The sequence below is a fragment of the Phyllobates terribilis genome, unplaced genomic scaffold (genome assembly GCF_046119375.1).
Source record: "Phyllobates terribilis strain yellow unplaced genomic scaffold, ASM4611937v1 Scaffold_201__1_contigs__length_3545014, whole genome shotgun sequence".
NCBI lineage: Eukaryota > Metazoa > Chordata > Amphibia > Anura > Dendrobatidae > Phyllobates > Phyllobates terribilis.
This window is the reverse complement of record NW_027362961.1, coordinates 635,162-707,250: the sequence shown is the minus strand read 5'-3', so window position 1 is coordinate 707,250 and position 72,089 is coordinate 635,162. Positions and strand designations below refer to the sequence as shown.

General features: G+C 46.3%; 1 long non-coding RNA gene across 2 annotated transcripts; it reads right to left on the bottom strand.

The window, feature by feature from the left end:
- Positions 1-20,060: 20,060 nt before the first annotated feature.
- LOC141213648 (uncharacterized) lies at positions 20,061-63,012 on the bottom strand. 2 transcript variants are annotated; one of them, XR_012283068.1, is made up of 5 exons: positions 62,800-63,012; positions 55,479-55,646; positions 24,208-24,615; positions 20,937-21,068; positions 20,061-20,078 (listed from the first exon to the last, which is right to left on the bottom strand). It is a non-coding gene; the product is annotated as an uncharacterized lncRNA (long non-coding RNA). The 2 variants fall into 2 exon arrangements; XR_012283069.1 differs by lacking the exon at positions 24,208-24,615.
- Between the last annotated feature and the right edge of the window lie 9,077 nt (positions 63,013-72,089).

Here is a 72,089-nt window from a genome sequence, read left to right as displayed (position 1 = left end):
CAGACGTTTCCTGTAGTTCTTGACCAGGTTTGCACGCACTGCAGCAGGGATTTTGGCCCCCTCCTTCATACAGATCTTCTCCAGATCTTTCAGGTTTCGGGGCTGTCACTGGGCAGCATTGAGTTACAGCTCCTTCCAAAGATTTTCTATTGGGTTCAGGTCTGGAGACTGGATAGGCCACTCCAGGACCTTGAAATGCTTCTTACGGAGCCACACCTTAGTTGCCTTGGCTGTATATTTCGGGTCATTGTCCTGCTGAAAGACCCATTCTTGACCTTTGACCTTTCTCAGAATTATCTCATGAGGCGAGATCTTGCATGGAGCCCCAGATTAAGGAAGATTGACAGTCAACAATCTATTTAGCTATAATATATGACGCGCTCCCTGGGCCGTGGGGTACTCGGTGCAGGGCCGGTCGGTGCAGGGGAGATATCACAGTGGCGGTGACCCGGTCCGTGACCCAGGGCGGTCAATAAAAGGAGATATTTACAGGGGATATATAGTTTTTATATACAGTTCGTGACGCCATCTGTGGTATGCGGCTATATGGAGCCGCCGCTGCGGAGCAGGTCCTCTGGAGCTGGTGTAAATGCAGCACAGTTGGTTTACCCCTCCACAGGTAGAGCTTAGCTCCAGGGCTGTGCTGAGATGTTATGGATGTTGCTGTTGCAGTTGTAGTGCAGGGGGTGATGGCGCGGCCAGAATAATTCACAGAGACAGTGGGGTGCAGTCTTCAGGATTTACTCACAGTTGTTTAGTTCCTCAGGTTACACTTTCTGGACTACGACCTCCCACATCGCGCTGCTTTCACCAGGCAGGGGTGCAGCAAACTCCCAGGTGTTTCAAGAGTGCCTGACAGGACCCCGTTCTATATGACCTTCTCAGCCGTCTTTCTGCGCTGGCCCTCACCCTTCTTGCCCTGTGCCTCGCCAAACAATGTCCCTAGTCGGTATCCTCGGATCTTTCTGGGCAACCTGGAGTTCCCTGGATCCTATGTAGTTACATTTTTGGCGACTTGAGTGCGGATGTGGCAACTGCACCCTGAAAGTACAGAAGCCTCCGGTTCCTAGTTGAACTTTGTAATTCTCACTAGTTAGGGGCTGGTCCCCTCTGCGGCTTGATCCCTCCACCGCCTGGCAGATTCGGGCATACAGGTGGCCTCCATCACTGCCCGTACCCCTGGGATCCCTTCCACGCTCCTGGAGCCTTTCTCCTGCTCCTCTCTCTCTCTCTTCAGTCTTGGGCCTCTCTGGCTAGGCCCTCCTCCTGAGCAGAGCTCCTACAGAGCTCCTGCTCCCAACTCTTCCTCTCACTGAAGAACCCTTCTAGATTGTTCCACCTTCTTTTTATAGCACTTCTTATTGAGCTCCCCTGATTTACTTCCTCCACCCACACCCACTACATGGTTCCACCTATTTTGGTTCCCCCCACTCCAGCCAGGGACAGGGCTCAGAAGGGAAGCGACGCATCTTGCCCCTCCTGCTGGTCTGGAGTAGTGTAGTGTTGGATGCAGGTGTTAGGGTCCCGGGCAGCGCTCTATCCTTACCTGAGAGTGAGATACCACACCTCTGGGTGAGATGCAGTACCTCTGTGGCGACTTAACCCACAGGGGCGCAACATATACACACATATATAATTCTAGACAATCGTGTTAAAAATTATGGTCGGCTTCCAGAAAAAAAGAGATCTCCCAGACAAGTAAGCAAATGTCCCGGGCACAGCCAAAGTCTACTGAAACCTCTTGAAAAGCTGCTTTTCTAATACTTCTTGTATGAGAACCTGAGATGCTACGTTAACCACTTCGTGCCAGAGCCTGTTTTTGCCTTCGTGACCGAGCCAATTTTTTCAATTCTGACCACTGTCACTTTATGAAGTAATTACTCTGGAACGCTTCAACGGATTCCCCTGATTCTGAGATTGTTTTTTCGTGACATATTGTACTTCATGATAGTGGTAAAATTTCTTCGACATCACTTGCGTTTATTTGTGAAAAAATCGGAAAATTTTGGAAATTTTGCAATTTTCAAACTTTGAATTTTCATGCCCTTAAATCAGAGAGATATGTCACACAAAATAGTTAATAAATAACATTTCCCACATGTCTACTTCACATCAGCACAATTTTGGAACCAAATTTTTTTTTTGTTAGGAAGCTATAAGGGTTAAAAGTTGACCAGCAATTTCTCATTTTTACAACAAACTTTACAAAAACATTTTTTTAGGGACCACATCTTATTTGAAGTCACTTTGAGGGGCCTTTATGACAGAAAATACCCAAAAGTGACACCATTCTAAAAACTGCACCCATCAAGGTGCTCAAAACCACATTCAAGAACTTTATTAACCCTTCAGGTGCTTCACGGGAATTTTTGGAATGTGGAAGAAAACAATGAACATTTAACTTTTTTTCACAAAAAATTACCTTAGAGCCAATATTTTTTAATTTTCGCAAGGGTAACAGGAAAAAATGGACTCCAAAATGTGTTGTGGAATTTCTCCTGAGCACGCTGATACCCCATATGTGGTGCAAAACCACTGTTTGGGCGCACGGCATGGCTCGGAAGGTAAGGAGCGCCATTTGACTTTTGGATTGGAAATTTGGCTGGAATCGATAGCGGACGCCATGTTGCATTTGGAGAGCCCCTCAGGTGCCTAAACAGAGGAAACCCCCAACAAGTGACCGAATTTTACAATCTACTCCTCTGTATAAATTAATCTAGTGGTGGGAAAATAAGTAGATAGGTAAATGGTCACTAAACCCATAGATGAATTCCCAGAGAGGTGTCATTTCCAAAATGGGGTCACTTCATGGGGGATTCTGCTGTTCTGGCACTTTTCAGAGGCGCTAAGTACCATAACTAAAGAATCCCCCCTGAAGTGACCCCATTTTGGAAATGACACCCGTCTGGGAATTCATCTATGGGTTTAGTGACCATTTTAACTCAATGGATGATTACCAGAAACAAGCACACAATGGAAGGTTTAGATTCTGGAGAACCCCCCCCCACCCCTGGAAATGAAGTGAGCTCTACTCGAATGTGTCATTCACTAAATGAACCAAATGTTTGAATGACAAAATGGGATACATTTTTACAGTTTAAAAACGTGGTTCTGTGTGGAAGATTTTAAAGCAGTCAGTGACGCATAAGGCTGGCAATGATGGGCATTGTGGGCAATAGTAGCGGGTATCACGCCTCATTCCTCTCTTAGTACATACACGACATCTTTTCTGGGGGTTCCTTCTCGTTTCCGTTGCTGGAATAAGTGCAATAAAATGTCGCTCAGTGAGTCTTTTCACATCCTCAGATTCTAATGGATGAGCGGGACTAACACTTTCAAAAACAAGATTTTCAATTACCTTTTCTTGATAATCAAGAAAAGGATCTGAATTTCCTGCTTTTTTGTACAACACAAAAGAATTGTATGTGGCCACCTGAAACAAATAAATAACCAACTTTTTATACCAGGTATATGACTTTCTTGATACCTGGTATGGCTGTAGAACCTGGTCTGCAAGGTCCACACCCCCCTTGTGTTTGTTGTAGTCAATGACTGACACAGGTTTTTGCTTCGGAGTGGTGGATCCTAGTTCTACAGTGGCCCTTGTGGCATCTGTGTGGATCGAGCTGAGGACAAAAATATCCCTCTTATCCCTATACTTCAGGGCAAGCAGCTCTCCATTGCGTACAGCCCCTGACTGCCCCTTTTGGAACTTTTGGTTGACCAATGGTTGTGGAAACCCCTGACGGTTTTTACGAATGGTCCCACAAGCTCCGATGTTGTGTTCAACCAGACTTGCTGGTGTAATAATTGTCCACATATAGATTGTAGCCTTTTTGAAAAAATGGACTTATCAGCTCCCAAACAATTTTTCCAGATGTCCCCAGATAAGTAGGGCATCCTGGTGGGTTTAGTTGGCTGTCTTTCCCCTCATATATGCGAAAAGCGGATGTGTATCCGGTTGAACTTTCGCACATTTTATAGAGCTTTATTCCAAACCTTGCCCTTTTAGATGGGATAAATTGCTTGAGGTGCAGTCTTCCTTTGAATTTTTACAAGGGACTCACCTATAGAAATATTTTGTGTTGGGGTGTAGAGCCTTCAGATTTTTTCTGACAAATTTTCAATGATGGGTCTAATTTTATATAACCTGTCATGTTCTGGGGCATTTCTGGGCAGGCATTGACTATTGTCGTTAAAATGCCAAAACCGCATGAGCATTTCATAACGGGTCCTAGGAAGAACGACTGAAAACATAGGGGTGGCTTGAACAGGGTGGTTGGATCAGTAGGATCGAATGCTCGGTTTTTTAACAAGCCCCATGGCAAATGTAAGTCCTAAATTTTTTTTGATTTCCGGGACATTAGTTGGTGTCCATAAATTTGCCCTAGCATAGTAACATCGGGGATTCTGGCTTATGAATTGGGACGCGTATAAATTTGTTTGCACAACAATATGCTCTAGCAAGCTGTCTGTAAAAAACAAATTAAAAAAATGAATTGGTCCAAAATCTTCCACCTCCACATTTATACCAGGAATGGCGTTGAAATCAGGGCTGAATGGAGCAGCCGAATCCGAAGCCTCCCATCTGGGAAATGCTATATCACGTGGCAAAGCCCCTTGTACACTGGCATGCGCCAATTCACTAGTAGCAGGGACAGCGCTTGTACTGGGCAGTGTTCCCTGATTTGGAGACGTTTCTCCAGTAGCGCTATTTGCCCCTATTGTTGTACTGGTCCTTGGGCTTGAGGATGGACCAGAATCACTGCTCATTTCTGAGCTCTCAGTGTCGCCGCTACTAAAGCCCTCAAAATCCACATCTCCATCTGAGATTGCACTGTCATCAGTGTCAGAACATAGCAGGGCATACACCTCCTCTGCGGTATAAGTCTGACGGGCCATTTTATTTGTTTTTATATTTTTTGACTGGACTGGACTGACCGGACTGGACTGACCGGACTGGACTGGACTGACCGGACTGACTGGACTGGACTGACCGGACTGACTGGACTAGACTGACCGGACTGGACTGACCGGACTGGATTGACTGGACTGGATTGACTGGACTGGACTGACTGGACTGGACTGACTGGACTGGACTGACTGGACTGGACTGACCGGACGGAACTGGACTGACTGGACTGACCGGACGGGACTGGACTGACCGGACCGGACTGACTGGACTGGACTGACCTGACAGGACTGACTGACTGACAGGACTGACTAACCCTAACCTAACTCTTACTTTCTTTTTTTCTACTTTCACAGTGGCAAGGCTGACACAGCTCTTGTCACACTGTTTCTCCTCTGCTCTCTCACTGAGATCGGAGGGGAAACTGTATTTATCAGGCAGATCGCCCTCTCTGATTGACTGGTGTGATGCTGACATCATCGAGACCTGAGCCAATCAGGTCTCAATGAGGTCAGAGGTCACAGCATCAGGATCCCCTCGCTGCTAAGGTATGTGGGGGTCTGGATCACCGACCACCGGTGTCACTATCTTTTAAATGCCGCGATCGCTATGGATCGCTTCATCTAGAAGATAGGAACAGGTTAACATCATGGGGACCTGATCCAATCAGGTCTCCATGATCTTGCATGTCAGAGCTATCGCTCTGCACCGGAACCGCAGCGCTTGCAGGACCCTGGGGGTTCTGAGCGCTGCGGGACCACCCACCGTTTTTAAACGGCGCTGCACAGAGCCCAGGCAGCGCCGACGTTTATGTACAGTGGGCGGTCCTGAACCGGTTAACAGATGGAGCATCATGTCCTTCAGACCACCACTTTTATGGCCTGGTATTATTGTAGCTTGGATTAGGGTATACAACAACCATGCTTTGTGCACTGCAGTCTACACTCGTCCAGTCCAGTCGGGCCTCCCTGACTGTTGGTCAGTAAGATATGTGTAAGTATTTTCTGTATGATATATTATTCTGCTGATACAACTAGTGAGACCTCCGTGCACAAAGATTTCATTCTTTTGTCTGAGTTAAATGCTTTGAAAAACATGATTCAATCCGAGCACCATATCTAAGGAGTCTCGCCACGTGAAGCTAGTTTCATGAAAACATGCCTCCATTTTTTACTTATTAAAGTGTTGTACAAGGTCTAACCTCGTGTTTTTACCATAAACCATAATCATTTTATAATAAATCTGCCAGATGCTGCGGGGGAAGAGATACTGGCACCATGCCTGCCCTGTGCATCAGTAATCACAGGACACCCCTATAAATATCTGACATAAAAGGACATTGAACATTAACCGAACAAAATGTACAGCAATTCTTTCTATCTCTGTATGCCCCTGAAGAAAATCATTCTACATATCCGCATATTTAAGTGACCCTCCACAGGAGCATCATTATGAGCCCTAAGGTGTCATTACAGGGGTCTCATGGTCATCAGCTAGAACATTGAAACAAATGATGGGACATGTGAAATGTAATCCTTCTTACATGGGACATGTAGACCACCTTCCATTTATCCTGCCGCCTATAGTTATACGGAGCTATTCTGTAGTAGGTGTGTAGATATTGTGATCTTTTGGCCACTTTACCTGCATACAAATCTACTTCTGTATTTCTGTGCTCCAGCTCTGTGTGCTGCTTGGTCTGGAATACGTGAGCTGCGGGGACTTTAACACCTTCCTTCTGGAGAAGGGGCGGCTTGACATCCCCAGCGCAAGGTACATTTTATGTTACCTACAATCCTGATCATAACTGTATAGAAATGTCTAGCATTCATCCGTTCACTTCCCTGCTGTATTATCTGCCTTTGGGTTCTGGTGTTTTTAATATAAAAATATTGTAGATTGCAGCGAAATTAACCAGAACATTGACAGAAATCTGAGTGGCCTCATTATTCTTCAGTGGGATCTGGCAGGATTTGTTGTATGTTCTGCATATGGTCATCTTGTTCTAATCGTCCAGTCAATGTAGATAATATTGGCTGGAAGCAATATCTTTGTGTTTCTTGTCTTCTCCTCGGGAAGCTACACTCATTCATGTCTTTCTGTCAGATTCTATGCTGCTGAACTGGTCTGTGGAATCCAGTACCTCCACTCCAAGGGCGTCATCCACAGAGACCTCAAGCCCGAGAACATCCTGGTGGCTGAAACGGGCCATATTAAGATCACAGATTTCGGTCTCGCAATTGACAACATGCATGGAGACCGAACAGCCACCGAATACGCTGGGACTGCAGGTTACATGGCTCCTGAGGTGGGATAATAGTGCTTTCCTATTTAGTTTTCACTAAAATTACAGTCCATGGGAATGTTAACATTTTGACCTTTTTGTTCTTTCTTCCATGATAGATTTTTGCTGGCGAGGAGTATAACGCCGGAGTAGACTGGTATTCTCTTGGTGTCATCTTAAAAGATATGGTTACCAGTGAGTGTACGTTCCATCTGACACTCGATGAGGCATCCTCCGGCATTGATGACATCATTAAACAGGTCAGTATAATTCCAGGTTATTAGTACTAGGGGTTGTACAATATTCATTTAAATGGTGAAGTTGTGAGAATGTTTTATTGCCTCTACCGCTTACCTTCATGGGTTTTACTTTATTGTTTTTAGCTCCTACAGAAAGATCCTGCCAGACGCTTAGGAGTCCATGGTAACATCCGAGAGCACGTGTTTTTCCAGTGTATTGATTGGGTCTCTGTGGAAGCCCTGAAAGTGCCTCCACCACACATCCCTGTAGTAAGTATATGGCCAGATCACATTGCACCTCTGTTAAGTATCAGTTAGCGCTGACACTTAGGCTATGTGCCCACGATGCAGAAATGCTCAGGATTTTTTCCTGAGCGTTTCTGCATCTCCCTGGCAGAAAAAAACACATGCGGATTGTACATGCGGATCGTACATGCGGATCGTACATGCGGATTGTACATGCGGATCGTACATGCGGATCGTACTTGCGGATCGTACATGCGGATCGTGCATGCGGATCGTGCATGCGGATCGTGCATGCGGATCGTGCATGCGGATCGTACATGCGGATCGTACATGCGGATCGTACATGCGGATCGTACATGCGGATCGTACATGCGGATTGTACATGCGGATTGTACATGCGGATTGTACATGTGGATTGTACATGCGGCTTGTACATGCGTTTTTCCTCCTGGGGACATGCGGAAATGGAGCGTTATTCACTGACATTTCCGCATGCGGATTGTACATGCGGATCGTACATGCGAATTGTACATGCGGATTGTACATGCGGATTGTACATGCGGATTGTACATGCGGATTGTACATGTGGATCGTACATGCGGATCGTACATGCGGATTGTACATGTGGATTGTACATGCGGATTGTACATGCGGATTGTACATGCGTTTTTCCTGCCAGGGACATGCGGATGTGAAGCGTTCTTCACATGCATTTCCGCATGCGGATTGACAAGCACTTTCCAAGCGATTTTAGCATCACTTGGAAAGTGCTTGTGACAACTAGGTCACACTATATAAATCCATGCAAACTGCATGGATTTATATAGTGTGACCCGAGAGAGTGGTTAAAAATAAAAAAAACAAATGTATACTTACCCTCCGATGGCCCGCGCTGGCTTGCTTTGCTCGGTGCTGGCTCTTTGCAGTGGATTGAAAGACCTGCCGATGTCAGCGTCGCATGACCCGTCACATGTCTCTGACGTCAGCGCAGGTCCTTCAATCCACTGCAAAGTGCCGGGAAGCAAGTAGGAGCGCAGCGCGGGCCGCCGGAAGGTAAATATACATTTATTTTTTATTTTATTCTTTTTTTACAGATTTTTTAATGGTGCCTGGGTCTGGAGGAGAGTCTCCTCTCCTCTAGTCCTGGGTACCATCCACACATTAGAACGCACCAATTACGCAAGTACAGATGCAGTCTTGCGGAATTGGCGCGTTCTAATGCAAGTCAATGGCGGCGATAAACGCAGCATTTCCGCAAAATAATTGGTAGTGCTGCGTTTTTTTCCGTAATGATAATCCTCAGCGGATATTTCCACAGCATGTGCACAGCACATGCGGATTATCATTGCTGCCCTTCTACCATGCGTTTTTAATGCGTTTCCGCGCTGCAAAAACGCTGCAGAAACGCATTAAAAACGCATCGTGGGCACACAGCCTAACATTGGAAAATCAACATCATCCAGAGCTGCTGGTCCTGGTCTGATGGTCCAGATCATTTCATATCATCCTTCTCCAGAACGTTTGAGATTTTGGTAATAATTATTTTTTTGTTTGTTTTATAGCCATCTAAAGCTCATCACCGTTCTCGACCACACCATCTGGAGAAATTAGAAGCAGCAGAGGCCAAAAAGTCACCTCTATCAGCAAAGGACCAGGCCATGTTCAAGGGATTTTCTTTTGTCAACTTGGAAACCCTTGACAAGACACCAGCTCCATAGTCATCAGAGCCAGCTGTCTTCCTCAGCCTCCAGAAGACCTTGAAGAACTGAAGATTGGACATCACTTTGATGATCATCTGAAAGCACTGCTGGAATGAAGATGACCATGGATACGACACTGAGGGACTCAAAACACAGACCCCAAAGATGAAGAAGCCAGACAATGTAATCATGCGCTGGCAGTAAGTATAAGCGCCACAACATCTGCGCTTCACTATACTCATAGGCATGTGCAGAACATTTTACACTAACCGGTAATTGGATTTCCTCTTGCTCATGACAGCTCCATCTTTCGGTGCTGTCTTGGGCTAAGAAGAAATAACATGGTGTGCGATGGCCGGCTATTAAGGGGAGGAAGGAGGCCGGATTTTTTTTTTAACTAACATTGCACATGTCTATGATCATTTTTACCATTACCGGTAGTAAGATTTCCTCACACTCATGAAAGTGCTGTCATGGGTGTTGGGAAGAGGTGTGTGATGGCCGGCTATTAAGGGGAGGAAGGAGGCCGGATTTTTTTTTTTTTTTTAAAAAATGATCAGTTAATAATGAAGCTAAGCATAGCAATGACAGAGGATCCCAATATATGACACCAAAGACAGAGATGCCAGCAGATCTACTCCTATTCTGGCAGCAAGTATAAGCGCCACAACATCTGCGCTTCATGATACTCATAGGCATGTGCAGAACATTTTACCTTAACTGGTAATTGGATTTCCTCTTGCTCATAACAGCTCCAGTCTTTGGTGCTGTCTTGGGGTAAGAAGAAATAACATGGTGTGCGATGGCCGGCTATTAAGGGGAGGAGGAGGCCAGATTTTTTTTTAACCAACATTGCACATGTCTATGATCATTTTTACCATTAACAGTAGTAAGATGACTTCTGAGACCCAACAACAAAATTTCCCCAAAAAGTCCCATGTAATAACGACAACATACAGAATTTAACCAAAACTCCTTTTAATGGTTAGAGGTCGGTCACAGCCAAAAAGGATGTGCTCAGCGCGTAACTGGTATAAAACCCGGTTAAGGCACTATTGGCCAGCTGAAACGGGTACAAATCCATATTCCACTGCCGGACTCCCGGCGCATATCATACTTCGTACTGGAGAAAAACATCAAGATAGAGCAAATGACTGCTGCTGTGACTTAAATACAGAACAACCAAATAATACCAACAAAACACACTGTACATGGGAAAAAAGGGGAGGGGTGGTGGGAAACGCAGACTGCGGGTCCCATGCTTGTGTGGAGAGAGGCAGGAAGAGGCAGGTGACTAGCCCAGGGGATGGGGGAAGACTCGGTTACCCGGGCCTTTAGCCTTAAGGAGGTCGCGGTGGTCGGCTCCCGGGCCCGTACTCTGGGGTCTCTCTTTAAAAAGGCGTTGATAGATGTTAAGTTTATAAAAGTTCGTGACGCAACCTGTGGCTTCTGGTGAGGATCACCAGCGCTGCGCAGTCCACTGAGGCCGATGATAAGGCAGCTGGATGGTATAGCTCCCCACAGGTGGAGCTAGGCCTCAGGGCAGTGTATGACGGGGTATGCAGGACAAGGAGACTCAGCCGCGTCAGAGCAAGAACAGGGACAGACACGATAGTCACTTCAGTACCTTTTACTGATGGAAATTCAGGCACTCCCCGGAGCACTGTAGGGTGAAGAGTGTATGTCCGGATCCTCCCCAATGAGCGGGTTTTGGGCCTCCTGTTCCTTGCCTCTGCGTAGTAAGTTTCTGACCTGCCTGGAGCTAGGCCTAACTTTGTCTCTGTCCTGCGCTGGCTGTCCTTGTGGTAGGGCCTTCTCTTGGAGTGCACGCTCCCGACCTACGGGGCCTATGTGTCTCCTGGCTCTGGTACGTATCAGCACTTTAGCGATCCTGGGACTTGTAGTTCTCCAGGGATTCCGGTTATATCTTACTGGGTCGGGGATATCCCGGTAAGCTTCGGACCCGGTGTCCGGTAATTTCTTCTTCGGGGTGAGCTAGTTAAGCTCCTCTGCCCCCTATGTACTAACTCTCTCCTCTCGCCTTCGGCCTACTCGGGCCCTCAATAGGCTACTCACACTAACGGCAGCTTGCCGCGCTTCACTGATCTTATGGCGCCGGCACACCTAAGCTCACTATTCTGAGCTACGACTCAACCGGGCTCAACTCTGTATTCAGGCTTGCACTAACTGAACTCTCCAGAGGAATTGCTGAGTCACTGAGCTCCACTGCAGACTGACCTGTTTCTGTGTCTCACTCTGCAGGAACTGACTGCCTGGCTCCACCTTCCCTTCTTTATATATCCCTAACGGGCTCCCTCTGGTGGTCTGAGATGGAAGGTGGAGATGTGTGAATGGTTATGGGGGCCTCTTGTGGAGGAATCCGTCAATACACCCTTCTAGGATCTGTCATACCAAGCACAGCTGGGCTTCACATTCCCCCCTAGTTAATCTCAGCACTCCCGAGCTGAAGTACATTTTATAAAACAATAACAATAGTAAACTTAAGCAATACATGAACAATATTCCCTTTATGGGAGGCACGAATCTTAAACGTTGCATAACAAAACAATTACAGAGTGTCCTCAGAATCCAAGTCTCCTGTGGTGAGGTTCCCAGCAAGGATGTCCATCTCACAAGGTAGAGTACTTTGGTAGTTTTGAGGGACCTGTCCTAAACCTTCTACGTTGGCCCTGGGGTAGCTGCAGGGCATGAAGATCCCGAGTTGGACCTCCAAAAGAGCCACTCCAAACAGGTTTTGCTTCTGAGGTCACCTAAAGGGCACTCCAGGGAGCGCTATTATATATAGTAAGAGTTTTTGGGCTGCACACAGTCCTCAGCCACGAAGTTCTTAGGCAAATAAAGAATTAATGAGAAAAAAGCACAAATGGATAAGCATGCATAAAAATAAACAGTCATGCAGTACATTACAATTTAATATACAATACCCCAGGGGTAACTATATATATTTTCAGAGATTTTTAACTATCTACTGAGTGTACCTAACAGGAGGTTTACCTCTTGTACTACATATTGACCTGCGTAGTGCTGTGGTTGGTGGAGTGTCAGTGTCTGTATCCTCAGTTACTCTACCAGTTCTACATGTAACCATGTTGTAAAACTGCCTTAACCTCTCTCTTGGACTGGCAAGTCTACCATTGGCTGGGCCCTGTTGCTCTGCTCCTGCCGGGGATCCTTCATCCGGGGATACTTCTTGAGCTGGCTCTTCTACAGCACTTACAGGTTTAACTTGCTGTGGAGGGTTTGCTGGCTGTTCATAGAATTGGAGTACTGGAATAATTACTGCACCTCCTATTTGAGGCCAATCCGCTGGGAAGTCTCCTAGGTCAGTGTGGGTCACTGCTTCTTTAGGTTCTTCCTGGGTTGTGAGAGGCACTTTTTCTTGGTGTTTCTGTAAGTCTGGACACAACTTTAGGTGGTCCCTGGACACTGTGGCAGATGTTCTTCCTCCATCACGACTAATTATGCATGTCTTTTTGTTGTTAAACCGTGACGGTAACACAGTGTAGGGGTCTTTTTCCCACTGGTCATCAAGTTTGTGGTTACTTCTTTTTCTTTTTAACACTGTTTCACCTGGTGTGAAAGGTTCTGCGGGTGCGTTTTTGTTGTATTAAACTTCCTGCTTTTCTCTCACCCGAGTAAGACTGTCCTTGACACAAGCTTGTACCCTTCTGTACTGCTCTTGTCTGGTTTTGTCCCAGTCCTCAGTGGTCATATCAGCTTCAGGTTCAACAACACCAAGCTCCAGATCCATGGGCTGCTTTCCTGGCCTTGCCCGCATGAGATATGCCGAAGTGCAGTTGGTGGAACTCACTGGTATATGATTCTACAGATCCACTAGGTCAGGTAGTAGGTCTGGCCACTGGTTTCTCTCCTCAAGTGGTATGGTCTTTAGCAGGTCGATGATAATGTTGTTCATCTTTTCGCAGAGACCGTTTGTTTGCGGGTGATACGGTGTAGCTCTTATATTTTTACACCCGTAGAGATGGCAGAACTCCTTAAACAGCTCAGCCTCAAAGGCCGGGCCCTGGTCCGTCAGCACCTGCTCAGGGTAACCATGGGGTCTGCAGAAATACGCTTGGAACGTCTTTGCTGCTGTCTCTGCCGTCAGGTCTTTGACGGGGGCGACCACCAAGAAACGTGAGTAGTGATCCACCATAGTCAGAGCATAGGAGTACCCTGACCTGCTGGGGGAGAGCTCAACATGGTCCAGGGCCACGATCTCCAGGGGTCGAGTCGTCTTGATGGGTTGCAGGGGTGCCTTCTGGCTGCTGAAGTCTTTCCTTCTTAGGCCGCAGGGTCCACAGTCCCAGCACCACCTCTCAATGGAGCTGCGCATTTCTACCCAGTAGAATCGACATTTCAGCAGGGTCTCTAGCTTTTTCCAACCAAAGTGCCCCGCCTGATCGTGGTAAGCCTCTAATACCATCTGGATGTCTGTCTTAGGGACTACTATCTGCCATACCATCTCATGAGTCTTTGGATTGACGCACCTCCGGCACAGCTTCTCATGGTAGATAAACAGCCGACTTCGCTCATTCCACAGCTGCTTTGCTTGCAGAGACGCATCTTTCTCCAGGGAGGCACCTTCTTGAGTTATCAGCTGTTTGATGCGGCTGACAACCGGGTCGCTATCCTGGGTCTCTTTCCAGCTGTGCTGAGACAGGGGGTTTAACGTTTTTCCACGCTGATTCCTGGAGGCTCGTTGCTCATGGATCATCCCACTTCGATGAAGGGCAGGTAGCTCAATCTCTTCCAGGTCATCCACTTCTTCTTCTGTGTCTGACTGGTGAGGCATCCTAGACAGGGCATCGGCTTTGGCGTTCTTGCGGCCCGCCCGGTATTTGATTGTAAATTGGTAGTTTGACAGCCGAGCCATCCATCGTTGTTCCGGAGCTCTCAACTTAGCTGTTTCAAGATGGGTCAAGGGGTTGTTATCAGTAAAGGCAGTGAACTTGCTGGAAGCCAGATAGTGCTTGAATCTTTCAGTGATGGCCCAGACCAAGTCCAGGAACTCCAACTTGAAGCTGCTATAGTTCTCTGGGTTCCTCTCAGTCGGGTGGAGCTTCCTACTTGCGTATGCGATCACCTTCTCCTGCCCATTCTGCTTCTGACTTAGAACAGCACCCAGGCCTTCGTTGCTGGCATCTGTATACAGTAGGAACGGTTGGCTGTAGTCAGGGTAGACTAGGATCTCATCACCTGTCAGGATCTCCTTCATCTCCTGAAACGACTCGGCTTGCTCCTTACCCCAGTGGAATGGGGGTTTTTTGCCTTTGGGGGACTGTCCTACCAGGAGGTCTTGCAGAGGAGCTGCTCTCTTAGTGTAGTCCTTTACGAACCTCCGGTAGTATCCTACTAGTCCCAAGAACTGACGCACCTCCTTGAGGTTCTTCGGCTCTGGCCACTTCTGGATGGCTGTGACTTTCTCCGGGTCTGGTGCTTCCCCTTCCGGACTGACAATGTGCCCCAAGTACTGTACCTTTCTCTAGAGTAGGTTGCACTTTGAGGGCTTCAACTTCATCCCATACCGGGACAGTGACTCAAATACCTCTGCCAGGTGTTTCAAGTGGTCCTCGTACGTTCTGGAGTACACAATTACATCGTCCAGGTAAAGTAACACAGTCTCGAAGTTGCGGTGTCCCAGGCAGCACTCCATCAATCTCTGGAACGTTCCGGGGGCATTGCAGAGTCCAAACGGCATACTGTTGAACTCGCAGAGTCCCATCGGGGTGGTGAAGGCCGTCTTCTCCCGATCCTCCTCAGCCACAGCTACTTGCCAGTACCCACTAGTGAAGTCAAGGGTGGAAAAGTAATTTGCAGACTTTAAGGCAGCTAGGGACTCCTCTATGCGTGGTAAAGGGTATGCATCTTTATGTGTAATGCGATTTACTTGACGGTAATCTACACACATTCTCATGCTCCCGTCCTTGTTCCTAACCAGCACTAGGGGAGCTGCCCAGGGACTACAACTATCCCTTATCACTCCCGCCTTCCTCATGTCATGCAGCATTTCTTTTTCCTTCTGGTAGTGAGCTGGGGGTATAGGCCTATAACGTTCTTTGATTGGGGAATGGTTGCCTGTGGGGGTATGATGTTGAACCCCCTTAACCCTTCCGAAGTCTAGTGGATGTTTACTGAACACCTGCGAGTACTCTTGAACCACCCAGTGTACACCCTGTTTTTGGTGGGTAGGAGTGGTGTCCGACCCAACAGGGAGCGGTTGACACCAATCCTCCACCTGGGTTGCAGGGTCATTATCCTCCACTTCTTCTGGTGAAGTTAAGGACTCCGCCTCATGGATGCAGTTGTTGTTGACAGCATGTAATTTGGCAACAGTGGCATAACGTGGCAGTTTGACCTCATCTTCCCCTAAGTTGAGAAGATGGACGGGCACCCTCCCATTACGTACATCTACCACTCCCCTGACAGTTAAGAGCGTGGGTCTGTGCTCAGAGCATAGGGGTTCTACTACCGCCTGGTAGCTCTGTCCTCTAAGACCTATGGCAGCTCTTCATCAGATGAGCATTTCACTCATTGGGGAAACGACAATGGGTATGGGGTCTGTTACCCGCACGTTACTGATTTCACCATCTGTTAACTTTACTTGCTGTTGATACATCAGGACGCGGATCTCCCTCTGCAGTGCCCTCCTCTCTCTCGGTCTGGCAGTGTCGGCGATCTGTTGGAGCAAGAACACAACTTCTCCCAAACAGTTACCAACAACGTTAGTGCCCAATACCATATACGGGTTGCTGTCATCAGGGTTATTCTCCACTACAATTAGTCCCTGGTCCTTCAGCTCCACTCTCCCCACCTTTACAGTCACATTCTTAACCCCGAGTAGGTTAAGGAGGAGTCCATTTGAGGCATACACAGACAGATTTGGAGCTGGCGGACGTAGGTCGTCCATGGACCAGAACCTCTTGTAGAGGACTTCAGGCATGATGGTTACCTGAGATCCTGTGTCCAGCAGGGCATGCGTCGGGATCCCGTCCAGTACAATGGACAGGAAAGGTCTTCCTCCGACGAACCTGTTGTACCAGTCTGATGGGCCTGGTGAGTCTACTCCTGGGTGTCGGCCCTCGGACCCAGGGTTTTCTCGTTTAAAGGACAATTCTGGGCGATGTGTCCGGTCTTGCGGCAGCGGTAGCAGGCTGGGTCCTTTGGTGGACGGCGCTAGTCACTGATCCTCGGCGAGGGTGGTGTTGGTCTCCTCCTCCTTCGCATCCAGGGGACATTCTCAGGGCTATCGGCTAACAGGATCTTCCCTCCTTCCTCAGGCTCCGTCCGCAACTGCAGAGCACTCAGCACAGTGGTCAGGGTTTTACTCAACTGACGCACCTCAGAGCGCAGACTGTCCAGTTCTTTAGGGGACGTTGCTGGAACTTTAGCTTCAGCAGCCACCGGGGAAAAGGTGGGTGTTGCAGGTACTGGGGTCGCCCCACCCTGGTAACGTTGGATGGCATTTGTTTCCAGGGGCTGCAGTCCTTTTATAGCCATGTCCTTAAGATTGTCAAAGGTAGCTTCTGGATGATCCAGGGACCACCAACGCACAGTCCTGCTCTCCTCTGGAGACCTCAGTCCCCGGACAAACTGTTCCTTCAGCATTTTGTTCTCATTTTCAACGCTGGTTGGACTAACCTGGTTTAGAGCCCGCAGGGCCCCCTGTAGACGCCAGGCGTAGTCCCGAACATTGTCCTCTGGTTGTTGGGAACAGCTGTAAAACCTCATCTGGAGGTCCGCCTCAGTAAGGTCCTCAAAGACAGTCTGTAGTTTTTGAAATATTGCGGACACTGACTCCTGGTCTGCGGCCGATCATGTTTCCACTTCCCGCTCCGCAGCACCGGTCAGCTGTCCTAATACAACGGCGGCTCTTTGTTTGCCGGTCATGGAGTACATGTCCAAGATACCACATATCTTCCGTTTGAATCCAGACAGGGTATTTGGTTTGCCGTTGTACTGGGGGAGCCACTTTGCTCCAGGAATGTACGGTAAAGTCATAGGAATTACGGGTGTTACAGGCGCTGCTGGTGGAGCGGCGGCTTCGGCCTGCTCATCATCGGGCTGAACTTCAGGGACGTTGACCGGTAGGTTGGCGTTCTGCTGCTTGTCGGACATCTTGGCACCCCCCTAGTTAACCGTGGCCTACCTTCTGTTTTTTTTCTTCCGGTAGGCCGCAGCTCCGCAGGTGACGGTTGTCTTCAGGACCTTGCGTCCTACGTCAGAGCGTTCAGCGATGCTCCTTACAGGAACTGGCGCTTCTAGCTTTGACGTCAAGGCGTGGGGCGTGTCCGGGGCTTAGCGCTCTTTTGAAGGTACGCCCCTTATTTTCCCGCGGTTACGCCCTTCTTCTTGCTCAACGGCCCAACAATGGCGGCAACCTTCACCACAACTTTACGTACACAGTTCAGAATAAAGGCGCACAGTACCCGGTGGCAACGGGCACAACACTCTGTCGTTGCAGCGGGCACGTAATCCTGTTCGTGACGCCAGTTGGAGATGACTAGCCCAGGGGATGGGGGAAGACTCGGTTACCCGGGCCTTTAGCCTTAAGGAGGTCGCGGTGGTCGGCTCCCGGGCCCGTACTCTGGGGTCTCTCTTTAAAAAGGCGTTGATAGATGTTAAGTTTATAAAAGTTCGTGACGCCACCTGTGGCTTCTGGTGAGGATCACCAGCGCTGCGCAGTCCACTGAGGCCAATGATAAGGCAGCTGGATGGTATAGCTCCCACAGATGGAGCTAGGCCTCAGGGCAGTGTATGACGGGGTATGCAGGACAGAGAGACTCAGCCGCGTCAGAGCAAGAACAAGGACAGACACAATAGTCACTTCAGTACCTTTTACTGATGGAAATTCAGGCACTCCCCGGAGCAATGTAGGGTGAAGGGTGTATGTCCGGATCCTCCCCAATGAGCGGGTTTTGGGCCTCCTGTTCCTTGCCTCTGCTTAGTAAGTTTCTGACCTGCCTGAAGCTAGGCCTAACTTTGTCTCTGTCCTGCGCTGGCTGTCCTTGTGGTAGGGCCTTCTCTTGGAGTGCACTCTCCCGACCTACGGGGCCTATGTGTCTCCTGGCTCTGGTAGGTATCAGCCCTTTAGCGATCCTGGGACTTGTAGTTCTCCAGGGATTCCGGTTATATCTTACTGGGTCGTGGATATCCCGGTAAGCTTCGGACCCGGTGTCCGGTAAATTCTTCTTCGGGGTGAGCTAGTTAAGCTCCTCTGCCCCCTATGTACTAACTCTCTCTACTCGCCTTCGGCCTACTCGGGCCCTCAATAGGCTACTCGCACTAACGGCAGCTTGCCGCGCTTCACCGATCTTATGGCGCCGGCACACCTAAGCTCACTATTCTGAGCTACGACTCAACCGGGCTCAACTCTGTATTCAGGCTTGCACTAACTGAACTCTCCAGAGGAATTGCGGAGTCACTGAGCTCCACTGCAGACTGCCCTGTTTCTGTGTCTCACTCTGCAGGAACTGACTGCCTGGCTCCACCTTCCCTTCTTTATATATCCCTAACAGCTCCCTCTGGTGGTCTGAGGTGGAAGGTGGAGATGTGTGAATGGTTATGGGGGCCTCTTGTGGAGGAATCCGTCAATACACCCTTCTAGGATCTGTGATACCAAGCACAGCTGGGCTTCACACAGGGTCTGGACTTATAAAGAGGGGAAGAGGGAGGAAGAAGAGGATTATTGGGTGAAAGCCAGGAGGAGAGGAGAAAAAGAACATGGGACACACAATTTAACCCCTTCAGCAGGGCACAGCAGTCAAGGGGCATTCAATTAAAGATTGACGTGCCCTGCAGACTGCTGAGACCCAACAACAATATTTCCTCAAAAAGTCCCATGGAATAACGACAACACACAGATCTTAACCAAAACTCCTTTTAATGGGTAGAAGTCGGTCACAGCCAAAAAGGACATGCTCAGTATTTAACCGGTATAAAACTCGGTTAAGGCACTATTGGCCAGCTGAAACGGGTGCAAATCCATATGCCACAGCTGGACTCCCAGCGCAAGTCAGACTTCGTCCCGGAAAAAAACATCAAGATGGAGAAAATGACCGCTAAGGAGGAGCGGAGTATTTATACTGCGCTCCGCCCCCCACCCATTTGGTAAAAAGCTTGTTCTATGCTATCCTGGAGACCGGAGAGAAAAATATCCAGCCCTATTTCCGTCAGATGGACTCCATCGGGTAGCATAAGACTGGAATTGTCTCCCTCAAGTTGGTGATGCCTCATGACCACTCCGGCCTTAAAACGGATAAAGCGGGACAAGCGGGCATTAAGCGTGCGCACAGAACGTTCAACTGCCGCCGCATCTCTCGCGCCCTGCCATGCAACACGTGACATGACCTCTGACCAAATCAGAGTAAGCTCTGGAAAAAGTCTGTGGAATTTATCCACGTCGGAGCGCATGATTGTGAGGAGTTCCGCTAGGTGAAAGGAGCAGAGATCATTCCCGCCCGCATGCAGGACTAGAATTAAGGGAGAGGAAGCAGTCTGAGCTATCCGCACCACCTCGGGAAGAACCTGAGGCCAGGTCAAGCCTCTTATTCCTCTCAAAAAAACGTTGATGCCGTGGAACCCAAGACCTCTGCCACCTGGTCGACGTTCTGCTCTTTGGGATGCCCAGAAGATGTAAGAGTGGCCCAGTATCCATACTGTGTGTTTTACACCATCTATGAAGAGATAATAAAGTTAGTGAAGCAATAAATTCGGTCTGATGTATCTTGCAAAACAGGAGGAACGCCATCTACCAATGTGCTGGATCTCGGAGTTAGGCAAACCAGCACGGGCTGCTTCGGTAGCAGCTGCTATCCTAAAGGAGTACGTACCAAATACCTTGAGAGGAAGGCCTACGAAAGCTAAACATTTCCAAAAAAACTAGATTGAAATTGAAAAACCGTAAGAGGAGAACCATCCTCATGTGAGAAAAAGGAGTCACCAGATCGCCAGAATGATAAGTAATTATTAACAAGGGTTAAAGGACAAATAGGACCGGGGATGGTAAGAAGGGGAACCCATGAACAAATACCGGACGGGTCAATTTTCGATTTCCGAAAGTGGATACGGAGACCTCGGTCACAGGGAGTGATACCATCATACTGGAGTCCTCCTGAAGTGCGCTTGGATGGGGACACCAATTCACTAATGCGCAAAGCACCAAACCAAAAAACGCGAGTCAAAAAGCGGCAGAGAGTAGAGCAGACTTGAAAGGAGAAGAGCGGACAGCGGGAGTGGGTTGATTAGGCGGGTAAGTAAACTGAAAGAAATGGGCCGTCTGTTCTCCTGACGAGTGTGCTCCCTCCTCCAATCCATAATAGCCTGCCGAATGATGAAAACCTTAGTAACATCGTTCCAACCTAAGAGGCGAAAATAAACACCGAGATCAGATAGGCGGTTCTGTGCAACGGCTCCTGAAACACCCATGCTACGCAAGTAAAGCAAATATTCGATTGTGACCTCCAGACGGGCAGCGTCGGATGCTGCTGCTGATCTATCCCCAAATAGGTTATGCCACTCATTCCATGCCTTACCGTAAGAACGCCATGTAGATGAGGCCACTGAAGATCTCACCAACTCCATCAATCTTTCTCTACCACCTCCCACATGAGGGATGGGCATGGATGCCCCTCTGGTTTGGCTGCGGGGAAACATTCCCGGAATTTCTGCCAATCGAAACGAGAAAGAGAATCAGCAATGACATTATTTGTACCCGGAACATGGCGGGCTTAAAACCAGATGTTTAAACGTAAGCATTTTAATACCAGGAATCTGAGTAATTTGATAACCAGGGGAGATGAGGATGACAAGTGATTTATGGCGTGTACAATACTCATATTGTCAGTCCAATAACAGATCCGTTTATCCCTGAGGGATGGGCCCCATAAAGAAATGGCTGTGATGATAGGAAATAACTCTAACCAAGTAAGGTTTTTAACCCAGCCCTCAGTGCGCCAAGATTCCGGCCAAGGTTCGGCACACCATTGGTCTCCAAAAATGACACTGAAACCAGTAGATCCAGCGGCATCGGAAAAAAGGGAGAGATCCTCATTAGTCAATTCCGATGACTAAAAGAATGTATATCCATTATAGGACAAGAGGAACTCCTTCCCAACCAGCAAGTCTGCTTTCAAAGGAGGTTTTATCCGAATTCTATGATGGGGAAGCTTGATGCTTTTGGTCGAGAGGGATAAACGTCTGGAAAAATTCTCCCCATAGGCATTACTGTGCAAGCAAAGTTAAGGAGGCCTAGCATGGACTGCATTTGACATAGTGTTACTTTGAGGACAGAACAAAATCCTTCAATCTGGGACAGCAATTTTGAATTTTTTTCTGAGGGAAGGCGAAAAACCATGGCAACGGAATCAATCTCAATTCCTAAAAAGGATAGCGAAGTAGTAGCAAAAGTTTTTCCACTGGATAAGGGAACGCCAAAATACGACGCGAAAAAAATAAAATTGTCCAGCAAAAATTGACAGGACCTGGAATCTGGTGGTCCCACAAAAAGAAAATCGTCAAGATAATGGATTATAGCGGAGGAACCTGTTTCATACTTAACCACCCATTCTAGGAAAGAACCAAATAATTCAAAATAATAGCAAGAGATGGAACAACCCATGGGAAGGCAGGTAGATCTCACATCACCGTTACTTTCTGAGTAGCAACGTCTTCGGAAAGTTTATGAAGCTACATTTACAGAAAACATTGGTCCACTGGCTTTACTAAACGCCATCTACAAATTCGAGCTTCAAGATTTGGAGAGGTGTGTATTGCAAGAATTTTTATCACCCAACCACTTTGAGTAGCAGAAGGAGAGATAGCATTAGCAAACTCTCAAGAACTATCTGCATTCTACAATGACGGAACAACGGTTAAACAGCCGAGCCCTTCTGTCAATTGAACATGAGCTCGCCAGACACCTGAATATTAAAGACCTGATTAAGGATTTTTCTAACCAGCAGGTAAAACGACTGCCTGTTCCATACATGTAAATTTGAAACTTCACATCTTCTACATGTAGCCAGTTTTACATTAGTGTGTTATTGCCATGTATGTTCCCCTGTATTATGGATGAGTGTCCTAGCCTGACTGCGGGATTACTGACCCAAAGTCCTAGCATTAGACAGATGTAACAGATCGGATAGTGATGTTTCAGTTCTGAGACCTGCACCTGACTGACCCTGCGATGCACTATCCGTACCCCAGATGGGAATACCCATTTAATATTAGGGCTCAGTTTTTAGGATAGAGCGCACTATTGTTTGTTGTTCTTGAATTTATGGAAATACATCTTTATTATTATGGTTCATTTCCTTAGATCGTGTGCAAAACTGTTTGTTGTTTTAATATGTTTTCTGACCTCACAAAATGACCTTATTTTCATTGTATTAATTGGTTATACGTTTTGTCTTTGTTTTGTTACATTATAATTTTGCACTTTACATAATTGACCAAAGGATTTAACTAAATGACTCTTATGAAAAATAGATTTAATTAGCGAAATGTTTAGTGGGAATGTTTTACAAAACTTTTATGTTAAGGGCATTGACCATGCTCTGGTTATTCTTAACCAATGTGTGTGTGAGATGAATAAAAGGCCCTTAATGCAGAAATTCAACATAGAAATATAGTCTATTTCCCATATTTCGTATTTAGTGCCGAAGTTCAAGAAAGACCATAATACTAAGTGCCTTATCATCATCTCAAACACATTGGTAAAGAATAACCAGAAAATTGCCAATCCTTTTAATCATAGTTTAACTTTTTGGAAGAATTTACTTTAAAGTTTGTCACCCCTTATATCATAAATAATAAATAAACAGAAATTGCTTTTCTAATAGAATAACACGTCCAGAAGAGATTCCTTTTCAGCAGTCACCTCATTATCATAGCCAGCAGGATTACAATGAGAGATAACAGAATCCACCATTCACATTAGGTCGTGTCACAGCTCACCTCTTCCCCTTTCCTGCACAATGACATCTGCATGTCACTAAACATGAGAACATGTATAGAAAACTCTCCCTAGGAATTAGACTCCCATATTTTGTCTTGTGATATATATACATCCATATGTCTATTGTTCATATCTCCAAACAGGCAAGACAGCAGATTTCCATAAATGTACAGAAAACAGGATACAATAATCTGAAGTCAGAAATACAGATTATAAAAAAATTATCACAATCTGGTTTCAATTAGTTTAAAAAATGTACGTCACTCATTCCCTTAAAGAAAAATAAGCAAAATATACCTAAAAAGAATATTGGATAGTTTAAGAAATGTTTAATAGGTTAGAGTAGAGTAGGGCCCTGCCAAAAGAGTCTACCTTGTCGTGGTGGCAGGCTTAAAAAATCTTTTGGCCAAAACAAAAGCTGATGGCTGTGTATGTGATATGGTGTTCGATGGGAACTGTTTATGTGTGATTGGTGAAACCGAGGTGCAGAAGCAGAGTTTTTCCAAGAGTGGGAGGTGGGACGGTGGAAAGTTTGAGGGGTGGAGGCGGGGCTGGTGTGGAGTCTCAAGGGTGCCCGGAAATGTTGCCAGTATGGGGTGCTGAAATTCCTGGTGGCAGCCCTGCTTTAGTATGTAGCAAAAATCACAGTCTCCTACTCTCCACAGGCATGTGTTCAAAGGAGTATGTTACGGATCCGGGTGGTGGAACCTCTGTGCTGCGGTGCAAGGAGGGACCAGAGGGGCGTAAGTAGCTGTCAACTCGGACTGACCAAGGTCATACGGCGGCTCAATCGACTCCGTGACCAGGGAAGACCGAGCAGAGAGACCAGGTGCTACTCTGGGACCAACCTTGTATGAGAGCAGGTGACTCCCACGGGTCAGAAGGCAGGAACTGACCGGTACAGCAGATGAGCACGGCAGGCAGGCTGACGGGTGATCCGGGTAGGCAGACTGGCAGACACGGCAGATAACAAGCAGGAGCCTCCAGATAAGCTGACTGGTAGGCACGGTAGGTAACAGGCAGGTGCTTCCAGGTAAGCAGGCGGGCAAGGCCCATAGACAGACTGGCGGACTTGACTGTAGACAGACTGTCGGGCTGGAGAGTAGACAAGCTGGCGGACTGGACTAGTAGTCAGGCTGGCGGGCTGGACTTGTAGTCAGGTTGGCGGGCTGGACTTGTAGTCAGGCTGGCGGGCTGGACTTGTAGTCAAGCTGGCGGGCTGGACTGGTAGTCAGGCTGGCAGCAGGACCTGAGGGCTGAAGCAGAGTTTAACACACAAAGCTACAACCTTGCATGGGCACCTCCATCTTGGAGGAGGTGCCTTTTATATGAGAGGTCCTCCGGTCATTGGCCGGGGACTCCTTAGGACGGCGTGCGCGGCCCCTTTAAGAGGGCGCCCTAAGCACAATGCCCGGGAAGCTGCGCGCCGGCAGAAGCAGGAGCGCCGGAGGACGCCGGGAGGGGAGCGCGGCGGTAAGAGGGACGGCGTCTCTGCCTGTCAAGGCGCAGAGACACCGATACTACAGAGTATTGTCATGACAAGCACTGGGGTGTTCAGAAAACCTCAAGCTGTCATGACAACCCTTTGGCACCCCACAATCATGATGCAGGGACAGTTAGAACAGTGTGCCCCACCTGGACCAGTCGCTGTAAATTCTGCCATCACAGATAGTTAGCGGCATATAACAGGTTAACGGTCACTTCCCTCCACTCGCATCTGTTAGAGGCAGATGATGGCTGAATAATGCAGCCATCATTTGTCGGCTCAGTTCCCAAGTCCACATCAAAGAACGGGACCTGGGATTTGTTATTTTTTTCTATAAACCGTTTTGGTTTTTACTTTTTTTACTTTAGTCCCTTTACAGAATGTGAACCTGGTTGAGCTTTATTGCACGATGCTGCGAGGCATGATTTACAATTACAACTGTGGGGGCCATTGTGTGAGTTGGTTGACTAAAAGAGCCCCCTACCTTTATTTGACAACCTAGATGCCACTGATACTATAGGTTGCGGCATCAAAGGCGTTAATTAAAGATAACAGCTAGGATCACAGACATTGACTGCTCAGTTCCTGCGGGAGCCCCTCAGTGATCCAGCTGGAATGGTGCCAGCACCGGAGGTGAGTATAGCTCCTATTATTTTACTTTGTGGAAACATATTGATTGAGAAGGGTTGGTCCTAGTAGTGAACATCAGAGAGAGACTTGCGGCCTAGCCGGAAAACCCAGTGATCCCCGCTAGGGCCAGAGCTTCATAGAGAACTTACATGGAAACTCACACGACTGGGCACACCACCTTTGTGAAGAGAACATTAACGTTAAATAGTGAAAGACTTTCTCTGCTATCCCAAGCTTACTGTTATTAGTTCTACTGTTGATTTGCCTTGTTACTAACACTTTACAGTTTAAAGTATATACCGTATATACTCGAGTATAAGCCAACTGTTTCCGCACACTGAACTCATCATCTTTCCTTCATCTCGCATATCTTCCCCACCTGATCTTTCTATCACAATAAATGACATCACACTTTCCCCGGTCCCCGGAGTAACCCCTGACTCTGCCCTGTCCTTCAAACCCCACATCCAAGCTCTTGCCACCTCCTGTGGCCTCCAGCTCAAAAGTATTCCCAGAATCCATCCTTTCCTCAACCCTCAATCTATTAAACTGCTTGTTCATGCCCTCATCATCTCCCGCCTCGACTACTGCAACACCCTCCTCTGTGGCCTACCTGCTAACACTCTCGCACCCCTCCAGTCCATCCTCAACTCTGCTGCTCGACTGGTTCATCTCTCGCCTCACTATTCCTCTGCTACCCCCCTTTGCAAATACCTTCACATGCTAATAATAATAATAATAATAAAAAGTAATTTTTCATTTAACTTTGCATGAAGCCCTGTGGGTTATACAAAATTTCTGAATACGGTTTTGAATATTTTGAGGTGTATACATGACATATAGGTCCCTCAAAATCTTTTCAAATGCGTAGATGGTCCTGAAAAACTGAGGGATGGGACATTTCATTGGCATACAAAATTCAAAGTACAAAAATGAGACTTTTTCTAAATATTTATCAAATTTCCGATATTTTTTATATAAATGTCTATCATATTGACCTAAATTTACCACGAACGTAAACTACAATGTGTCAAGAAAAAAATTATTACCACATAAAATGGCACATATTAGTTTAAAAAATTTGGCTTGGTCAGGAAAGTAAAAAGTACCTTAAGTGGGAAGGGGTTAAAGAGTTATTCCCAATATATGTAATAATTCTGAAGTGGAGCAGACTCCACAATACAAACTGTTTATTTTATTAAAATAAATACATTTCTTAGACCTGATGAGGCTTGTTTGGTTGCATTAAAAATCCACTTGCTTTTGAGCCGAAACATTGGCACCTGTTCACACGGGCCAATAAATACACCATTTTTTATGTAATTTTCTATTAAGTGCTACCATCTTTTTTGCTTACTTATATGCCGACACTGGGGTATCGTGTGCCGGGACCCTTGGAGCTCTCACCGCCATAAAACCTGAACGGCCGTGCAGTCCCTCCGCCTCTTATGGGACGTGCTGGTGAAGGTGCGTACGCAATGACATCATCGCGTACGCGTCTGCATAGAGGGCCAAGATGCCAGTACAGAAGTGCAGCTGCAGGGGATTATATGAGAGGTAAGTATCAATTTATTTATTTTTAATAGAATTAATTAAATGGTCTTGGGGGAGAGCTCATGATGAACTGGGAGTGGAGGTTGGGGAAAGCACTTGGAGAATAGGGAGTGGGGGAAGGGGAGAGCACATGATGAATTGGGAGTGGGGGGGGAGAGAGCACATGGTGAATTGGGGGTGGGGAGAGCAAATGATGATTTTGGAGTGGGGGTGGGGAGAGCTCATGATGAACTGAGAGTCGGGGTGGGGAGAGCACATGGAGAATTGGAAGTGGGGGGTGAGGAGAGCACAAGGTGAACTGGAATTAAGGGGTGGGGAGAGCACATGGTGAACTGGGAGTGGGGGGTGGGGAGAGCACATGGTGAATTGGGAGTGAGGAGTGGATAGAGCACATTATTAATTGGGGGTGGGGAGAGCACATGGTGGGTGGGGAGAGCAAATTATGAATTGAAGGTGGGGGGTGGAGAGAGCAAATGGTGAATTGCGAGTGGGGGATGGGGAGAGCACATGGTGAATTGGGGGTGGGGAGAGCAGATAATGATCTGGGGGGTGGGGAGAGTACATGGTGAATTGGAAGTGGGGGGTGGGGAGAGCATATGCTGAATGGGGGGGTGAGGAGAGCAAATGATGAATTGGGAGTGGTTGGGGAGAGCAAATGATTAATTGAGAGAGGTGAGTGGGGAGAGCAAATTGTGAATTGGGAGTGTGGAGAGCACATGGTGAATTGGGGGTGGGGAGAGCAAATGATGAAGTGGGGGTGGGGAGAGCAAATGGTGAATTGGGGGTGGGGAGAGCAAACGGTGAATTGGGAGTGGTGGGTGGGGAGAGCAAATGGTGCATTGGGAGTGGGGGTGGGGAGAGCTAATGGTAAATTGGGAGTGGGGAGAGAAAATGGTCAATTGGGAGGGAGCGGTAGTGAGAGCTAATGGTGAATTGGGAGTGTGGAGTGCACATGATGAATTGGGGGTGGGAAGAGCAAATGGTGAATTGGGAATAGGGGGTGGGGAGAACTAATGGTGAATGGAGCAAATAGTGAGTGGGGGGTGGGGAGAGCAAACGTTGAATTGGAAGTGGGGGTAGAGAGCAGATGGTGAATTAGGAGTGCGGGTGGGGAGAGCAAATGGTGAATTGGGAGTGGAGGGTGGGGTGAGCAAATGGTGAATTGGGAGTGGAGGGTGGGGAGAACAAATGGTGAATTGGGAGTGGGGAGAGCAAATGATGAGTTGGGAGTGGGGAGAGCAAATGGTGAATGGGGAGTGGGGATGGGGGGAGCAAATGGTGAATTGGGAGTGGGGGGTGGGGAGAGCTAGTGGTGAATTTGGAGTGGGGAGAGCTAATGGTGAATTTGGAGTGGGGAGAGCAAATGTTGAATGGGGGGTGGGGAGAGCTAATGGTGAATTGGGAGTGGGGGAGAGCAAATAATGAATTGGGAGTGGGGGAGAGCAAATGATGAATTGGGAGTGGGGGAGAATAAATGATTATGAATACAGGTTGGGAGAGAGCATGAACATGACATAATGAATTGGAGTGGAGGGGTTCATGTAAATATAATGAATTGGGGGAGCGGAAGGTACAGAGTGGGGGGTGTTGAGGATGCAGGAGTGTGACTGGTAATGAATTGGGAAAGAGTACAGGTGCTATTTAATTTATATATTTATTGGGTGGAGAAAGTGGCTATTTACAGTTAGTGGGGGGGGCCGTGGTGGATTACAATTTGTATTTGGAATGGTGGGTTGCATAATAGCTAATTATATATTAATGGTGGGTGCACATCTGTATTCAGCTGCGTAATGTAGAAATTGGGGAATGTGCTCTAGATAACTGTGTGCTATTTTATGCAGAGACGAGTCCTGGCTGGAAGAAGTGAGGTCGGTCTGCGCTGGATGAAAGTGAAAAAAAGCGAAGATGAAGGACTTCAACTAGAGACGTCACTTGTGAGTCAGTGTGTTCTCTGTACAATGACACTATATACTAATGTGCAGAGCTCCTGTGTATGTCACTGGTGATCACTGTATTACCTGTACACTATACACTATATGGAGAGCTCCTGTGCATAATGTCACTGGTGATCACTGTATTACCTGTACACTATATACACAGCTCCTATGTATAATGTCACTGGTGATCACTGTATTACCTGTACACTGACACTATATACAGAGCTCCTGTGTATAATGTCACTGGTGATCACTGTATTACCTGTACACTATATACACAGCTCCTATGTATAATGTCACTGGTGATCACTGTATTACCTGTACACTGACACTATATACAGAGCTCCTGTGTATAATGTCACTGGTGATCACTGTACACCGTCTACTATGTAGACAGCTCCTGTGTATAATGGCACTTATGGTAATATTAGTATTTTTTTTTTTTTTTATTAATGATCAGTATTGTATTATTTGGTCACTATGTGGTGGTAATATGTGGTCCGGTCATGGTGTGGCGGTATTTGTCCCTTACACTGTGTGCAGAATTATTAGGCAAGTTGTATTTTAGAGGATTATTTTTATTATTGATCAACAACTATGTTCTCAATCAACCCAAAAGACTCATAAATATCCAAGCTTAATATTTTTGGAAGTTGGAGTGTTTTTTTTTTAGATTTGGCTATCTTAGGAGGATATCTGTGTGTGCAGGTAACTATTACTGTGCAGAATTATTAGGCAACTTAATAAAAACCAAATATAATCCTATGTCAGTTGTTTATTTTCACCAGGTAAACCAATATCAGTGCACAAAATTTAGAAATAAACATTTCTGACATGCAAAAACAAAAACCCAAAAAATTAGTGATCATTATAGCCACCTTTCTTTATGATGACACTCAACAGCCTTCCATCCATAGATTCTGTCTGTTGCTTGATATGTTTTCGATCAACATTGCGTGCAGCAGCCACCACAGCCTCCCAGACACTGTTCCGAGAGGTGTACTGTTTTCACTCCCTGTAGATCTCACATTTTATGATGGACCACAGGTTCTCTATGGGGTTCAGATCAGATGAACAAGGGGGCCATGTCATTATTTTTTCTTCTTTTAGACCTTTACTGGCCAGCCACGCTGTGGAGTAGTTGGATGCATGTGAGGGAGCATTGTCCTGCATTTAAATCATGTTTTTTTTGAACGATACCGACTTCTTCCTGTACCACTGCTTGAAGAAGTTGTCTTCCAGAAAGTGGCAGTAGGTCTGAGAGTTGAGCTTCACTCCATCCTCAACCCGAAAAGGTCCCATAAGTTCATCTTTGATTATATCAGCCCATACCAGTACCCCACCTCCACCTTGCTGGCGTCTGAGTCGAAGTGGAGCTCTCTGCCCTTTACTGATCCAGCCTCTGGCCCATCCATCTGGCCCATCAAGAGTCACTCTCATTTCATCAGTCCATAAAACCTTTGAAAAATCAGTCTTAAGATATTTCTTGGCCCATTCTTGACATTTTATCTTATGTTTCTTGTTCAAAGGTGGTCGTTTTTCAGCCTTCCTTACCTTGGCCATGTCCCTGAGTATCGCACACCTTGTGCTTTTTGATACTCCAGTAACGTTGCAGCTCTGAAATATGGCAAAGCTGGTGGCGAATGGCATCTTGGCAGCTTCACGCTTGATTTTCGTCAATTCATGGGCAGTTATTTTGCGCCTTTTTTGGCCAACACGCTTCTTGCGACCCTGTTGGCTATTTGCCATGAAACGCTTGATTGTTCGGTGATCACGCTTCAAAAGTATGGAAATTTCAAGATTGCTGCATCCCTCTGCAAGACATCTCACAATTTTGGACTTTTCAGAGCCCGTCAAATCTCTCTTCTGACCCATTTTGCCAAAGGAAAGGAAGTTGCCTAATAATTAAGCACACCTTATATAGGGTGTTGATGTCATTAGTCAACACCTCTCCTCATTACAGAGATGCACATCACCAGATTTACTTAATTGGTAGTTGGCTCTCAAGCCTATGCAGCTTGGAGTAGGACAACATGTATAAAAATTATCATGTGATCAAAATACTTATTTGCCTAATAATTCTGCACACAGTGTATATGTGGTATTATTTGGTGACCATTTGGTGGTAATATGTGGTCTGGCCATGGTGTGGCGGTATTTTTTCCTTGTATGTGGTATTATTTGATCACTATGTGGTGGTAATATGTGGTCTGGCCATGGTGTGGCGGTATTTTTTCCTTGTATGTGCTATTATTTGATCACTATGTGGTGGTAATATGTGGTCTGGTCATGGTGTGGCAGTATACCTTGTATGTGGTATTATTTGGTGACTATGTGATGGTAAATTGTGGTCCGGCTATGGTGTGATGGTTTTTGTTCCTTGAATGTGATATTATTAGTCATTTTAAAAAATGTATGTGACACATTCCTTTAAAGAAAAAGAAATAAAAATATACCTAAAAAGAGTATTGGATATTTTAAGAAAGGTTTAATAGGTTAGAGTAAAGTAGGGCCCAGCCAAAAGAGTCTAACTTGTCGTGGTGGTTGATTAAAAAAATCTTTTGGCCAAAACAAAAGTTGCTGGCTATGTATGTGATATATGGTTGAGTGGGAACTGTAAATCTGTGATTGGTGAGGGCGTGGTGCAGAAGTGGAGTTTTTCCAATATTTGGTGGTGGGACTGTGGAAGTTTCGAGGGGTGGAGGTGGAGCTGGGGTGGAGCCTGGGCGGAGTCTCAAGGGAGCTTGAAAATGTTGCCAATATTGGGCCCTGAAATTCCTGGTGGCAGCCCTCTATCTATCTGTCTATCTAAATAACAAAGTAAGGCTATGTGTGTTATGATCTGCAAGAAGAAATAAGGAAAGATAGGGGAAAGCTGTCCCTACAGTAAGACTAAGCTGAATCCCTACGATGTAGCGGGCTGCCTGTTCCTAGTGAACAGACCCACTTTTTTCTTCGGCTAGTCTGAACGAAGACCTATAGAATTAAGGAAGGGCTCCTAAAGAACTAAGGACTGGGACAAAAATGGGACACTTCCTAAACAGAAATTGTTGTAGAACACAAAAGACAAATTGACAAAAAGTACTAGAGGTCCAAGAGGACCAAGCAAACTGACAGAGCTAGGCACCGAAGCACCAGGCTAGCAAAACAGTCAAACAACACTGAAGTCCAGCAAAGCCAGAAGGGCAGAGCTGGAATATATAGGCAGGTGGTCACGTGGCCACAAAACACAAGATAGCAAAAACTAACAGGAGGGTTCTAACAGAACCCCCTCTTCTATGAGGATCCTCCTGATCCTCCAGGCCCAGGCCTTTGAGGAAACCTCCTGTGGAAAGCTTTAACTAGCCTAGGAGCAGAGACATCATCCGTCCTTACCCAGGAGTAGTCTTCGGGACCGAAACCCTTCCAGGAGACAAGATACTGTAATTTCCCTCTATGCCATCTAGAATTCAAAATACGAGAAATTTCATATTCGCCGTCTTCCACCACAGGAGGAACTGTGACAGTGGCGTCCCTATTAGATACGTCAGCCTTTTTCAAGAAGGAAACATGAAATACAGGATTAATCTTCCAGGAAGTAGGGACATCCAACCTAACAGCAGGTGGGTTAACAACCTGAAGCACTTTAAATGGACCCACAAACTTAGGACCCAGTTTTTTAGAGGGAATCCTCAAACGCAGGTTCTTCAAGGACAACCAAACCATGTCACCCACAGTAAACAAAACCTCTTTACGTTTCCTGTCAAAATACTTCTTGGACTTTTTGTTAGCCTCTTGAAGGTTACAACGTACATTAGTCCAAACTCTCTCTAAATCACCGGAAAAATTCTCCTCCTCCGGCACCGCCGACCCCAATTTGGAGAAAGAACCAAAAGACGGATGTCTCCCAGTACAACAAAAAAAAAGGAGAACACCCAGCAGAGGAGGATGTATGACTGTTAAGAGCAAATTCTGCGAGAAGCAGAAACTCCGACCACACCTCTTGATTGTCCGCCACAAAGCAACGCAAAAACTGCTCAACATCCTGGTTCTTTCTTTCAGTCTGTCCATTAGACTCAGGATGATAACCAGACGAAAATGACAAATGGACTCCCAACCTGCACAAAAAGCACGCCAAAAGCAAGCCACAAACTGAGGTCCTCTATCAGAAACAATATCCGTGGGAACACCATGGAGCTTGACAATCTCCTTAACAAATGCCTTAGCGAGTGTCTTGGCGCAGGGCAACTTAATGAATGGAACCAAATGACACATCTTACTAAAACGGTCCACGACCACCCAGATGACAGTAAAACCCTCGGACACAGGAAGATCAGTAATAAAATCCATAGTGAGATGCGTCCAAGGCGCACTAGGAACATCCAGAAGGCAAAGCAACCCCGCAGCAGGAGTATGTGAAGCCTTTGACCTAGCGCACACAGTACACTGACACACTCACTTGATGACTTCCTTCTGCCATCCAGGCCACCAAAAACTGCGACTGATCAGTCTCTTAGTCTCCGAAATTCCTGGATGACCTGCCAACAGAGACTCATGACACTCCACAAACAAATCTCTCCTAAAGGCTCCAGGCACGAACAACCTCCCATGGGGAGTGTTAGATGGAGCATCATCTTGAGCTTTCAGAATCCCATTCTCCAAAACAGAGTCCAAAGCCGCCACCACAACTCCTTTCTGTAAAATGCTCTCCTCCTCCTCGGCACCGACCGTAGGAGAGAAGCTGCGAGATAAAGCATTGGCTTTAACATTCTTAGTACCAGGGAAATAGGTAACAGAAAAATGAAACCGAGAAAAAAAAAGTGCCCACCTAGCTTGACGGGCATTCAAGCGCTTGGCAGCATCCAGATAAATCAAATTCTTATGATCTGTGAAAACCTGAATAGGAAATCTAGCGCCTTCCAAAAAATGACGCCAATGTTCAAACGCGAGTTTAATAGCCAGCAGCTCCCGATTTCCAACATCATAATTCAGTTCGGTTTCCGAAAAAATTTTCGAAAAGAAGGCACAAGGATGTACTCCACCCTTGTTCTCCTGAGACAAAACTGCTCCGACCCCCACCGATGAAGCATCGACCTCGACCAAAAAAGGCTTGGTCTCATCAGGCTGCATAAGGATAGGGGCAGAACTGAACCTCTCTTTGAGATACTCAAAAACTTCAATGGCCTCAGTAGTCCACTGGGCCGTATTCGCACCTTTCCTGGTGAGATCGGTTAGAGGTTTAACAATTACAGAAAAATTCTTAATGAATTTCCTGTAATAATTGGCAAAACCCAAAAATCTCTGTATAGATTTCAAACCAATAGGCCTAGGCCATTCCTGCACAGCCTGAACCTTCACAGGGTCCATCTCAAAGCAATCGCTGGAGACAATGTAGCCCAAAAAACAAATTTTCTGCACAGCAAACTCACATTTCTCCAGATTAGCAAAGAGTGAAATATCACCCAATAACTGCAAAACTTCACGTACACTCTGCCAATGGGACTCCAGATCTGGTGAATAAATCAAAATGTCATCCAAATACACAACCACATTCTTACCAATCAGAGGTCTCAGGATGTCATTAATAGGGTTCTGAAAAAATGCAGGTGCATTGGTAAGACCAAAAGGCATCACCAGATTTTCAAAATGACCTACCGGAGTGTTAAAAGCAGTTTTCCATTCATCACCCTCCTTCACACGTAACAAATTGTATGCCCCCCGGAGATCAATTTTGGAGAACCACTTGTCTCCCACTAACTGGTTAAACAAGTCAGGAATTAACGGTAACGGGTAGGAATTGCGTACGGTAATCTTATTTCACGAAAATCCAGACATGGACATAAACCGCCGTCCTTTTTTTTAACAAAGAAGAATCCGACTGCCACAGGCGACTTAGAAGGTCTAATGTGACTAGCAACCAGGCTAGTCTCTTTGTACTCCTCCAAGGCCTTTCTTTCAGGGATAGTCAGTTTAAACAAGCGACTTTTGGGAAGAGTAGCACCCAGAACAAACTCAATGGCGCAATCATAATCCCTATGAGGAGGTAAAACTTGCGACTCCTCCAAAAAAACCCTCCAAAAATCTTGAATAGGTACAGGTAATTCCACTTTTTCCACAGCCGCAGAGCGACCATTACAACATTTATCATAGCACTTCGGACTCCAAAACTTAATCACATTAGTAGACCAGTCCAATAAAGGATTGTGCAGTTTTAACCAAGGCAATCCTAGAACAACTGGAGAGGGTAAATTATCCAAAACAACCAAGTCCAAAATTTCTTGGTGAACTCCATTGATAGTGCGAGAAAATACTGCAACCTTGTGAGTAATACAGTTCAAAGGAGTGTTATCAATTGCAACCACAGAAATAAGTGATGACAAAGGTTTGGATTTCAATTTAAGGTTTTCCAAAAACCCTTTATCAATCACATTAAGTGCTGAACCACAATCCACAAATACCTGAAATTCAATCAAATCTCCCTGCAGAGTAGTACTCCCAGAAAGAAATACTCTTGCAGAGCATAAACAAGCTATACGGGCGTAACTGACCTTTTTTTTTCTTTACTTAAATGACGCTCACAATACTTAATCAAATGGTCACCTTTACCACAATAAAGACACAATCCCTCAGCGAATCTCCAGTCTTTTTCCTGAGAGTGGAGTGACATCTCCCCAACCTCCATCGGTTCCCCGCCGTCAGTGCAGATTTTCTGGGGACTAGGACCTGACATTACAGGAGTCTTTACGTCATTGAGCCTGCACCTCAGTCTCCTGTCTATACGAACAGCTAACTGCATAGCCTCCTGCAGAGTCTCAGGTGCAGGGAATGCAATTAGCAAATCCTTAACCCTTTCACTCAGACCAGCAAGAAATAAACATCTAAGCGCCGAATCATTCCACTTAACTTCTGAAGCCCATCTCCTGATGTGTGTGAAATAATTTTCAACATCATCAGACCCCTGATTCAAACGTCTAAGTTCTGATTCAGCAGATGAGATTCGATCAGGATCGTCATATAATAGCCCCATAGCAGAAAAAAATTCTTCAACAGAATTTAAACACGGATCATTAGGCTGGAGGGAAAAGGCCCAACCCTGTGGTTCTTTGCGCAAAAGTGACATAATAAAACCAATGCGCTGTGATTCATTCCCAGAGGAACTTGGTCTCAAACGAAAATATAACAAATAAGCATTTTTAAAGGAAAAAAATCTTGCTGTTTACCATAAAAAACATCAGGCAGTCCTACCTTTGGTTCCACAAAATGCGCTCCAGGACAGCTACTCACGTGTTGCTGAAGCTCGGCCACCTCCAGAGACAATCCTTGCACGCGTTGAGCCAACTCCTGGACGGAAACCATACTGATCCCTGAATTTCTTTCCTTTTAGTTTTTTTTTTGGGCTGGACTTACTGTTGTGATCTGCAAGAAGAACTAAGGAAAGATAGGGGAAAGCTGTCCCTACAGTAAGACTAAGCTGAATCCCTATGATGTAGCGGGCTGCCTGTTCCTAGTGAACAGACCCACCTTCGTCCTCGGCTAGTCTGAACGAAGACCTATAGAATTAAGGTAGGGGTCCCTAAAGAACTAAGGACTGGGACAAAAATGGGACACCTCCTAAACAGAAATTGTTGTAGAACACAAAAGACAAACTGACAAAAAGTACTAGAGGTCCAAGAGGACCAAGCAAACAGAGAAAGGCACAGAAGCACCAGGCTAGCAAAACAGTCAAACAACACTGAAGTCCAGCAAAGCCAGAAGGGAGGAGCTGGAATATATAGGTAGATCGTCACGTGACTGCAAAACACAAGATAGCAAAAACTAACAGGAGGGTTCTAACAATGTGCCCACGATGCAGAAATGCTCCGGATTTTTCCTGAGCGTTTCTGCATCTCGCTGGCAGAAAAAACGCATGTGGATTGTACGTGCGGATTGTACATGCGGATTGTACATGCGGATTGTACATGCGTTTTTCCTGCCAGGGACATGCGGATGTGAAGCGTTCTTCACATGCATTTCCGCATGCGGTTTGACAAGTGCTTTCCAAGCGATTTTAGCATCACTTGGAAAGTGCTTGACAACTTGGTCACACTATATAAATCCATGCAACCAGCATGGATTTATATAGTGTGACCCAAGAGAATGTCAAAAAATAAATATTTACTTACCTTCTGATGGCCCCCGGTGTCTAGCTTCACCGTCCCGGCTGCCGGCAGATCATGTTACACTGAAGGACCTGCCGACGTCAGTGTCGCGTGACCCGTCACATGACTATGACGTCAGCGCAATTCCTTCAGTCCATCGAACTGCCGGCATGAGAGGAGGAGCTCATCGGGGGCCGCCAGAAGGTAAAAAATAAATATATACTTATTTTATTCATTTTTTTTTACAATTTTCTATGGTACAAGGGTCCGGAGGAGAGTCTCCTCTTCTCTAGACCTGGGTACGATCCACACATTAGAACGCATGGAATGCGCATCTACATATACAGTGATGCGTAATCCATGCGATCTAATGCAAGTAAATGGCGGCGAAAACGCAGCACTTCCGCAAAATAATTGGTAGTGCTGCGTTTTTTTCCGCAATGATAATCCGCAGTGGAAATTTCCGCAGCATGTGCACAGCACATGCGGATTATCATTGGGGACCATGGCAGGCCTTCTACCATGCGTTTTGTAAGCGTTTCTGCAGCGTTTTTGCTGCTGCGGAAAAGTTTAAAAATGCATCGTGGGCACACATCCTTATGGAGACCAATCTCTGTGATGGCGGAAGGGCACTAAAATAGTGTATGTCCTACACAACAAACTACCTGCTTGAAGACTGAAGACCGGGACACAGAGACACCGAATACAAGAGACACAAGCAGTGTCTGACTGGTGCCAGAGACCCCCACTGTCCAACTTTAGGGCCCCACTTCTCAACTACATGCAAATGTGACATTATCCTCAATCACAAATTTATATAACCATGAACTGGGTAGATTGGTAAATGAATAAGATGCTACCTTTGTCTGCACATAGTGAGTAAAGTTTATTGTGCCAAGTACTGCTCATATAAAAGGGTGGTGGCCACTCTGCACAGGGGTCCACTGGAGGATTCTCCTGTCGGCCAGTCCAAGCCTGAGCACAGAGCTGGCACAAAAATGCTCCCATCCCATCCAAAGTTCTGGCCAGAAGTGGTCTTCAAGGAAGAATTGTAATCAAAAACAATATCTTAGTCATAGAAACAAGGGTGCCGAAAAATGTCAGCCTTGGCTATGGACTAATGAGCAAAAATGTGAAATATTTGCCGTTCACAGAAGACAGTTAGTTTGTCAAAGGGCTGGAGAGTGGAACAATATAGAGGGTCTGCAAGCAACAATGAAGTATGGTGAAGGTGTAAGGGACGAGACAAGGGGTTCCTCGTTGTGTGCACATATTACGGATTCAGCTGATGGCACCTTCAGACTATGTTCTGCCACAGTTGGTGAGACACTGGGACTCTTTAACTCCGCAAAGAAGAAGACAGACATGTTTCCGAAAATAAACTCTCATTTACTAGGTCTGGAAAAAATGTACAATGGGTAGCAGGAATAATGCTTTAAACTTTCATCTGTATAGTATGACAGAGGTTCACATTTGATGGTTGAGGACGGTGGCGCAATACTTGTGTAGAACTTTGCAAATGAACAACAAGCTCCACCGAGGGCCTTCATATTCCCAGTACAGGGCTACATGGGTCGATGTATTGCGCTGTGACCATTGTACCAGCCTGACTGATCCCATATTTCTTCACAAAGACCTCCAGGTCTGGCTAACACTGAGACTAGCTTTAAAATGATTTATTTTTCAGTGGGTGCCCCAACTTGCCTTTGGTATGGAGTACTGCTGCCACTGTTACTTGAATGCTGAAATGTATTCCCTAGTATGTCTGTGACGCGCCCCTGGGCCTGTGTCGCGCAGCGTTGCGCACGCGGGAGCTTACCCGGAGCCGGATCTGTTGAGGGTTGTAGTCTCGTGGCGGTGATCCGGTCCGTGCCCAGGGAGTCAGACTAAGCGGCGATGTTTTAGCAGTAGATGTTAGATGACTACGCCACCCGTTGAGTGCAGCCAGGGAGCTGCTGCTGCAGGGCAGACCGCTGAGGCCGGTGGTAGGATTGTGCAGCGTGATAGTATAACCCCCAACGGGAGGGGTATGGCCTCAGGGCAGCCGACGTGGATGATGGGGGTAGCAGGAACCACTCGGAGACGGTACTGTGTAGTTCAGGGTCTTTACTGGTGACAAAGATAGACCCTCCCGGAGTACTGGCTAGCGATTGGGGCCTGGTCAGTCCTTGAGCAGATGGAATCTCCCCTGGCCAGGCGGAGTTGTAGGCCTCCCAAACTAACTGTACTCTTCTGGCTACCTTGCTAGAGGCGGGTAAAAGTAGCCCACGTCCCTGAGTGTGCCGTGTGGTGCTCACCCGTATGGCCGGTGACTCGGGGCCTTCTAGTAGCTTCCGCTCCACGATGGCGGTGCTGGTCCCATGCGTGTGACCGTGCCTTCAGGTTTCTTGGCCAGAGGATCTGGAATCCCCTGCCTGACGGATTCTGCTGCTGGGCAGGAGTTAGTCCCCACAGCCTCGGACTCCGGGTCCGGTAAGAAATCTTCTCGGTCAGGGCGAGCTCTGCAGCTGCCAGCCCCTGACTCCTTGTACACTGCTCCCACAGAGCTCCTGTTGTTTCTTCCTATATTTGCTTCTTTTCTCTGCTTCTTCTCTACTCACTAACCCTGCCTCAGCCCCAGGTTTATATAGGGGAAGTTCTTCCCCTCCCAGGACTGGGCAGGAGGTGTGGCATGCATAGGATCCCTGACCAAGAGACCTCCCACCTGCTCTCAGACGTAATATCTCTATCACTGTGGCAACCAGACCCCTGGGGTGTCACATTTGCTCTTCGCAAACGCAAAATTATGGCTAGATCCGATTGAAGTTGTCCTTTCTTCTCTGCAGCTCTACTCAGACTCTCTATTAAAACAGGAACTAACTCCTGGTGCCCACTTACTCCTCCCCAAACTATGGGCTGGCCCTACAGTTAACCATGTCCACCCCTGTACAGAGGAAAACTGGAGCCTACATAAGGATAAAACACATAAAACCACAGGTCACACTAACTATACAGTCAGGAGTCTTCAGAGAGGGTGTTCAGACATCTTTTACACCAGGGGTCCTCAAACTTTTTAAACAGGGGGCCAGTTCACGGTCCCTCAGACCATTGGAGGGCCGGAATATAGTTTTTAAAAAAAACTATGAACAAATTACTATGCACACTGCACATATCTTATTTTGTAGTTAAAAAACAATACAGGAACAAATACAATATTTAAATGAAGAACAAGTAAAGTTAAATCAACCGGTATTTCAATAGGTAGGTAACTGTGCCCAATAGGCAGCATAGGTCCTCAATAGGCATGTAAATGTCCCCAATAGGCAGCATAGGTCCTCAATAGGCAGGTAAATATCCCCAATAAGCAGCATAGGTCCCCAATAGGCAGGTAAATGTCCCCAATAGGCAGCATAGGTCCCCAATAGGCAGGTAAATATCCCCAATAAGCAGCATAGGTCCCCAATAGGCAGGTAAATGTCCCCAATAGGCAGCATAGGTCCTCAATAGGCAGGTAAATATCCCCAATAGGCAGGTAAATATCCCCAATAGGCAGCATAGGTCCCCAATAGGCAGGTAAATGTACCCAATAGCCAGCATAGGTCCCCAATAGGCAGGTAAATGTCCCCAATAGGCAGGTAAATGTTCCCAATAGGCAGCATAGGTCCCCAATAGGCAGGTAAATGTCCCAAATAGGCAGGTAAATGATTCCAATAGGCAGCATAGGTCCCCAATAGGCAGGTAAATGTCCCAAACAGGCAGGTAAATGTACCCAATAGGCAGCATAGGTCCCCAATAGGCAGGTAAATGTCCCCAATAGGCAGGTAAATGTTCCCAATAGCCAGCATAGGTCCCCAATAGGCAGGTAAATGTCCCAAACAGGCAGGTAAATGTACCCAATAGGCAGCATAGGTCCCCAATAGGCAGGTAAATGTCCCCAATAGGCAGGTAAATGTTCCCAATAGCCAGCATAGGTCCCCAATAGGCAGGTAAATGTCCCAAATAGGCAGGTAAATGTTTCCAATAGGCAACATAGGTCCCCAATAGGCAGGTAAATGTCCCAAATAGGCAGGTAAATGTCCCAAATAGGCAGCATAGGTCCCCAATAGGCAGGTAAATGTCCCCAATAGGCAGCATAGGTCCTCAATAGGCAGGCTGTTTCCCCCTTATAATGCCCTATGCAGGCTGTTCCCCCCTTATTATGCCCCATGCAGGATTTCCCTTTCTCCCACCATATAATGCCCCGTGCAAGATATCACCCCCCCTGTCTTTATAATGCCCCATTCAGGATGTCACTCCCCCATATAATGCCCCATGCTGGATGTCACCCCCCATATAATGCCCCATGCAGCATGTCACCCCCCCATATAATGCCCCATTCAGGATGTCACCCCCCCATATAATGCCCCATTCAGGATGTCACCCCCCCATATAATGCCCCATGCAGCATGTCACCCCCCCATATAATGCCCCATGCAGCATGTCACCCCCCCCCCATATAATGCCCCGTTCAGGATGTCACCCCCCCCATATAATGCCCCGTTCAGGATGTCACCCCCCCCCATATAATGCCACAGGCAGGATGTCACCCCCCCATATAATGCCACAGGCAGGATGTCACCCCTAATATTATGTCCCATGCCTCCATACATTAAAAAAAAAAATCCAATACTCACCTCCCTCCTTGCCTGCTGCCGCTGCTCAGGTCCGGACTCCAGTGTCGCGGCAGTGACGTCCCGCACTGCGCTCCCTGTGACGGCTCAGGGGAGGGCGCGGTGTAAAGACGTCACCGCACCCTCTGACCTGAGACGTCACAGGGAGCGCAGACCAGGAAGACAGCGGATCTGCGGAGGCACGGGGAGAGGTAAGTATCGGGCTGCCGGGGCTCTGAGCAAGCGGGAGGAAGGGCGGGCGCTGACACCGCTCTCCTCTGCCCACAGCCCGGCGGGCCGGATAAAAGTCCTCCGCGGGCCGCATGTGGCCCGCGGGCCGTAGCTTGAGGACCCCTGTTCTACACCATTACAGAGGGACCTAGCATATTTGGAACTCCAGTTCAACAAATGGAGTTGGGGATTTGGTCATCATGAATGGTGTCTTCAATGCAGAGAAATATAGCAGATAATTATTAGTGTTGAGCGAGTATGTCCTGTTAACACTTTTGGCGAGTATGACAACTTTAATACATGTGAGGAATGTGTAATAAATAGACATTCCTTACATGTACTAAAGCTGTCAAACAGTCGCAAATCATGCACACGGGAGTGATTTAAACATAACACCGAGCAGCTGTAACTACTCGGTGCTCGGCCCAAGCATACTCGCCGAAAGGGTTAACAGAACATACTCGCTCAACACTAATAATTATCCATCATGCAATACCATCAGTTAAGCGTCTGACTGGCTCTAAATTTATTATTCAGCAGTGTTATGCGCTAACGCAGAAAGACCCAGGAAGACTGGCACCAAACCAGCAAATCCGCAGGGACAGACGCACTTGGCGCAAGCTGCCCAGCTAGGTGAGCTCTTTAGGACCGGGAACACTTTTCACTCAGCTCCCAGTGATGGAAGGGGGACTTTGGCAGAGCCTTCCCAGGCCCACTGTCGCCAGCCAGCTGGGGTCTGGTGACACGGCCGGTGCCTAGTCAAGAACCAGGTGGGTACCTCTATAAGAACACCTAGTAAAAATTAAAAGGGAAAGAGAGGACTCCTAAGACAAAACACTGGAAAGATAACAGCTAATAATGATAGCACCCCTCACCACCACAGCACATTGAAACTGTAATAAACAGCAAAGGACTGAGCAGGGAACAGGTTTAAATAGCCCGCCTAATGATCAGGTGTTGAATACCTCTCAATCATCCCAAGACAACCACTCCCTGCTAACTTGCACAGCAGCTTGGACCCAATCCCACCACTGCCTAGTGCCAGACACCGCAGTATCGTGTGTTGCCTGGCAATCAGGGGAACACAGCATCCCATGTTAACCGGGCATTATATCAGCGGGAGATACGGCATCCCGCGTCCTCACAAATCCTACTACTCCAGAGCGCGATGCTCCATAAGATTGAGGCGGTTTTCCTGCATGCGTAGTAGCTTCGCCTGCAGAGTCAGGACAATGGTGGCCCCTGCAAACCGGAGTAGCGTAGCACTGGACTTGATCCATTCTCAGGTGGGAGCACAGAACCACAATTCCTAACAAGTAGGACAATGACTCCAAACATAAAGCCAATGTGACTAAGTACTATCTACAGTATAAAAAAGAACAACGAACCTGGAAGTGATGATATGGCCCCCACAGAACACTGATCTCAAAATCATCAAGTCAGTCTTGGATTACATAGAGAGACAGAAGTATTTTTGTCCAAGCCTACATCCACAGAAGATCTGTGGTTATTTTTTAGTGAGCCAAGATATTGGGAACAGTCTCCTTGTTGAGGTCCTTCACAAAACTGTATGCAAGTGTACCTGATGCTTTGATGTTGTTTTGCAGCAGTTTTCCATACCTGTTTAAAAATATTGCACAGTACTGTATGTACCCATTTGACTGACTGGTTATAGCTGCATGCAGTGGCGTAACTAGAGTCGTATGGGCCCAAGTGCAAGATCTGGACCGGGTCCCCCTTCTATCTTGAATAAATTATTATATTATATTATATTATATTATATTATATATATATATATATATATATATGCGCGTCCTCCATCCTGGTATATACTGTATATCACTCATCCTGGTATATATGTCCCTCATCCTGGCCCCATCCTGGTATTTATATCGCCCATTCTGGTATATGTCCCTTATCCCGGGCCCATTCTGGTATATACAGTATATCCCTCATCCTGGTACATTTTCCCCATTCTGCTACTGTTCTTTAATGTATAGAAGAAAATAAACTATGCTCATCAGGGGCGTACATAAAAGTCACGGGGCTCCATAGAAGAAGTATAATGGACATCTCATAGTCCTTTATATTGTATAATACATCCCATAGTCCTCCATATAATACACTGCACAGCCCATAGTCATCCATATTAGCATAATACACAGCCCATATCCTTCATATAATATAATACACAGCCATTAGTCCTCCATAAAGTATAATGTACAGCCCATAGTCATCCATGTAGTATAGTGCACCCCATAGTCATCCATAAATTATATAGAATCATAGAATCATAGAATGGTAGAGTTGGAGGGGACCTCCTGGGTCATCTGGTCCAACCCCCTGCTCAAAGCAGGATTCACTAAATCATCTCAGACAGATTTCTGTCCAGCCTCTGTTTGAAGACGTCCATTGAAGGGGAACTCAACACCTCTCCTGGCAGCCTGTTCCACTCATTAATCACCCTAACTGTCAAAAAGTTTTTTCTAATATCTAATCTGTGTCTCCTCCCATTTAGTTTCATCCCATTGCTTCTAGTCTTTCCTTGTGCAAATGAGAATAAAGATGATCCTTCTACAATGTGACAGCCCTTGACATATTTGTAGACAGCTATTAAGTCTCCTCTCAGTCTTCTTTTTTGCAAGCTAAACATTCCCAAATCCTGCAACCGTTCCTCATAGGACATGGTTTGCAGACCAGTCACCATTCTGGTCGCTCTTCTCTGAACTTGCTCCAGTTTGTCTATGTCTTTTTTAAAATGTGGTGCCCAAAACTGTACACAGTATTCCAGATGAGGTCTGACCAAAGAGGAGTAAAGACCGATAATGACTTCACGTGATCTAGACTGTATGCTTCTGTTAATACATCCCAGAATTGTATTTGCCTTTTTTGCTGCTGCATCACACTGTTGACTCATGTTCAGTCTATGATCTATTAGTATACCTAAGTCTTTTTCACATGTACTGTTGCTTAGCTCTATTCCTCCCATTCTGTATATGCTTTTTTCATTTTTATTGCCCAGATGTAGTACTTTGTATTTTTCCCTGTTAAAAACCATTCTGTTGGTTGCTGCCCACTGCTCCAGTTTATTTAGGTCTTTTTGAATCTTCCCTCTCTCTTCTCTAGTATTAGCTATCCCTCCTAGCTTTGTGTCATCAGCAAATTTAATCAGTTTACCCTCAATTCCTTCATCTAAATCATTGATAAAGATGTTGAACAATACAGGTCCCAGGACGGAGCCCTGTGGTACCCCACTTGAGACATTCATCCAGCTGGATGTGAAGCCATTTACAACCACCCTTTGAGTCCGATCACTAAGCCAGTTATGAATCCACCTAACAGTTGCCTGGTCCATTGCATACTTGGTCATTTTTTCAATAAGGATGGTGTTTTTTTTCAATAAGGATATTGCACAATCCATAGTCATTCATAACGTATAATGCACAGCCCATAGTCATCCATGTACTATAATGCACCCCCATAGTCATCCATAAAATATAATGCACCCCATAGTCATCCATAAAACATAATGCACCCTATAGTCATCCATAAATTATAATGCACAGCCCATAATCATCCATGTACTATAATGCAGCCCCATAGTCATCCATAAAGTATAATGCATCTCCATAGTCATCCATGTAGTAGTGTGGCGCCCCTGAGGGTTTGGTCGCCACAGAGGTACTGCTCCTCACCCAGAGGTGTGGTGTCTCCCTTCTCTCAGGTAAGGAGGGAGTGCTGCATGGAACCCCAACACCTACATCCAACACTACACTACCCCAGGCCAGCAGGAGGGGCAAGACGCAATGTAGTTTTCTGCTGAGCCCTGACCCTGGCTGGGGTGGGGGGAACCCAAAGTTAGGGGGAACCAGTAGTGGGTGTGGGTGAAGGAAGTAGTTTATGGGAGCACTCATACAGTAGATATATAAAAAGGTAGACATCTTAACAAGAGCAGGAAGTTGAGGAGTGTGGTTCAGAGGAACAGTCTGGGAGCAGAGTCTCTGTAGGAGCTCCGCTCCACTTCAAGGGCCCAGGACTGAGGCCCAGGAGGGGAGCAGGGAGTAAGCTCTGTTCTGTAGAAGGGATCCTAGGGGAGTACGGCGAGTGCAGGCGCCACCCGTACACCCCGAACCTGCCAAGTGTCAGGAGGATCTAGGCTGCAAGAAGGGGACCGGCCCCTGGCCCAGTCATGCAGCTTCAGGCCTCGGCTGGAAAAACCTGAGGCTTCTGACTTCTATAGCCAGGAGCCAAACCCCCACTTCAATCCGAGTAAGGTCAAGCAGGTCTGTGCAACTCCGACGGACAGGGCGGACCTCGCAGCCACCCGAACAGGATTCACAGTGGGAAGCGCAGGGCAGGAGGGAGTAAGACCCAGCGTGAAGTCAGTCTAGAGAGGTACATAAGAAAGTGGGGTTCTGCCAGGTACACCCAAACTGCCTGAGGAAAGATGGAACCCCTGCCCGGTGAACGCGGCGCGACGCGGGAGGCTTGCACCAGTACAGTGCACCTGTGGACTGTCTAAGAACTGTGAGTAAATCTTGGATGACTGCACTGAGCTGCCTCCGCTCCTTTCTTTCGCCGGTGCCATTTGCCTCCCTGCACTACAACGCCCAGCGCACCTCCATTTATTCTACACTGCCCTGAGGCCTGCTCCACCTGTGGGGAGCCATTCCATCTGAAGCTGCCCTATCATTGTTAAATGGTTAATTATGGAAATTCATTTGGAATGTTATATAATTAATAATCGATAATCATTTTTCTTAAATCTGAGTTCTATGCCTCAGCCATCGTGTCTAGTTGACATGCGCTATTTGTGTGTGTATTTTTAGTTCACTACCATATGTAGAACAGGTGTGCCATACGACTGGCTATAAAAGCCCATGGTACAGAAAGGGGGGCTCTCTTGCTCTGCCCACCCCACAAGAAGAATCTTCATGCTGAGAAGCAGATGACATGTAGGCTTGGACACGTGCTGGACAAAGACATGATTTACCAGCCAGGATCCAAGGAAAGATGGGTGAATCTCAACCATTAAGCTAATTATGGACAAATGGACAATTACTTTATAACTAATTATTGTATGTACCTGCTGCAATCTGATTCTTTTTAATGGACAATCCAAGAATAAATCGATACATTTTTTTATAAGAATATCGTGATATTGATACTTTGAGAAGTCCTCAGTAGAAAAAATAATACAGAGAAGAGTATTATTTTACAATGGTGAGCCAGCCAGTCCTGTTTTTCGTTTTTTTTTTAATTAAGTGAATTTCTTCCGTGAACAAGGGGGGAAGTCCTGACGAGCTGAACAGCTGTTGTTCACGTGTCAGTAAATTCACTAATTTGTCACGAGAAGCAGAAAGGATCTATAGACTGAGGTACTAACAAGGAACAGAATCACACAGGAAAAGAATCAGACGAACTGAAGACAGGATGTGCTGATAAAGAGAAGCTAAGGAATCTTAAGGTAAGCAAAATATGGATATAATTTCTTCTTTTGCTAAACAAAGTAATATTAATTTCAAAGTTAATGTAGGAGATGATATAGAAGTTTTGTGGCTCAGTTTATACAAAGAATGTGAATTGCAGAATTTACAGTTCACTTCTAAATTGGTAAATAGAGACAAACAGAAATTGAGAAATATTCTACATTTGGTAGATTTTTTTCATAGTCTTGTGTTAGAGATTTCTAAGCAGAAAAATAGTGTAGAAATGTCAGATGGTGATACTGATTCTGACTGTAATGTGGAAAATAAACAAGAAATAAGACACGTGTCTGTAACTGAAGGTGACCTTGGGTCTGACCAAGAGATGGACATACAGAAACCTGACATGGGAGGAGACATGACTGACATACGAGAAACCGACATACTAGGTGATGTGGGAGGAGACGTGAGTGACGTAGGAGGAGCGGACGTACAAGAGCCACTAAAAATATCAGAGAATTCAGGAATTACCCAGGCTCAACTGCAAATTAAAATGAGGAAAAATTTGCTGAAATTATACAAAATCATGCCAAAATATGATGTCAAAATCCATGCCTGTAGAAATTCAGAGACATTTGAGAGCTTCTCTGATAAGTTTGATTTATCCAATGAGGAGAGGAATCAATTATTTAAAATATGGATTCCTGTGACATTGTCCAGACGTTTACATTTAATGCCCTGTGAAAATGACTCTCCTAATGGATGGGAAAATGATTCGGACAGATTAAGATATTTGATTTATTGTGTCACAAAGGATTTTCCCAACATAGAAGATCTGCAGAAACTAAGGATTGGTAGGAAGGAATGTACATATACATTCATGTCCATATTTGAACGGTTGTACAAAGCTCTCATCAAAAATGGAAAAGTACAACATATGATAAAAAGTTTTGTACAAAAATTCAAATTCCTAGATCCAGTATCTAGAGTTATAGCGTCACAAAAAGAATCCCTATTCAAATGTGTGCAGTTGCTGGATTCTGTTAGGAAACATGAGAATCGTGAAAAGGAAAAAAATCAAGTTAATTTTATAAAACCAGGAAAGGTAAAATCTTATCAAAAGCCAATATCAAACTCTCCTAGACTGAGTCATCCCCATAGTGAACTCTATCAAATACGCAGGAGATTTCATATCTGTTATAAGCCATATCAGCCAGTGCAAAGGTCCATCTCTTCACAGAATGAGTTAATTCTCAGTCAGAACTGTGATTCTCTAAAAAGGAAAATGGCCGAAACTGATGGACAGAGTCAGGTGAGACGACCGGCTCACAGTGACGTCATGGAATGTGGACAGAAGGACAGGCAGTTCTCTGAGGTTTTGAAGGATAGAAAAATGTCTTTCCTAAATAGGGCATTCCTGGAGATATTTGAGAGAGACAGAAGATTTGGTTTAGGGAGTGGCTAAGGAAAAACTGTAATTATAATGTAGCATAGAAGTGTTACAATGTCTCAATATTTATTTATAATCTTATACAGTAAAATTGTAGTTACATAGTTTCTACCGTGTTTCCCCGAAAGTAAGGCCCCCCCGAAAGTAAGGCAGGGTGGGGGGTTTCGGGGGGTCCGCCAATGTAGGGCACCCCCCGATTGTAAGGCAGGGTAGCGGGGGGGGGGCGGGGAATGTAAGGCTGATTGGCCGATCAGCCTGTTCGTCACAGGCTCCGTACCGTAGTCCCTGCTGGCCACCAGCCCGAGCTGTGATTGGCCAGTCAGCCGGCTCGCAGCTGATTGGCCGAATCAGCTGCGACGTCACCGCCTACAGGCTCGCTCCGATTGGTCCAGCTTCCCCGGCATCCGAATCGTCAGCCCGGCACCGCAGAGGAGATCGAAACAGAAGGAAAGTAACGGTAAGTTCCGAAACTCTCTCTGTGTGTGTGTGTGTGTCTGTGTGTGTGTGTGTGTGTGTACGGTATGTGTACGGTATGTGTATGGGTGCCGTATGGGGCTGTATGTGTCAGTGTGTGTACGGTACCGGTACGATATGTGTGTGGGTGCCGTGTGGGGCTGTACCGGTACCGTATGTGTCAGTATGTGTGGTGGCAGAGTGGGGGGCAGAACCACTGTATGGGGATGCTGCAGGGGGGAGGATGGGGAGGGTTGCCGGACTGTTAATAAATGTTAATTTTATTGTTAAAAAAAATTGTCGTCATTTTTTTTCCCAATGTAAGGCCTCCCCCGAAAGTAAGGCAGGGTGGGACTTTTGGGGGTAAAATTAATGTAAGACAGGGCCTTACTTTCGGGGAAACACGGTAGTAGTTCATGTATGTATATATATATACACTTGTCTAAGTAGAGATTGTGTATAATTGTATTTATATATATGTTTATAAAATATATATATATATTAATTAATAAATTAGAACTTTATATATAAATTTAAGTAACAATATTTTGAATTACATTAGAACCAACCAATATATGTATAAGATATTTAAATAATTCTGTTTCTGTATGAATTTGATATTTAATTTTATTTTCTTATATTTCCTTAGAGTTTTCATTCCAAAGCAGGATTTGATCAAACAACTCTAAAATGGATTTATTTCTTTATTCACACAGGAAGCTGAAAATTGCATGATTTATGTGTAACATTAATTAATTAATATTTTCTGTGCATGAAGTGTTCGTGCAAATTAAAGTAGCTTTACAGCATGACGTGTGACAGCTGCGGCCTTTGAACTTTGAGCTAATAGTATAGATCCTATTCATTCTATTTTCAGCTGATGTAACTTAAGACCGGGCAGCCAGTGAAAAAAGAATCTATAAGGCTGAGTTCACACGATGCGTATTTCATGTGTTTCCGCAGCGTTTTTGCAGTTGCGTAAACGCCGCGGAAACGCATGAAAAACGCATGGTAGAAGGGAAGCAATGTTCCCCAATTGAAATCCGCATGTGCTGTGCCCATGATGCGGATTTTTCCGCAGCGTAAACGCTGCGCTCAAAAATCCGCAGCATGTCATTTAATTTTGCGGAAACGCGGCGTTTTCGCCGCCATTGACTTGCATTAGAACGCGCCAATTCCGCAAGACTGCATCTGTACTTGCGTAATTGGTGCGTTCTAATATGCGGATGGTACCCGGGTGTGGAGGAGAGGAGAGTCTCATCCACACCCAGGTACCATTAAAAAAGCTGTAAAAACAAGAATAAAATAAAAAATATATATATACTTACCATCTGTCGGCCCGCGCAGCGCTCCTGCTTGCTTCCCGGCACTTGCAGTGAGTTGTAGGACCTGCGGTGACGTCAGAGTCATGTGACGGGTCACGTGACGCTGACGTCGGCAGGTCTTTCAATTCAAAGTTGCCGGCAGCCGGGAGAACGGAGTGAGCAGGACAGCGCGGGCCATCGGAGGTAAGTATATACACTCTCTAGGGTCACACTGTATAAATCCATGCTGTTTGCATGGATTTATATAGTGTGACCTAGTTGTCAAGCACTTTCCAAGAGATGCTAAAATCACCAGTAAAGCGCTTGTCAATCTGCATGCGGAAACGCATGTGAATCTGCATGTGGATCCGCATGTATTCTGCAGGAAAAACGCATTTCTGCATGCGTTTTTTCTGCCAGGGAGATGCAGAAATGATGCAGAAATGTTCTGCTTCATTTCTGCATCGTGTGCACATAGCCAAACAAGAGGTTTTTTTTTCAAGTATCTGAAATTTCAGCAACTTACTCTCATATTATATAATATGTACTTGGGGAATATTCAAAGAATATTAAGATATTTAATTGATATGACAATGCGCATTAATAAATTGGGATACAACAATTTTGGGTTAAATATATATATATCTAAAACTTCATATGTGGAATGTTTGAGTTGAACAGATCTGTGAATGTCAGAGTGAAGGTGACAGATGAGTAAATCAGCAGCTGCTAAGTGTGATTGATGTGACAGAGGCCTCGTACGTTTGTATGTTTGGAAAGAAAAAAAAATGTTTCTTTATGTGAAGGTACAAAAATATATTTAATTCTGAAAAAAAATTATAATACATAATTAGGTATTATCTACATATATATATACTTCTATATTTCTTTAATAATTATTATTTCTTGATTTAACTAATAGTGGATAAGGGCAACCACACATCAAAATGGTTTACAAAGCAAATTTATATTTAGAATAATTTTCCACATGATAATATTCTTGAATAACTATGATATTATTTTTAATGGTTACCTAAATAGGTACACACCTCTCTGTAGACAAATCTATGCTACTCATCGATATGAAATTTATGCAAAATGTTCATAGAAGAATAATTATTTTTAATTTGGTTCTGATATATACATAAATTTTATAAAATAATATTTTTTGGTATTAAAGGGGAAAATGTGTTTTTGATCCTGATTACATAATCACTTTTGATCAATACTTATTTTTTCACACATTTTAATAAAGAAGAAACAATAATAGAATCATAGAATCATAGAATGGTAGAGTTGGAAGGGACCTCCTGGGTCATCTGGTCCAACCCCCTGCTCAAAGCAGGATCATCTCAGACAGATGTCTGTCCAGCCTCTGTTTGAAGACGTCCATTGAAGGGGAACTCACCACCTCTCGTGGCAGCCTGTTCCACTCATTAATCACCCTAACTGTCAAAAAGTTATAAGGTACAATGGTATAATTAAGAAGGGTATTACATGCAAAGTTGCATAGTTTAATAATTTTTTGGTGATACAAGGTTATGACAAATATGAAATCATCCAGATAATGGAAATATAAAGGTATTTTTTATGGAGAATATAATTACTCTTCATTTGTCATTAACATATGAAGGCCTTATTTTTATTTTCATTTTTACATTTTTATTCTTACTTATTTTCTTATTTTTCCATTTTTCAGTTTTAATTTTCAATTTTTGATTTTAATTCAGTTCAATATTTCAACTGAGAAAACACATTAATATTTAATGGGGTAATGTCTAGTACAAAGAATATTGCTTCATTAAATATAATGATGATATGAATTAATATAAGAAAAATGTTTACATTTTCTGAGTAAACACAACAATTCATTCATTCATTCTTACATTCATATATTTATTCATTTTAGTTCAGCAGTATACATTCTTTGGTATTATTGGTTTAATAAAGATATAAACACTTGTTGTTTCAAAACACACTGACACCTATGGGTTGGAAAAGGCAATTACACCTATGACATAAAAATGTTCTATCACATGAAGAACTTGATTAATAATGAATTATTATCTATTATTGTTTATTATTCCAAACATAATTTATTTTAATATTTTGATAATAATTAGATGGATATTATTGATTGCTATGGTACGCTGTGATATTATAGGTTAGGAAAGTTGCCAGATTTGGTATCAGATTAGGGAATGAAGACTTCAATCAAGACATCGCAATTATGAATTCTATCTTAATAAAGACTTTCATATTTATAAATCAAAGAGACTCTCAGAGGTTACAAGAAGACGCAACCGATATCCGGAAGTCTCAGAAGGTAACAGGTGTGAATGCTGAGTGATAATAGACTGTGTCAGATACAATTCACACCACTGATCACCGGGACGGCAGAGGACGATGATCCTATATGAACTGTGCTGTGTTCAAGTTTCATCACGTTCCAGTGGTTTCTTATCACCTGCAACGCTTCAATGAAAGCTGGTGAACAGGTAATACCTGGCATATGTGTCCTGTATATAAAGGACTGAGTACTGGTTATGGGGCTATATAAAGCAGGGAAGTGTCAAGTTAACCCTTGCTTTACTGACCAAAGACGTCACATCTGTTCCAAAAGTGACATGAGACCAGTGCAGATGACACGGGGAAGATTCCAGAATATCCAACGTCAGTCCAGGTGACATCACACAGATATTAAAGCTACATTTCATCCATAGACTTTGTTTTCTTATCAGTTGACACACATGATCTTTCTAATAAAGAGTACAGTTTATGGACTGCACAATAATGAATACAATTATGGACTGTACAATATCTACACGCTGTAATTTATTTCAAAGGAGTTTTCATCTAAAGACTGTTATAAAAGAACCAAGAAGAAGACGAGACGACGACCCGATGACATCAGATGATGACGATTGGACCCGCGATTACTTCAATTTAGATATAGGGAAGTATAATTATACATATTAAATGAATATTAGTCACGGCTTACCATAACATGAATTCACATCATTATATAACAATAATCAGATATTGATATTATTATTATTATTATTATGGAAATTTAATGATATTGCCAAGGAAGAAGGAAAGAAAAAATGATTGTTATCCTAATGATAAACCTGTCTTCTTTTGAGGATTTTTCAGTCCTTTTTATCCTCAAAAAGGGGGGAATGTTAAATAATTAATAATCGATAATCATTTTTCTTAAATCTGAGTTCTATGCATCAGCCATCGTGTCTAGTTGACATGCGCTATTTGTGTGTGTATTTTTGGTTCACCACCATATGTAGAACAGGTGTCCATACGACTGGCTATAAAAGCCCATGGTATAGAAAGGGGGGGCTCTCTTGCTCTTCCCACCCCACAAGACACAGAATCTTCATGCTGAGAAGTATCTGACATGTAGGCCTGGACACGTGCTGGATAAAGACATGATTTACCAGCCAGGATCCAAGGAAAGATGGGTGAATCTCAACAATTAAGCTAATTATGGACAAATGGACAATTACTTTATAACTAATTATTGTATGTACCTGCTGCAATCTGATTCTTTTTAATGGACAATCCAAGAATAAATAGATACATTTTTTTATAAGAATATCGTGATATTGATACTTTGAGAAGTCCTCAGTAGAAAAAATAATACAGAAAGAGTATTATTTTACAGCCGCGCATGACGTCACTGCCATGCGCGGCTGACATGGAAAGATCAGCTCCCGGAAGTCACTCCCATGCCGGGTCTGTGTGTGCGGGGAGCAGTGACTTCACTCTCCTTCATAGCCGGGACACAGCTTAGCCGTGCTGCGGCTCCTGCTGCTGCCGGGCTATAGCGTGTGCCCGCTTATTAAAGGACATGAATATTCACCCCCTCCCCACGCCCATGGGCGTGGAGAGAGGTTGAATATTCAAGCCCTTTAATAGCGGGCACAGGCGATTCCGGCAGCAGCAGGAGCCGCAGCGCGGCTACACTGTGTGCTGCTATTAAGGAGCATGAATATTCAGTGCTCCCCATGCCCCATGGGCGTGGGGAGCAGTGAATATTAATTTGCTGTAGCAGCGGGGACAGTGTAGGCTGCAGCGGGCGGCCGCTGCCTCCTGTGCCCCGCTCCTCCACCGCTACCCCCACACCCCACATATATATATATATATATATATACACACCCCCCCCCAACATTCGGACTATAAGATGCACCCCCCATTTTCCACCAAAATTTTGGAGGAAAAAAGTGCGTCTTATAGTCTGAAAAATACGGTAGATTATTAAATTAAATAGAGATTTAGGATTAAATCAGTGTAGGGTGCGGACAACCCCTTTAAATTGTTAATTGAAATAAAAACAGTTCCCCGTTGTATTAATAAGGCAGTGATTCCAACTGTATTACCACTGGGAGACCCCCAACTCACACTCCTATTTCCCGAGTGCCTTCCACGCCAAGCTTGGTTATGGAGGCTTTGGATTACCATCCATACTGTTCAGCACAGATCATGCTTCTTATGTCTTCATCGATCCCCCAGAACACAACCCTGCATTACCGCGTCCTTCAGGCTTTGTCCAATTATTTTCTCCAAATTTGTTTGCCGATCAGTGGCAAGAGGCTGTTGAGCTACTCAGTCTCCTTGTTTCTTTGGAAAATTGGCACACTCTTGCATATAACAGTAGAGAATGGCCAAATCTTACGGAGACACTGGTAGATCGCAACGAAACATGGAGAGAGCAGATGTTCAGCAGTGAACTTGGAGTCTCCCTCCTCTATGAAGCTTTGCCGTACACATCTGACTTACTCCTGAGGACTTCTCGTAATTCACATGTGCAAAAATAGTTCAATCCACAACTAAAACGCTGGAACCAACTCGTGGAAAACTGGATAAAGATAGATAAAAGGCACATTACCTGTGGGTAGCCCAAGTGTGAAGTAATTGTCAGATCCAGGATTGAACTGGGCGATGCGATTACTTAGGTATTTTGCTGCCCATTCGCTGGCCAGGGCATAGTCATCAAGAATCACCAGCCGCATGATTGTGCCCACAAGCTCTCGCCTGGCAGCATGTGGCTAACAAACTGAAAAGAGAAGCGATACACAAGATAAGAGGTGACACAATAATATACAAAAGAGGTAACACAATAATACACAGTCGGCAAGTTTGGAGACTGAAACACATTCTGGCTTTCATAAAGTTTGCTGCTTCAGTTTTTATAGTGTCAATTTGCATTAACTGTAGATTGTTATGAAGAATGATCAGATGAATTGTTAAAAAAAAAAAAAATGCATATTAATTTTTTCCCAAAGAAATTACTTAACCACAAAACCCTATCACTACACTATGTGTGCTGTAGCCTGCTTCTCCGGGTCCTACATCACCAAAGCTTGGCACTTCGGGGACACATACCTCCCGTCCACGACCTGTCCGGCAGCAACCTTACATACCCCCCCTCTGCCCAAAGCAGGGGGGGGGCTTGGCACCTTCTGCCACCATACAATAGATACACAAAAGGTATAACGCAGTGTTTCCCAAACCCCATCCTCACAGACCCCACAGGTCGTATTTTCAGGATTTCCTTAGTATTACACATGTGACTGAAGTATCATCAAGACATCAGGAATTCTCTCACCTGTGTAATACTAAGGAGATTCTGAAAACATGACCTATGGGGGTCCGTAAGGATGAGGTTTGGGAAACACTGCTATAACAGAACAAAACTAAAAATAACCAGTCCATACAGCACGGCATCAGCCGTTTAAATGTAGTGCTTTTCTCGGCCTCCAGCAGACTGAGCAGCACATGCAAGGTTTGCTCACCTTGCACAACACACAGCACCACTGAGACAGGCGCAGCTGTCTTAAATCAGGCCTTCCAAGACCTGGACTGGAGGTAAGTGAGCAGCTATTTCCCCCCAACTCTTTCAGCTGCTCTTAAAACCCGGCCCTTTAATCCGGGCCCATTAACTCCCTCCCAGCACTATGTGTTCTGGAGCCTGCTTCTCCATGTCCTACATCACCGAAGTTTGGTACTTCGGGGACACATACCTCCCATCCACGACCTGTCTGGCAGCCACCTTACAGTGTGCTGCACTGAGTTAGACCAGAAATGAACCAGAAGATACCTGAAGGTAACTGCACAGCCAGAGTAAAAAATGTTTCTCTTTGTTTTCACTCTCACCCCTATAGTCCTACACGTTCTACTAACCCTTCTAATCCCTACACCTAGTAATGAACTGGTCATCTCTCCCTCCATCTCACCTCCTCCTCAGATCTGTTCCTCAACATACAATCCTCTGTCTCTAAACACAGACAGCCACCTCACGCTCGCTCCTTCTGCTCCTCACTGCTGGCGATATCTCTCCAAATCATGGCCCTCCTCACCACATCCCCACAGTCACTTCTACCTCTCATCCACAATCTATCAAATTTCCGCAACATTTCTAACCCTATACCCATTGCCCATCCCCAGCTTCCCCAATCCCACTAACAGGAGCTCTATGGAATGCTCTCTCCGTCTGCAACAAACTTTTCATTACTAACAAACTTTCCTTCCTTGGCATCAATGGTACCTGACTCACCCCCTCTGACATGGCCTCTCCAGCTGCACTTTCATACGTTGGATTCCACCTTTCCCACACCCCTCGCCCCATCGGCAAGCATGGCAAAGGAGTTTGTTTTCTCCTGTCAGATAACTGTACTCTGCTGCCCGACTAATCCACCTGTCCCCCCCACTATTCCCTGGCCTCTCCCCTCTGTCAATCCCTTCACTGGCTCCCCATTATCCAGAGACTCCAGATGAAAACCCTAACCATGACATACCAAGCCATCCACAACCTGTCTCCTCCATATAACTGTGACTTAGTGTCCTGGTACTTACCTGCACGCAACCTCCAATCCTCACAAGATCTCCTTCTCTACTCCCCTCTTATCTCCTCTTCCCACAATCGCACGCAAGATTTCTCCCATGCATCCCCCTACTCTAGAACTCTCTACCCCAATATATCAGACTGTTGCCAACCGTGGAAACCTTCAAAAGGAAGCTGAAGATCCACTTCTTCTGACAAGCCTACAATCTGCAGTAACCACCGCTCCATCATACCACTGCACGACCAGCTCTACCCTCACCTACTGTATCCTCACCCATTCATTGTAGACTGTAAGCCCTCGCGGGCAGGGTCCTCGCTCCTCCTGTACCAGTCGGTGATTCGTTTTTGTTCAAGATTATTGTACTTGTTTTTTGCTATGTATATCCCTTTTCACATGTAAAGCTCCATGTAATAAATGGCACTATAAAAAATAATAACTTAATAGGGGGAGGTTAATTTGCTGTGGAGACTTCAGGACTCCGAAAAAAGTCCAGCAAGTCCCTGTATCACTTCCTACATAGGATTCAGCTATGGAATTGGTTCAACACCAGTGCAGAGCTTGCTCAAGAATGGCAGCAGGCGGGCGTCAGTGCATCTGTACACACCGTGAGGAGAAGGATTTTGGAGGCTGTGCTGGTGTCAAGTAGGGCAGCAAAGAAACCACTTTTCTCCATGAAAAAGATGAAGAACAGGATTATAAAATGCAGTAAACTACAGTGATTGGATTACAGAGGACTGGGGTAAAGTTATTTCCCTGATGAAGGCCCCCTTCAAACTGTTAGGGACATATGGAAGAATGAATGTCCGGAGAAGAAAAGCTGAGTGCTACTTTGAGTCCTGTGTTATGCCAACAGTAAAGCACCCGAGACGAGTCATGTGTGGAGTTATCCATCATCAAAAGGGAGTGGGCTCACTCACAATTTTGCCTAAGAACACTGCAGGAGCATTTTTGGTGATTAACAATGCATATATGAGCATGACGGAGAATATGTCACAAGGCAAAAGTGACAACTAAGTGTCTGGGTAACATTGACATTTTGGGTTCATGGCCAGTAAACTCTCCAGATCTCAATTCGATTGTGGTCACTCCTCAAAAAGCGGGTGGACAAACAGAAATGTATGTAGTGAGCTCCTAGCACTGATTAGACAAAAATTGTCCGTCGTCAGTCAGGATTTGGCCCAGCAGCCGATATCCAGCTGCCAAGGCGAAGGGAACGAGTCTTGAAAAATAAGGGTCAACACTGAATATTGAATCTTTCCATAAACTTGATGTATTTGTCAATAAAAGTGTAAAACTTATAAAATGCTGATAATTGTACTACAGTAACCACAGAAACATCTGACTAAAAGATCTAAAAACACTGAAGTGAACACCAAAATTTGTATCAGTCACAAGACTTTTGGCCAGAACTGTACATAAAGTGACACAAAACAAGATACAAGACATAGGTCAAAAAAAATTCTCCATCTTCTTCGTTCCGTCAATCCGTGAAAAATGGGACTGCACTCAGATGTCATCTGAGTGCAGTGCGATCTTTTCGAAGGACTCATTAACTTGCATGGCCGAACGTGATCCGAATATTAGATGAAACTCAAGCATAGTGATTTTTGTCCTCGGACAGACTGTCTATGGGGCCGTGCACATGTGCGATTTTTCTCCTTGGACAAACACTGGTCACAGTGCAATTCAATGTTTTGTCAGATCGCACTCCGACCGAAAACACTGCTATCTGCACCTGCCTTAACATTGCAACGCTAACAATAGTAATCTCAGCAAGGACTGCTGGGAGATTTCAGCTCAGAAGCCTGCAGATCTCTGAACGCAGCTCTAGACTATCACTGGCTGTAACTCAGGATTAGTAATCGATACGTTTTTCGAAAGTTACACAATAAACTATAATAAATTACTCTCATGTGAACACAAATTCTAAAGGAGAACTCTAACACTAAGATATTAACTTAAGGAGGAATTCACACATCCGTGGTGGGATCCGAGGACCCGGCCCGGCTCTCCGGACCTGATCAGTGCCACATCTATTCCTAGGAGGTAATCACAGATCAGCACTGGTGACCCAGCGGTTGTCAGATCTGAGCTCGCTCCGTGGAGCACAGATGTGTGAATTCAGCCTTACAGAAGTTGTCCCAGAGTAGAAAGCCAGAGCTGTTGGATTACAGCGCCACCCCTAGGTACAGGCTGTGTGTGGCATTACAGCTCAGCACCTGTCACGTCACTAGACCGGAGCTGTAGTACCAGACACAACCTGGGGCCAGGACTGGCGCTCTGTGTTCCTTTTTCTCATGGACAAACCCTGTGCAGAAAAATACAGAATCCAGGAACCTCCAAACATGGCAGACATCGCCAAGTTCTAACAGTGCATAATGGGCGCAGCTCCAGCCATACTGTCAGTGACTGGAAACCTGGTTCATAGTCCAACTGCTGACAGGTGAGAGGCTGCGGCCCCCTGTAATCCCCGGCTCTGACCCGTCACCGACCATTGCTGCAGGGGACTAACCACATCCACAGGAAGCCAGGGTGCCCCCCCCCCGGACTGAGACTGCCCCCCCCGGGAGCTCAGTGTGGGGTGCGCAGTCATCCGCCATGTCTCCCCAATACTCAGCAGCCTCACCACCCACAACTCGCTCTGCAGCCTCCTCCCTGGTAAACGTTAGAATGTATGGGCTCCTTCCAGGTATGACGTAGTTTGCGGGGGCGTGTCCTGACTGCATTATGGGCGTGTTCTAGTTTAGCACCAGACGCCAGAGATTCATGCAGAAAGTGATACGGTGAAGCTTCAGGAGGAGGTCAGTGCTGGGCTCTGGGGGATGCTGCTTGCTTTGGGTGGTCTGTGGGGCTGGTGGGGGCATGTTCTGGGTATTCTGGGGGGATGTTGCACGTGTGTGTGTGTGTCTTTCCTAAATTCCTAAACACCCACCGGAAAACTAAGGCGCCCGCGAGTTGCGGGGTGAATTGGCAACTCGGGGGTGTACTTATTTCCTCTGTGGGTAGGTCACAATTTTTTTTTTTACCGTCCAAGATCCATCTTGGCAAAAGTATGGTGGTAATTTCTGCCTTTCTGGACATTGGGGCGGGGTTTATTTTGATCGACGCTAGGTTCGATCAGGACCTCAAACCTCATAAATTTTCTGGCTCAACACCCATAATCGCCATTGACTCTGCACCCTTGAGCTAGGGGTATTTTACTCTTGTCGCTCGTGTGCTACATCTGCAGGTAGGGGCCTTGCACTCTAAATTTATTGACTGTTATGTGCTAGAGGGCTTGCCCTCTCCTGTGGTCCTTGGACTACCTTGGTTTACGCTGCACAATCCTGTGGTAGGTTGTGTGCCCACTATGCGTCTTTTAAGCGTTTCCGCAGCGGCAATTCCATTGCAGAAACGCTTAAACGCTTGGTAGAAGGTCTGCAATGTTCCCCAATGATAATCCCCATGTGCTGTGCACATGCTGCGGAAATTTCCGCTGCGCATTATCAGTGCGGAAAAATCCGCAGCACTACCAATTATTTTGCGTAATCGCAACGTTTTCGCCTCCATTGAATGGCTTAATATCCGCATGACTACATGTGCACATGCGGATATTAAGCGATTCAACGTGTGGATGGTACCCGGGTCTGGAGAAGAAGAGACTCTCCTCAAGACCCGGGTACCATGGTACCTGTAGTAAAAAAAAAAAAAAAGAAAAGAAAAAAATACATTATTCTTACCTTCTGATGGCCCCCTGTCTTTTCTCCGCTGCGCCCAGTCTCTTGTACGGCTCGTCAGCGGTCGCGTGATCTGTCACATGACTAAATGACGTCATGGAAGGTCCTTTCACACCACCGTGAGCCGTACAAGAGACCAGGGGCCATCAGAAGGTAAGTAAAATGTTTTTGTTTTTTGTTTTTTTTACCATTTTTAATCTTTTTTCTTCAACTATTAACTTGGTCACACTATATAAATCCATGCTGGTTGCACGTATTTATATAGTGTGACCAAGTTGTCAAGCACTTTCCAAGTGATGCTAAAATCGCTTGGAAAGCGCTTGACAACCCGCATGCGGAAATGCATGTGAAAAAACACTTCACTTACACTTGTCCCTGGCAGGAAAAACACATGTAAAATCCGCATGCATTTTTTTCTGCCAGGGAGATGCAGAAACGCTCAGGAAAAATCCAGAGCATTTCTGCATCGTGGGCACTTAGCCGTAGACTGGCAGACTCGGGAGGTGGTAAAATGGAGCGAGTATTGCCAAGAACACTGCTTGGTCACTCGGATAGCCACGGTGGGTCTGATTTTAGGAATGTGTTTTCTGAACAGGGGAGTCAAGAACTTCCTCCCCATCATCCTTATGATTGCGTCGGCAATATTATTCCTGGGGCCAAGCTACCAAAAAAACAGGTTATATAATATCTCTGGTTCAGAGAGGCAGGCCATGAAAAACTAGATCACTGAAAGTCTACCAAAGGGCCATAAGACTTTCTTCATCTCCCGTTGCAGTGGGGTTTTTCTTTGTCAAAAAACAAACAAACTAGGGGTTGTGCCCCTGCCTTGATTTTTGCGAGTTTAATCAGATTAAGGTCTGGGATGCATATCCTCTCCCTCTCATCCCAGACCTCTTTAGAAAACCATTTGGCTCCTACAATTTGATTAAACTAGACCTCAGGGTGGCTTATAATCTCATTCACATTGAGGAGATGAGTGGAAGACGGCCTTCAATACTCCTGAGGGGCACTATGAAAACCTTGTGATGGCATTTGGGTTGACTAATGCTCCCATTTTTACTCATCTGGCAGGTAGATCACAACAAACCCATCTTGATGACATAATGGTAGACTCCATACTAAATAAGGAGGGAGTCACTGACTGTGGTGGCCCCTCCCTGGGCCGTGGCGATTGGTGACCCCCCCTTCTCTGCCCCTTACTGACCAGTGATCCTGAAGCCCCCGGAAGGATCCAATGAAGCGAAAGGGACGGCTGCTGCAAGCCGTCCCCTGGATACATAAACACCGGGACATCCCACGTTACTTCCTTTCTTTGCTGGTCCCGGAGTCGAATGTCATGGAGATTTCAGGATCAGGTCAGATTGCTGAGGCCCTCCAGGCTGGGTTTGCACAGGGGGGCGAGCGCTGGTTACAGGCTCTCATGTCGGGGCTCAGCGCTCATCCCCCTGGCCCCAAGCTCTAAATCCCCAGATCACCCTGCCCCTGGCCCTCAACCCCTTATGGGAACATCATATTCCCCAGTCCCCTCACCACTTGGGCCTACTCACTCCAATTGCCCACGATACAACGGTCCCCTCCACGGCGGTCGGGTCATCTGGAACGGGGGGCTGCATTACTTCCGCGGCCTGGTCCCGATCCCCATCCTCACCTGACCGCCGCATCCGCACAACTTTACAGTGTTCATCGGGCCACTCAACCCGGCACGGGACGGCAGGTGGCTGCGGTAGTGCTGCAGGCGCGCGCTGACTCGGGGAAGCGGGCAGACGTGGCGGTCCGGAAGCGGGCGCGCGACTCCACTAGGCCGAAGAGGCATGTTGGGGGAGGCGGAGCTGGAGGGCAGGAAGCGCTCGATGCGCATGTGCGGGGCGCATGTCCGCCTCACGTGACCCCGCAGGTCACGCCCCCCAGTCCAGAAAGCTGCAGGGCGGAGCAGGAAGCTGAAGCTAGTGCGGCAGTGGACCCTGCGCCTCACTCACAGCGGGCGCAGGGCTCCACTGCACTAATAAATGAGTGCGGGCTGTCTTCCATGTCGGCGGCGGGCACAGAGGGGATTCAGGTCTCCTGCCTGCCGCCGGCGCTGGAGACAGCATAGAGCCTGTTGTTCCCCACCCCTGTTAACACTCCCGTCCCGCATCCTGCCGAGGAGCGCCCTGGAGGGCGGAGGTCCAGCAGGCACTCCCGTCCTCCAGAGCGCTTTAGGCACAGCACCCCGCAGCCTCACAGAAGAAGCTGCGGGCCACTTAGTAACCATTCCCCGCCCCCTCAACACACAGCAGGGGCTGTGGCAGAGCAGAGCTCCAGACAGGAATCCTCTGCCGGGGGCTGTGCTCTGCCTCCCCCCCAAACAATCCCCCACAGAAAAACTCCTATTAAAAATAAAAGAAAAAGTTCCCAAAACAGAACACGTGACACTACACATCCAGGGGACATTGCGGCCCTGTAATCACCGCAGCCCATCCAGCGCCCAGTCACAGTATCAATACCCCACTGATGGACACGATACGGAGCCTAAACACTTCAGCGACCATCCTCGCCTCCCCCATATACCCCTATAATAGCGCAGCGATGCACGCGCTTGACACCGCTATAGCATTGCCCTGGCCACAAATAGCACCGACATGTCCCGGTGGGACACATGTAAACTGCGCAGAACCCCCCATACACCCTCAGGGACACAGAGACTCCAGGCGTACTCACTCTAGGCGAACTCGCTGTAGTTCCTCCGACGACAGATCTATGCCATCGCACACAAGTCACCGGCGAAGGAAGCGGACATCTCAAGCAAAGCGGAGATCGGCATCCCACAGGAGGGGTCACAGGTCGCAGTCCTCAAGGTGGCGCTCACCATCCTCTGCATCAGAGATGTCGAGCGCATCGTCGAGCCCCAACAGCCGCTTGCACCGATCCCGTCCTCCCGGGGACAGAAACTATACAATAGCACCCTCCAGAGCTTACAGTCTGCACGATACAACGATTTCACGCAGGTCTACGAGCACAGGCACGCCGCTCACCCCGAGCGAGACAAGTGTCAGAGTCCCTCCACACATCGGAGTCCCTCCTCCAGCCGCAGGAATGGGTGCGTGCAATATAAGTATAACTGAAATGGGAAATAGTAACACCAACTTAATAGCGGCCCTTAAGGCCATAGTCGAACAACTATCCGCGCCACCAGGCGCTATACATAATTCTACTAAAAGAACTCCACCATTAGCCAGCATACACAAGGACACATTCTTTTGCGGGAAAAGCCCATTGGGCTCACACATAGACGAGGAAACCAGAATTAAAATATGGAATAATGACTGCATCGACATTTGGTCACTTGTAACCGCTGACCAACATACTATAGACAAAGAGAAAAGGATAGCCGACAGACCATTCGACAGAAACAGACAAAAGGTTGCAATGACGATGAGTAACTGGTTACAGGCGTTTTCTGTGCTGGGTTCATCATGGGCCAAAAGCATCCGGAACGCTGCTCGGAACTATTCATATACCAGGATAGGGTGTATAACTCGTACAAAGCCCACGGCGGTTCAGCATGGTGGCGCTACGATGAAGAGTTCCGGAGGTGGTTGGCCCTGCAACCACAGTTAGGCTGGGGGGTAAAAGCTACAGACGTATGGTTGCGATGAATGCTGTCACAGAAACACCATCCCTTTCCAACAACGGCTACTGGACAACAGACAACAGCAGGCCAAAATTCAGTGGTAGTACGTAGACCAGGGGCCAGCTGGCAGTACAATGAGGGACACTGTCGTTTCTACGCCTTATGCAGATACAAACATGAATGCTCAGCCTGCGGTGCAGCCCACCCTGCGGCAAGATGTTCTCGTCCCACAAGCAAATTATCAATTAAACTCCCACAGTCAGAATCCAAGGACCCCGGTGAGCGTAAACGCGATGGGCCCCTGGCTAGACCAATATCCTAAGAAAGACGCAGCGGGACAGTTACGTTTTGGTTTCACATACGGTATTTTTCATCCCTTTCAAACTTAATAAATCGCCCACCTTTGCAAATAACCTTAAATCTGCAAAAGAGCACCCTGAAATACTTAGGCAAAAAATACAAAAAGAAGTAGCTCTAGGCAGAGTGGCGGGCCCTTTCCCAACACCACCATTCAGTAACCTAAGAGTTTCCCCTCTGGGAATAATCCCCAAAAAAGAGCCAGGTTCATTCCGGCTTATCCATCATTTATCTTACCCAAAAGGAGAGTCTGTAAATGACGGTATTTCGTCTGAAGACGCCTCGGTCTCCTACGCGTCGTTCGACAGAGCAGTAATGTTAGTACGCGATGCGGGGCCCGGAGCGCTGCTCGCTAAATCCGACATAGAATCCGCCTTTCGCCTACTACCGGTGCACCCAGATTGCTACCACCTGCTGGGATGCCAAGTGGACGATGAATACTTCTACGACACTTGCCTCCCAATGGGTTGTTCAATATCTTGTTATTACATCGAACTATTCAGTTCCTTCCTAGAATGGGTGTTGAGGTATGAAACCGGCAATAGGTCCGTCACACATTACCTAGATGACTTCCTATTCGTCGCACCCAAAGACTCATATCAATGCCAATCATTTCTTAACGAATTCACAAACATTTCTCGACGGTTCGGAGTCCCATTATGCCCTACAAAAACCATAGGCCCCACAACAAAGCTATCGTTCTTAGGCATCGAAATCGACACCACAGCAAGGTTATTCCACCTCCCAACAGAAAAAATACAAAAAACACTACACCTCGAGTGATTTTGCACAGTACGGAAAGTAACACTACAACAGATGCAAGTGTTACTAGGCCTCCTCGTGTTCGCGAGCCAGGTGATGCCAGTCGGAAGGGTTTTTTCTCGTCGTTTATACCTTGCAACAAAACGTGCATTAAAACCGAGTCATAGAATCAGAATCAGCAGGCAGCTTCGGGCGGACTTAGAGGTGTGGAAAACATACTTACAATCATTCAATGGTCACACGTTATTTATGTCAGCAGAACAGTCCAACATTGAACTAACATTATTCACCGGGGCAGCAGAAGTGGGCGGATATGCAGCGATACTAGATAACCAGTGGTGCACAGGCTTATGGCCTCCGTATTGGTCTGAACAAGGGTTAACAAAAAAACAGACACTCCTGGAACTTTTCCCAATAGTGGTAGCCATAGAAATATCGGGCACGTACCTAGCGAACAAAAATATACGCTTCATAACAAATAACACCAGCCTAGCGCACTGCATTAATAAGATGGCATCATCGTTTCTCCCAGTGCTAGGCCTACTACGCCGGCTAGCATTCCTGTGCCTAAAACACAATGTATGGGTCTGCGCTAGCCACAATGTGGAGGGGGGATCTAACGCTGCTGCTAACGCTTTATCACAATTCAATTGGCAGGTTTTCAGAGAGCGCCTCCCCAAAGCCCACCCGTCGGGCACCAGTTGCCCACCCTCCCCATGGGATCTAGTGGCGAACAGCTGATGCCATTAATCAGAGCGTCAGTCGCCCCGTCAATGTGGAAAGCATACGGTAAGGCATGGGAAGACTGGACACGACTAGTAGCAGGCAGACTGGTTGACCAATGTGAACAAGCCAGACTAGATGTAACCATAGAATTTCTCCACCAGCTAATAATGAGGGGAATATCAGGGGCGTCAGCGCAGCGGTGGCGGACCGGAGTAGCATTTCATTTCCAACTACTGAATTGGGGAGATGTGACAAAAAGATTCATCATCAGTCAAGCCTTAAAAGGGTGGAAAAGAGGTCAGACAAGTCAGGAGTGCAGACATCCCGTGTCACTAAATCTGCTCTCAAAAATCATATCCCTAACACCATTAACATGCCACTCACAATTTGAAGCAACACTACTGTCTACTGCATTTGTGATCGCCTTTTTCGGGGCACTACGCATAAGCGAATTAGTCCCTCGATCCAAAATCACCACCAGTGGAGGCTTATTACACCAGGACGTAGTCATAGCCAATAATGCAATACGCCTACGCATACGCAAATCCAAAACAGACCCAACGGGCAAGGGCACTTGGGTGCTTCTAAAACCCACAAACAGTACACTGTGTCCGGTAACAATAGAAAAAACATATGCAGCCATCAGGCCACAAAGTAATTTCTTCCTATCACACATTGATGGAACGCCATTATCAAGATACCAGTTCCAATTTATATTTAATAAATGCCTAACATCAGCAGGGAACCACCCCAAAGATTACGGGACACACTCATTCCGCATAGGCACGGCCACGGAAGCAGCTAGAGCAGGACTGTCTGGAAGTGCAGAGGATAGGCAGATGGCGATCCGTGTGTTTTGCGAGATACATAAGACCGGACTTGTTATCCTAACGTGGTTTGTTTCTTTTACAGGTGACGATAAGCCAACAGTGTGGGTGATAGGACACTCGTACATATACTGGGCAGAAAAAAGGGCGACAGTCCGCCCAGGCGGGAGGAATATGGGGTTTCATGACACATATTTCAACTGGAGAGGTATTAGAGGCCTGCGATGGCCACAGGTACTAATGGAGGTAATCAACATAGGGAGAGAAGCAACAGGTCCGGTTATCTTAGTTATACACGCCGGGGGGAACGACTTCGGTCATTACAAGAGCGCATAACTAATGGCAATAATGAAGCTAGACACTGAGCGCTTCAGAGCATTTTTTAGTAAACTAACTATAATATGGTTAGAGATTGTGCCGAGAACGGTATGGCGAGGTGCGCGAGACAGTGCAGCCATCGAACGGACAAGGCGGCTAATAAATATTCGGATGGCAAAATTTGTAAAGGAAAGAGGTGGTGTAGTGATAAGACACCGAGAACTGGAAGGAGATAAAGCTGGCCTCATACGGCCCGACGGTGTTCATTTTACGGATATTGGACTGGACATATTCCTGTCAGGACTCCAGGACGGAGTGGAGCAAGCGTTAATGATGATGGGTGGGGGTCGGAGTCCTGCATACGAGTACGCAGGATCCTCCTTGGCCTGAAATAGAAAGGACATGTTGGAAAGTTACTCTTGTTGGCCAACTTGCCGGTGTGGAGACACAGGGCATGCTGCAACAAGCGGAATTATTTTTGGAAATAAAATGCCTTTCTAATGGAATGAGTTAAAGAGTTAATAAAGCTGTGACCTATCCTCACCCATCCAGTTGTAAGAGTTACATTATTGTATTGTTAAGGAAGGGGTGGCGGTAGGGGGCCTGAGCGTCGGGGTTTGGTTGGGGGTCCCCACAGTCTAATTTATTCACCTCGTATCACATCAGGTACATGTCAGGCAGGTCTTACAGATACTCAAAGATAATACATTTCTCTGGTTTGACAAATAATTTATGTTCTCCATCAAGAGGTCCCTTTTTTGGGTTATTTCTTATCATTCACTGTTTTTGCATGGATCTGGCAAAAGTCCGGACGGTACTGGATTGTTATTATATTCAGGACTTAAAGGTGTTACAAAGTTTTTTGGGTTTTGCCAGCTGCTACTGTAAGTTCATCAAAAACTTTTTGGTAGTGGCCAAACCTCTGATGAACGATTTTGCCAAATAATAAACTCTTAATTTTTTTTTTCTATTTTTCTTTCCATTCTTGTACCTAAACACAATCCAGCTAAGTTTTAAAATTGAAATGAAGCCCCTGTACCCCCCTCTCTAGGTGCTTCTGTACCAACTCCTCCCTGGTCCAGGACAGTCTCTGTATCACGGCCTCCATCAATAACCTATTGACACATGATTGTGGCAGCCCTCACGTGCTGGTATATCACGCTGCCAATAGAAATGGGAAGCGGCACAGAAATCACAAAATAAAGGCAGTGTTTGTGGTAATGCAAGAATCCAACAAGCAGAGTAGTCCACACGTCGTACAACAGCCCAACATGGATGATGAAAAGCAGTGACCAGCCCAGGGGATGGGGATGACTCGGTACCCGGGCCTTTGCCTGGCCTTGGGGATGTCGCGGTGGTCGGCTCCCGGGCCCGTACCCTGGGGTCACTCTTTAAAAGGGTGGTTGTTTGTTAATTTTATGAACGTTAATGACGCCACCTGTGGTTTCTGATGATAATCACCAGCGCTGCGGCAGTCCACTGAGGCCGGTGATAAGGTTGCTCGATGGTATAGCTCCCCACAGGCGGAGCTAGGCCTCTGGGCAGCGTATGCAAGGGGAATGCAGGACAGGCGAGACCCAGCCGGGTCAGAGCAAGAACGGGGACGGACACGGTAGTCACTTCAGTACCTTTTACTGATGGAAAGTCAGGCACATCCCGGAGCACTGTAGGGTGAAGGGTGCATATCAGGATCCTCCCCAATGAGCGGGTGTAGGGCCTCCTGTTTCTTGCCTCTGCATAGTAAGTTTCTGACCTGCCTGGAGCTAGGCCTAACTTTGTCTCTGTCCTGCGCTGGCTGACCTTGTGGTAGGGCCGTTTCTTGGAGTACACGCTCCTCAGCTTGCGGGGCCTATGTGTCTCCCGGCTCTGTTACGTATCAGCACTCTAACGATCCTGGGACCTGTAGTTCTCCAGGGATTCCGGTTATGTCTTACTGGGTCGTAGAGATCCCGCTAAGCTTCAGACCTGGTGTCCGGTAAATTCTTCGGGGTGAGCTAATTAAGCTCCTCTGCCCCCTATGTATTCACTCTCCACTCACCTTTGGTCCCGCTCGGGCCCTCACTAGGCAACACACACTGCAGCCGGGACACTGCTCTTCTTCGCCGCTCTCAGAGCGTCGGCACACTCCTAGCTCTCTATCCTGAGCTGAGTTCTAGTCTGGAATCACTCTACAGACTGTACTGAACTCTTTCTGCAGGAACTGCTAGGCTCTGGCTCGACTGCACTGAGTCCTTCTGTGTCTGAGCAGGAAACTGCTGAATCACTTTCTGGGCTGCCTGGCTCCACCTTCCCTTTATATATCCCTAACGGGCTGCCTCTGGTGGTCTGAGGTGGAAGGTGGAGGTGTGTGAATGCTTATGAGGGCGTCTTGTGGAGGAATCCATCAATGCACACTTATAGGATCTGTGATACCAAGCGCAGCTGGGCGTCACAGCAGCGAACGTCGCGTCTTCAGGCGTCTGTGTAAGAACATCACATTTTTGTTTTCCTCCCTGAATAAGCACCAAATGGAATAGCTGAATGCCAGGATACAGAGACCGGCGGGGGGCAGGGAGGCGCTGTCCGCTGGATTTTGTGCTGGTTTCACAAGCGGTCACCCTGCAGTTTTCTCTGAATTTGCTGTGGAGACTTTTCACAACACATCTAATAATTGTGAACCTTCCACCTCACATGTTTATTATCTTGTCAGCTGGGCGGAATGAAAGCCGGACAAGAATGATCCTTATTACATATAATGGCTGCACTGAGCGATGGGGAAAAGCCGCAGAGGTCTGAGAGCAGAAGGGCAGAGGGGTTTCCTCTTCCTCATAGAAGAAAGTCTACAGGGACCAGTACAGAAGCCGGTGCAGAAGGGGAGACAAGGGCTGAGCCACTTACACAGACAGAAAGCTGAGGAGAGGAGGACATGTTATTACTCCAGGATCCGCTCCATTCCTTCCCTATGTGGCATTCAAGCCCTGAGCTCGGCTTTTCTGGAGCCCCATAGAGAATGAATGGAGCTGCAGTTGATCCCTGACTTTCCACTCCTTCCCGATCAGACAATGGTTCGCAGCGGTCAGACCCCACAATCAGTAAGTGATTACCGAGCCTGTGGATAAGTGATAACTTGTTTTCTTCAGACATCCCCTTTAAGCAATGGAGCATGGCAGCAGAGAAGGTGGGAGAAGGCGCTGGTTACAGGGGAGACTTTACCTCTGGAGGCCGCATATAGGACATGTGAGGGGCGGACACTTCCCGTATTCATCATTACTGAGCCCCCGCTCTGTACGGCTCTTACCTGAGCTGCAGGAGACGCAGCAGTTACTAATCAGCCGCTCTCCGTTCACTTGCAGCCGTCCGAGCTCTGCTGTGCCTGTTAGGGGTGAAGTTCGGGTCCTAGGAGGCATCGTCTATGCAGCCTGCACAGCAGATCACAGCCCGGGCACCACGTCTCTGGGTAAATCTCCACCTTTTGAGTTACTTCTTGTGCAGCAGCCCCATGCAAGTTGCTCCGCTCTCCTCGGCCAGCTCCTGCTGAAGACTGAGCTCCTCTGCCCAATCTAGGAGCTCAATAGCCCTGATCACGTCAGTGGTAGCCCAGCACTGCTGGATCAGATTTACAAATGGCAAACTAATCAGCTCTAGGCATTTCTAATATGTGCAGAGCAGGCGACAAAAGTCTCACCGGCGTCCTCATAGACCTTTGCTCAGCCGGGGTCTAATAGGAGCAGTTAGATGGCCGTCATGGGGTCCATTGTTAGATCTCGGCTGCCATAGAAACTCATCGGCACCATGATCGCGCCTCCCTCTCCTGTCTAAAGTGCCTAAATGCTGTGGAAGCCCCCTACTGTGTCATACAGTGGATTAAATTGCCAGGGTCAGGGTTGGCTCCACTGTCGGTGGCTGAGGCAGGAGCAGGAATGTGTTATACAGCCACACTTCTGCCGCAGATCTTGTAAGAGCCCTGACAGGACCTGCCTGATGATAATGTGTCCTATAGAGCGGGTCCTGGTACCGGACTGCCCTGTACATATTCACCACTAGCTGGGAACCAGTTACTAACAAGGTCTAGTTTCAGATGTGTTTCCAGGATCTGTAGTTGTCAGCATTTTATCCTTAAGGCCAAGTTATAATATCACTGTAACACTCTCACCCTGTACCTGTATACCTGCCCTGTGTGCTGCACAAAAGTATATAACAAAGTGTGTGTGTACACAGATATCTATCTCCTGAATGGAATTACTGCTAGATCTCCTGTACATAGAAATATGAGGTTCTTAGCGCACATTTTGAGCAAATTGTGCGAGCCCATCTGCCAACGTCAAGGCGACCTCTTCAGATGGGTCCCTACACTAACAC